Source organism: Pholis gunnellus (genome assembly GCF_910591455.1).
Source record: "Pholis gunnellus genome assembly, chromosome: 23".
In the NCBI taxonomy this organism is placed as follows: Eukaryota; Metazoa; Chordata; class Actinopteri; order Perciformes; family Pholidae; genus Pholis; species Pholis gunnellus.
In genome coordinates this window covers 10,380,247-10,452,335 of record NC_136550.1, presented here as the reverse complement: position 1 = coordinate 10,452,335, position 72,089 = coordinate 10,380,247, and the positions used below count along the sequence as shown (strand labels likewise).

Genomic DNA, 72,089 nt, shown 5'->3' with positions numbered 1-72,089 from the left:
ACTTTTTTTGAAGCAGTCATCACTAACTGTAGTACGTGATGTAGGTGGAGAAAAGGTAAGTGCGCCAAAAGAAAAGTCTTGAGAAGCAAACTGCTCGTGTCCTATGGAAAATGAAAAGGAGAGCACACTTCCAGGGGGTCAGTACTGAATGTGGATTTCTTTCCTGAGCCTAAACTTAGCATTAAGAAGAGTCCTTCAGTCAGCAAATGTAATTTATTCAGCAATATATCTAAAGTTTGCTTACATTAGCGCTCTAAAGCTATTGGTTGTACCAGATCAATTAAGGCTGCAGCAGCAAATCCCTCAATGTATTGAGTTGAGCAGTGGTGTTTTACAACTTGTATATTAGACTTTTAAATTATACGAATTGAAAAGCTGCATCGTCTCGGTTGAAAGAATACACTCGTCTCAATCTCAATGCCTTTTTTGCATGAAAATATTTAAGCAGTAATCTTTAGTGTTCAAACTGATGAACACATTTTAGCCGATACTTCGATGGTGATGGACCAGTGAACCTGTTAAGATGTAACATGTTAATCTCCAGTTTTTGCGTGACTGGTTGAGGATTTTTCTGCAGAATCGGGTCATTAATGACCAATCGTCAGGACCTCTTGACCAGGTGACCTCATTAATCTTTAAAAGATTAGCAACAATCCCACAAGGCTGCTGCCGCACCCGGTCACCTCAGTGTCCTTGAGTCCCTGGGTCTACATGTAGCTACAAAGACAGACATGCTCGAACATCCTCCACATCAGCACAGAAGTCCACGCGGAGCAACCTGAAACTGACAGACGCACATTTTCAAACGGACACAAACGTACTTGACGGCCCCGTCATCTCCTGTCACCCCAGAGTATGATGTTTAAAGATGAGCTGGGCATTGATATGCAGAGAGGCTCGCCCTGCTGCTGCTGCTGAGAATAGAAGGCTCCAATGTGGAGAGCAGCCATTGTTTTCATGAATAACCTCAGCCTATGACACACACACACACACACACACACCGTAAACTGGCGACAGCGTGTGCGGGAGATATTAACTGTGTCTGTGAATCTGTCTTTCTCTGTGCCTGTAGTTGTCCGTGTTGTTGTCTGTTGTTATTGTTATCACCTTATATTAGATTTAAATTATATTCCACGGATTGCTTGATGCTGTGGAGAAAAGTGACTAAGGGGGCTTTAATTTCTGAAAGATGGAGGAAGAAGAAAAAAAAAGAGAGCTTTTGTCCTTTTTCTCGGTCGCCGTCGGGAGGCCATATTCAGCACAATCTGCTCTTTTCAATTCATGAATGGGATGCGTGGTGTGAAATGGACAATCGCAGACTTATCCAATCAACTGTGAAAATGGGCACTGATGAAGAATGCATTGACCTTTCATGCTTTTCTGAATGGACGGGCTTGAATAGGCGCTGTGCGAAGTGAACAGTTTGCAGAAAACATTGTGTGTTCCTTTCCTCAGGAGGATTCTGAAGCATTGACGTTAAATTGAGGAGAGTGTGAGCCTCTTTGGAGTAGCCACTGGGGATGCCACAGTAGCAGAAATGTAGTAAATTATCAGTGGAATTCCACGATTCTCGATACTTGAAGCAAACTTCAAAAGCGAAAGCTAAACAATAAATCCTGTCTTCAACATACACTTTATTACCGTTTGCATACTAGTTTAAATGTTATTGATCTTAGATTCCCCAGTTTCTCACCAAAACCACATTTGAAAAGATTGCATTTGAATACATCATGATATTGTTATAATTTCTTACTGAGCGCATCATAACGTAACTCAGTTAACTTTACCTTTCAGCTCTGTCATTTAGTCGAGCAGGACTGTGCTGCCCACTGGCACAAGTGGGTACTGCTACGTTTTGAAGTGTTGGTTCTTGTGACATCCCTGGTGGCCACTTGTCGAACAGATGAAGCATTTGTTTCCGACGCATAAATTTGTTTCTTCCCTCAGTTTGCCACCACTCCTACTTCTTTTCCTCCCTTCTCTCTGCCCTGTTATTTTCCCTCCTATTTCCCTCTCCACCCTGTTTGTACAGCTTTTACTCTTTAATTTACTCCATCTCTCCTGTCTCCATGTCTGTCTCGCTCTCTGTCCTCCCTCTAGTTGATTCTCTCTCTCTCTCTCTCTGTCTCTCTCTGTCTCTCTCTCTCTCTCTCTGTCTCTCTCTCTCTCTCTCTCTCTCTCTCTCTCCTCCTCTCTCTCTCTGCTCCTCCTTCCCTCTCTCTCTCCCCCCTCTCTCTCTCTCTCTCTCTCTCTCTCTCTCTCTCTCTCTCTCTCTCTCTGGCAGTGCATACTGGCATTCAAATCAACATTTTCAGGGCAGTTTATAATCATAATAAGGGTTGGATTTTCCTGTATTTTTAACATATGTATATCTGTACTGTACCCTACAGATCCAGATTTCAGTTGGACATATCATGCCCTGTTCATAATTTAGCGCCACAACTTACACACTACTACTACGCACTACATGTTTCTGTTGCCTACTGAAACAAAGACACCGATCCAATCCACATTGCCGCCAACCACAATAGTTGGTCACTTGATACTTTCCAATTTTTCAGAAGCAGCACTTTCCTCCCCATTCTGCTGTTGGAAACAAGCTTGATGAGAGCGGTGGGAGTAAAGCGTTAACATTGCTGGCCTCCAAACCAAAACAATAAGCTGAAAGTTGCTAAAAAAAAGCTGCAGAGTTGGTGATATTTCTCTGTGGCTTTATAATTACGAGCAACTTCTTTCATATCATACATTGACCCATTGTTGACGTAAAAATATTGATTAATGCAGCTTTAAAATCAAACTTCATACAAGGCTGGACATCCCGGTTTATCTGGCCCCAGCCCCAGCATTGGTCTGTGATTTATTGTGACACTGGAACAAGAATAGTTCTATATTTTTGTATTTCCCTGTTTCGTTGTCACTTTCCCTTCCTTCCACCTCTTTCCTCTTTGCTCTTTTGTTCCCCTCCTATACGGTCGCTCCCACTTCCACATCTTTTTTCCCCCCATCAGGTCCACTCCTGTCTGTCCTTCTCTATCAGTCTCTGTCTCGTTCTGTCCTCTCACATCCCCGTCTCTGTCTTGCTGCTTCTCCTCTCTCGCTTGCCATTACTCTCTACAGCCTCCTCACCTGGTGCCCTCCTCTCTCTCCTCGGTTGTTTACCACTTTTATCCCCTCTCTTTCGCCCCTCTTCTGTCTTCTGTCCATAACTCCTATATGTCCTTACCATTGTCTCTTCCTGGCCAGCTCAACATCATTTCAATTGTGAGATCTTACCCATACTTTTGCATTATATTTCCTAATTTACTTATCTGTTGTGTTCCCGTTTTTTCTGTCCTGGCTGTTTCTATCCTCCCCTTTCCCAGTAATCTGTCACAGCAGCATAAACCCAAACCTAGTTTATATAATCTGATAAGAGTCCACACACACACACACACACACACAAGCTGTCCAGCCACGTTGCATGCATGGCTGCGGGGTGTTCCTGCATGCAATGTGTGTGTGTGTGTGTGTGTGTGTGTTCATTAGTGCATGCATGTGTGATTGTGAAATCTTGCAAGTGTCTGCTCCATTGGAGCAGGTGCTGAGTCGGTGTATGATTTTGTGTGTGCGGAGGAAGGATTGTCGTGTTGGGTGGTTTCCTGATTGGTTTAAAGAAGGGATGAGGATTAGAAGTGACAGAGACATGAATGGGAAAACAAAAAAAATGTAATGACGCAGGAGTGGACATCAGGCGCTCCTAAATAACCATAATCCTCTCTGTTGTCATGCTATTGCAGTGTCTTGGCTTTCCTAGTTCTCTCTTTCACACAGCATGTTTGTCAAACACTCGCACATCACTGCTGTGCAAATACAGCGCAATGCCTCTTTATACTTGCTTTCTTGGTCCAAGTCTTCATCGTGTTTGTGGAAGTTTCGTGTCCTCTCGCCAAGCCCCCTCAGTCTTCAATGCGACCGATCTCAAAATAGCGCGGGTGTCAGCATGAAAATAATAATAATAATGCCCTTTTTTGAAAATATGCACTGCTCCTGTGAAATTAAGAAAGGGCAACATGTGATTTTTTTTTTTTTTTTTATCATACGGGAAAGCTTTGTGCTAATGAAAGACTCAGTTCCATTTAACTTCATTTGTTTTACCACTGCTCCGTTGCTCCCATTTCCTGAACACAAACAAATGAAACTCGCTTGTGTTATCCATCTGCTCTGTTATCAAACTGCACTGTTTCTTGGCGAGCTCACAGGCCCATAGGCACACACACACAAGGTGACACACCTCTTTTTGGCATTCATTCGAATAAGCCGAGATTTCTCATCACTACAGGGGTATTTACTTTTGAAATTAAAGAAGTGGAGTAGGACTAGAGTTGGCGAGTGCTAACTTCTTATGAATTGTGGCTGGAGGAGATTCATTGAGCACATCCTTCCCCTTGTAGCATTTTGTCCATATTAGGGATGTCACGATACCGACATTTTTGTGATTGGTACCAATACCAGAGAAATTCCACGATTCCTGGTATCCAATTCGATACCACGGTAAAAAAACAAAAACAAGTAGTAATAGTATAGTAATAGTAATAGTTTTTTGCTTCGATTTGGTACCAAAGTATTGGTTCTTGTGTCATCCGTAGTCCATAACCCTCTTTCTCCTTTCCTTTTTTCTTTCACACTGCAGTTCTCCCAAGACGTTGCAGACACACCGATTCATAAAGAAGTCGGCTTGACTTAATCCTCTGTTTGTGAAGCTTTATTCATAAAGTGATGGCTGGTCCGCTCAGATCTGGATTTCTTTTATGTTTGGTACTTACAACCAGCAAGTCGCTCGGAGTAAACGCCTCAGTTACTGTAAGCGACCGTGACATAAAAACGGAGAGAAGCGCTGGTTGGAGGTGTAAGGACGACCAGGGTGGGCGTATAGCGCAAACACTCAAACGGCTGAGGTTCACTACGTGTGTTAGAGAGACAGATAGTGCCTCTATGTATAGGTGTCTCTGATGGAAAGACACATGTGTGTTCAAGCAGTGCGACGACTTTTAGTTGTGAACTCCATGTGAGTGCATGTGTCATCAGGGCCCAGCAGCAGAAAAATAACACTTTAATGAACGGCCTGCACACTGTGTGTGTGTGTGTGTGTGTGTGCGTGTGTGTGTGTGTGTGTGTGTGTCACCAAGTCACTGTAGCATAAAGAAATCCATACAAGTGAAGAAACACTATAGGACAGCCTGCATGGAAGCATGGTGTGTTGTTGTGAGTATTTTGAGTTTAAATGTTCATTCTAACATTCATTTATTTCTGCATGATAACCGTGTGTGTGTGTGTGTGTGTGTGTGTGTGGGTGTGCGTAATTTAGCTAGCTAGCTCCCTCAGGCTTTCTGCTATCCCCTCTGTGTGTGACATTTGCAAGGGACGGAAGTCTGAGCACCGTGCTGCCACTACCTCTCAACATCACACAGTACACACACACACACACATATACAGAAGCACAAACAAACAAAAGGAGGCTGGCAGATACTGGATATGAACATCTGCAATATGACTTGCGCTCGGGGAGAGCAGAGTGCGTGTGTGTTCGTGAGCGTCAACAAAACATATCCATGACTGCCTATCCGTAGAGAGCCGGGGGAAGATTATGCTAATTGTGCGTTGCGTAATGCCGTATGTATAATATGCATTGTGAGATTGCGTACATTACATTATGGGGCTTATCTAAAGCTACAGATCTGTCCCACTGCCAGCGCCAGTTAAACTATCACAGCATGAAGTCCACAGCTGCACGTCGGCTATTGCACAGTTTCCATTTAGTTTGTAGCTCATTAAGAATCACAAAACACCTGGACACTACTTTTACATTTAATATATTACTATAGGCATGCATGGACAGCGCACACAACATCAGTGATGTGTTTCAGTGATTAAACGCCTTCTGCTAGTATGCATTACATTGCATAAAGTTGATGGACTCCCGCCAGCCGATCAGAATTGAGAATCCCGCCATTATGTCATGGAATGAAGGATTTTATATTAAAGATTGGATAGGTTGCAAAAGAGCAGACATTTCATAAAAATATTACAACACCACCGAACCGTTTGCCTTTGAACTGCCATTGGTGTGAGAGTATAGCCTAAAGCTTGGAGACATGCATATAGTGTCAAAACCTAATTATTCACCTATAATATGTGAAATTATAAATCTTCAATCAGTTGCTAGCTTTTTGGGATGCCAAGCAAATGCAGTTTAACACAACTTAATAGTACAAAACATAGTAACGATATTAGGTAGTCAAATAATTAAGCAACAATGAAAAAGTTTAAGTTTAGATAAAACAGCCAAAGTTATCATTTATTATGTAAGGTACGATGATGTACGAAAGTATGTGACATCATTCAAACCAGTGAAAAAAACACAAACACAGAAATTCCTCATGTGACATAACCTAAACTAATCCAACTTTGGCAGACATATTGTCTTCTTGTAGGACCCCAATGCTATGGTCAATGGTCCAAACGCCTCTTTTTATAGTGTAAGCATGTCTATATCCCCTATTTTATCTTGGTTTGACGTTCAAACAAGCTCCAAACGAAACGCTGCTTTACAGTGCGATATCGCTTATACAAAGATTGTTAATATTGAATGTGTCGCATGTCCAAATTGCACCAACTGCGACCCTCCATATCCTTGGGACCCCAGCAATACGCTCGCCATGTGTGAAATAGACCGGATGAATGTTTCTCAAGATATGCAAAGATCACGGCCACACAAATACAGACAGACAGACAGACAGACAGACAGACAGACAGACAGACAGACAGACAGACAGACAGACAGACAGACAGACAGACAGACAGACAGACAGACAGACAGACAGACAGACAGACAGAGCTTCCTTGCTTTATAGTTAGAAACTGCTCTGGGATCATCATTGATAGTCCTTTTTCACTGGCTGGGTCTATTCACTTATTCCCCCCCCCCCTCTCTCTGATCATGTCTTCATAAAGCCAGAACAGTTATTAACCCCCAGCCCCAGGGCCGTGTTCATTTAGTTCATTATCTAATATATGCCTAATCCAGAGGTAGAATAAAACATTCATACACACTTCACCATTCATCTGTCTCCTAATGTTCCAACAAACCTCTCTGGCCTTTACAGCCTAAAGGGCCCACTGACACTTTTCTCATTTCCTCCTCTGTATTGTTTTCCTATTACTCTTTCCTCTTATCGCCTTTCCTTTCCTTTCCTTTCCTTCATCTCTCCTAGCATCCTCCCTCTGCTCTGCTCCCCTCCTCTGCCAGTACCAGCATGTCAATCTGTTGCTTGCTTGGACCTCAATCGCGGCTTCAAACATGCTTTTAGACGGATCAAAGTAGATATCAAGCGCTAATACACACACGTATGCGGGCGCACACACAAGCGGGGCATCGCATGCATGCATCTTCACACGCTCACAATGAGCATGTAGCCAATTATTGACTTCAAAGACTGCTAGTAAATGCCGTGTGTTAATTTCACATGCACACCCACACACCCAATTGGCACACATATGACACGAGTACACATAACTAACATGCATATGCCTACACATAGAACATGTATGAGAGAGAAAGTAGGAACATTAAGACAAACCCGCGTGTGTTTTTCTGTGTGTGTGTGTGTGTGAGAGAACATTGGAGGGTGTGTGTGCAGTTGAGTGTGAGATTGCGTCCGTAATGAATGCCCGTTGTTCTCAGATCTGCTGGTTAGGATGTCGGGTGAGTGTTGAATGCTTCAAAAGCTCTTTCATGCCTGCCTCTGTTAGGTCACATCGACCGCTGGACCTGCGGATCGATTGACCAGCCTTAATTTGACTCATTTGTGGAGGCAAGAAATCCCTAATTGAACCTTGGAATGCACACACACACACGCACGCACGCACGCACGCACGCACGCACGCGCACACACGTATGTTTTAGGGATGTGACAAATTGCGATGGACAGGCACTTTACCAATGTGAATGGTGGGTCAATGATCAATTACTTCTATACTTTTTAATCTTAAATCTTTATTCTGTTTAAACAATTGAAGTCTTTATTTTTTTAAATGTTCACACTATTCTTCATTTAAGCACAAATTGCTCTTAAATTTAAATATTATGAAATACATTTAGTATTAAAAAAAATCAATGCTGGAGTTGTAGTTGTTAATAACGTGGAATGTATTTTTGTTTGCTTCAAATTACAATGTTTTTCTTTTAGCTCATTAAAGCTACATTCATCTACCTTTCTAGCCACTGGTGGCAAGAAACAAGCTGTTTAAACAAAACATCTGACATCACTTTCTTATGTTGTGGCGAACAGTTATTCTACACATCCAGCAGACACAGAGCAGCATGAGCATTTATTTGCAGCCGTGTTTCTGGGTACCCGATTAACGTAAAGACACTCTTCTTTGAGCTCTGTTTTGGTCTCCACAACCTAATATCTTGCTCTTTAGCGGCCAACGCTCCACTATGTTCACCATGCTAACTTTGTCCATCTGCCGTTTGGTAGCGTACAGTTGATTCATTTTTTGCTGCAGCTTGAAACTGCGCTCATGATCGTGAGAGTGAACCAAAACGGTAAAGCCAGAAACGATCAAACCAAAACAATGAGCTGAAAGAGGCTAAAGTGCTCCATGGAGCAGTGGGTGACAGTTCTTTGTGAGTTTGTCACTATGAGCAACACCTTTCAAACTAGGCTACATGTAGTGACTTGACCCATTGCTTTTATTTATATATTAAGAAGTGCAGCTTTAAGGTTTTAGATCGATAGCTTATAGGGAGCCGTTATTTACAGTTCAGTTTAGTGCGGTATGGAAATCAAATTGCGTTGAAAACTTGCCATAATCTCTTAAAATATAGATTTTGGCAGCTTTATGTTTTTCTTTTCATTAATGGAAATGCAGTTGCGAACAGTGAGTGCTTTGAAAATTGCTTGTGTGGTGTGTTTTAAGTACACTTTTTAGCTGTCTACTACGAAAAAGCGACCCACTCTCAACTCGGAAAAGTAGATTAGCCCTTGAATCGAACACAAAGGGATATTTCTGAAAAATGCCTTCTCTCTCACACCCTAACGATCACATTATTGACTTCGAACAAATGAAGAAAAAGGCTATCAAGCATTCCCTAATGGATCCCCTATCTCAATCACGTTTCTTTGAGTCTTTTATTGCTTGTACTATAATTGATGGTAAACAATGGATGCCTGTGAAATAGAAAGTAAATCTATAATTTTTCATTATGACACCGAAATTCACCGGGGTCATCATTATGACCGTGTTTCTCACAGTTGCACGCGAGAGCTGGCGAGTAAAACTGCCGTCCTCTGGAGCATTGGATTGCTTTCCCCCGAGGGCGCCATAATTCTAGTCACAATCTACCAAGCCCGTCATTGGGTTTAAACTGGCATCCTTCCAGTCACAAGCCCACACATTTTCCTTTCGACCTCGCTGCTACCGCTGTCCCCCGGTGAACTCCTCTCTGCTCTCAGAGGTGTGCTGCTGCCTGGAGCCGTTGTTCAGAAGCAGCAGTTTAATTCATATCTTCCAGCAGGAACGACAGGCAAGGCAGAAAGTTGATTTCACTCAGCTTTACTCAGAAATCTTCTGAATACATGGTGTGTGTGTGTGTGTGTGTGTGTGTGTGTGTGTGTGTGTATTGACCTCCTTCACCCTCACTGTCAAACGCCGTCCCAGTTGGATGCGAGAAAACATTATCGATCCAAGGATAGAAACGCAGCCGGGGGGGACTTGGACTGAACTCACAGAGGATTTCTCATTTCTCTTGTCTCTTTCTTGCCCTGGTTTTCTCTCTCTCACTCTCTATCACACACACACACACACACACACACACACACGCACAATCACCCACTCCTCTCTTTCCCGTAATGATAACGTTAAAAGACTTTTGTATCTCATTAATTACCATGGCAACAGCTTTGGACCTACTTTCTACTCTCCCTCTCTCTCTGTGGCTTTAACTCTCATGCATGCAGACACACACTGGGAGATCATGTTTCTGTTCTCTTCCACCATACAGCCATCTATATTCAGTGTCGTATTGGATACGACTGCTGCCGCACACTCACTGTTGCTGCAGGATGTGCAGCTGAATTCTGAGTTGTTGTAACTGCGTTTGTGTGTCATTTTGTGTGCGATTTGTGTGTAGGAATACGAGTGAGTGAGTGTGTGGCTGACACAGTGAGTGAGTGAGTGTCTGCTGGAAGCTATGGCAGGTGCGTAGTCCCCTAAGGGCAGAGTTACATTGTTAACAAAGTGGTGCTACATCTTTGTGCGTGCTCCAGGGGGCATCCACATTACTCGGTAATATAGATCGGTTATGTTGGTTGAACAAATGCAGAGCTCAAGTGTGTGTGTGTGTGTGTGTGTGTGTGTGTGTGTGCATGTGTGTTTCTGTACTGTAAAGCAGGTGAGAACAGCTCAAGATGTCTTTAAGTGCAAGCAGATGGGAACTCAAATGTTATCGGAGCGTACGCGACATGATTCATTTATGGTGTGTGTGTGTGTGTGTGTGTGTGTCCCTGCGGCTCATTGTGTATGTATGTGCAGTTGTCACCCTGAGGGGGTTATATAAACACAATTTGATACCAGCCAAAGCCCATCTCAGCAAAGGGAGGTGAGATGTGCACAACGCTAGATGTTATTTGAAGAGTTACTCTGTTCTTTTGTATTCACTGATAGAAAGGGAGCCGGCGCTGAATGGGTTGCTTTGCATCCAAACCATTAAGCTGACCATTTATGCAAAACGCCCACCTGTCTGTTAGTTTGCTTCAAAACATAATCCCCTTTTAGTAAGACTGTGGATTCAGGCTAATGCAATTGTGGTGTCTATTATGAACACTTCTTGGCCCATAGGCAGTGATGAGCTCAAAGAGTGGAGTCCAAACTCTCGAAAGGAGATTTAATGTAATTAAATCACAGAATTAATATTTGTGAGTGCCCTCAGAGACTTATTAAAGTTTGACCATTAACCTCACTTACCCCTTCGGGTTTCAGTATTTATGTTAATCTTATATCTAAAAAGGGAAGAAAGTATCGGTGTTTAAAAAGAAAATACAATTTACAGCACTCCAAGTAACTCTTTGCTTATAATATGTATTGCCTTTTTTATTACGCTGAGACAAAATCAGCAGGTTTCACTTTTGTTTACATGTTCATGCTTGTTGAACCAATGGATTGATAAAATATTGCCTTTTTACTCGCAAATCTTTTTTTGCGGTATATTTTTTATTGCATAACAGTAACGGGTGTAGTTGTCGTCAACTCGAATAATCTTCACTTCACGTGGTTCACTGAACTGTCTACACCACAGCTGTGTGTGTGTGTGTGTGTGTGTGTGTGTGTGTGTGTGTGTTTGTATGTGTGTAGTTGGAGGAGCTTTCACTGACTGAGAGAGCAGAGAAGTGCGCTGCAGCTTGATTTAAATTACAATAAAACATTAAAAAGTACTAATAATAAGCACCAATAATGTCGGGGCTTATCAATACTTCTGTCTTTAATAATTTAGCGCTGGGGCCCCGTTTAATACAGATTTGACGTTATACCTTCAGATGACGTGAAAGACGTGGCCGACTGTAGAAGAAGGACCCGCTCCTCATGTAGACGTAAATGGCTTTTTCTGAGCTGACACAACGTTCTTAATTTCAGATGATTAATCACAAATTAAAACATAGTTATAACATATTATACAAATTCCATTTCTGCCAATTCATCCCCCCACATGTTACACACCATTCCTTTAAAGCAAACAGAAGTGGTTCAGTAGAAAACACACACGTCTTTGTTATTAGAAATTGAGCGCTGCTTTTCAGGCAGCTAAGCCTCCTGGTCATCCACCGACCCGCCTGGCTGCTGATATCGAGGGCTGCTGCTGTGGGCACAAGAGGCCAAATAGGAGGAGGAGGTGCTGAGTGGTTCCAGTTTATATTTGCAAAAATAATTTAAATATGAGACACTAAAGTGGTATTATTCTTCTGATCTAAGAGGGAAAAAGTGTATCTATTCCTTGAAGGATAAAGTTAAGTAGGTGCACCATGAAGCTATATCGTAAGAGCTATTAAGTACGTTCTTTTCTTTGCCCACTCGAGCATTTACGCACTTAGCAAATGTTGAGTTTTCAGTTTGTCCGTGTCAAGCTCAATGTGAGATGTTCTCCTCCAGAGCGCACACAGACGGGTCATTGCAAAGTCAAACTCCCAGTTGTGAACGGTGTCTGAAGGCAGGTATAAGTCATCCCCTCAGCCGACTTGGACACCTTTGAAAACATTTGAAACATGCCAAGTCATTCTGTCTGCTTGTGTGTGCGCGTGTGTGTGTGTGTGTGTGTGTGTGTGTGTATGAATTTGTGAGCGTGCACAGGTTATTGACTGTTTGTGTTTGTGTGTCTGTTGGCAATACAGACAGCCAAATGAGCAGTCAGCTGCCACAGTGAGTCACTCAGTCGCCCTCGACTCAATACAGCGGCATCCAGACAAGACTCAGAGGTGTGAGCGTGCGCACTTGTCCTGTGTGTGTTTTTGTGTGTTTTCTTTGTTGTGCTTTTGTGGCGTAAGCTATGTCTCTCTGTGTTGTCAACAGTGCCTTGTATGTGTGTGTGTGTGTGTATGTGTGTGCGTTGGCGTGTGACTGCATTTAAAAGTGAACTCCATGTTTCCGTTTGACCTTTGGAATTGTCTTGGTCCGCTGTGCACCGCCGCTTCACTCTAGAGCCACATATACACCGTTCATTTGTGTGCATGTGTGTGTGCACTGTGTAGACACTGAGAGAGAGACAGACTGAAAAAATAAGAGTGAAAGAGGAAGAAATAACAATGTTTAATTTCGGACTTCAATTTGTGTGATTTTGATATTGTTCATGCATCATTTATACCAATGCCATGAACTGAATCAAGCAAGAGATTCAAAGGGACAAAGAGACAGAGGGACATTTGCAAAAACAGAAAGATTAGCAGAAATAGAAGAAGTTTGTAGGTCAAAGGTCATGTAAACACTCCCTGGTTTAATAAATAACCCTTTAACCACTTTCTAATAGCAGTTGAATGTGTGTGGTGGTTTTACTACAAGTGGGTTCTTGCCTTGTGCACATCGATCATGGCTCTGATCATTATCTGAATCCTTTCATTAGTTTACCTCCGGATCAATAGTGAATATGTGAGCAGGTAATTGAAAAACAGTCCCTTCAGGGTTAGAGGTGAGTCGGATCCAAATTAAGTTCCTCGAACGCGATTGGGTTCGAATAATTGAAATTGTAATTTCATTAGCTGCTGAGCCTCGTTTCCGTCTTTGGATCTTTAATTTGTTAATTGATGCTTTCGTTTCTTCTTTGGTTCACGAGTTCATTCTTTGGTCCTTCGGTTTGCTCTTTGGTTCTTTGACTCTTTCCCTGGTTTGTTCCTTGGTTCTTTGGCGTTTTGGCTCTTTGATTAATTGGTTCTTTGGCTATTTCTGTGGTTCTTTTAGTCATTTTTTAGTTCTTTGGGTCTTCCTTTGGTACCTAAGTTTGTTCCTTGGTTTGTTGGCTCTTTAATGCTTTGGTATTTTCTTCAGTTATTTGGTTCTTTCTATGGTTCTTTCTTAATTTGACTCCTGGATGAGAACGTTCCATTACAGTATGCATATGTAATATATTTAATTAGCAATAACCTCTTTGGTTCTAAATCATTTTGCATGTCAACTATTTCCAGTGCTGACATAATTCATTTTGCTGATCTCAACTCGCCCACTGTCTAATTTGTAGCCGTGTCTCAAAGATGCTGAAGTGTGCAGATGGTGCTGTTTTATTGCATTGGTGGATGTACAAATCAATAGGGCCAGAAAGAGGGGAATGGAGATAAGAGACGGTGAGAGAGAGAGAGAGAGAAATAATAGAAAGAAAGACAAGTGAGCAGTTGAAAATGACGGAGAGGTTGCAAGGCGACACTGTCATTAACGGAAGAGACAGAAATTGGAGATGTATGGCAGGTGGACGTGGCTGAGGGATGGAAGGGACGAATGGCGAAAAGAAACTGATGAAACGGAGGCACAAAGATGGAGGAAAATAAAGGAAGAGAGTGATGAGGCTGACTGACTGCAGGCGGATGCGACTGAGAGAGTAAGGGTGTCGAGAAGAAAATACAGATGACAGATAGAGGTGAAGAGGTGGAGGGAGAGGTGGAACAGGTGCAAAGAAGAGAGGTGGAGATTAACAGAGAAGAGAAGCCGATGCGCAGTGGAGCTGCAGGAGGTGTGGAACGGATGGATGATTGCTATGGAGATGGACTGTGGGACAAGATTAAATCTAATTAGATCATTATAATGACTTCGCAAGGTGATGAAAACCGTTATGTTGGAGATGAAGTATTGAGCTGGGCGGCTCTTTTATGAGGAATAACACTGATTCTAACCAGGGTAAAAATCCTAAGATCCTAAAAATCATAACCGTGGTCAGGTGAGGTTTGACCACAGAAACAAATGGAGGAAGATGAGGAGATAACTGATTGCACTGATTGTTAAATGTTATGCACCTGCCGTCATGTCAAATTCCTTGTATGTTCAACATACCGCGGCAATAAACGGTTCTGATTCTGATAAAAAAACAAGGACAACAGAGAGAAATAGCGATCAAAGCAACTTAGAATAAATGATGCTGACACACGCTAAAATGCAACGTTAAGATAGTGGACATGGTCAACATTATTCCTGGTATAAACATCAGCATGTTAGCCTTGCATTACAAGAATGTCAGCATGCTGGCGATTGCTCTTAGCTGTTTCTAAAATCAGCGATGCTGTCCCGAGTTCTGACACTATTAAAGAGCAAAGGCATTCTAGTGTCTTGTGTGTGTGTGTGTGTGTGTGGGCTTGGCAACCAGCACATACAGTATTTTCAGTTCTTGCCCTTAGTATGCTGTGACCTCTGCTCTTCAGCACCACGGGGAAGTCAGAGACATTCCCTCTTATCTAATGTGACACTTAAGATCTACATTGAGGGCTGAAACACGGGCCCCTTGCTGCTCTTAATCAACCTTCCTAGATGAAGGTTGAAGTAATAATCTTAGATGTCCATTTTGTTGCTCTATGAGGATCGACGTAGTACAAAAGTGAGCGAACCAATATCCAGTTTCAAAGGTTTTTTACATTTACTGCTTCACTTGTGTCCACATTTAGAATTTCAGGAGAGCGGCAAACAACCGAACGTGATGTAAGCATGTTTCTTAGGTCCCCATAGCAACGCACAGGGAGGCGGTTACAGCCAAAAATGACGGGCTCATTCTGCTCAGAGCTATTGATGTGTTGGTTGTCAGTGAGATGCAGCAGTTGGTTGGTGCATACTGTAATCCTCACACAAACAGCGGGTGGGATGCCAGCTTTCTGGTGGGACTGAGCAAGCAAAAATGTTTTTCAAAGATTTTATACTTTGTTTTTCCGAGATCGCCTCTGAGCCGTCTCGCCGCTGTTCACAGTTTATTTTTATTTATTGTAGAGCTGTGAGTAGCTCACCCATTTCCTTTATGCATCTGAGTGTGGGGGGGGGGAAAAGTATACATCGATGGCACCAAGCACGTTCAGTATGCATACAGACATTTCAGTGAGTGCTTACCTCGTCACGGAGTCAGTTTGAAGTAGTGTGGAATTGGGGCACAGATTTGGTTTCTCTTGGGAGAAATCCTCTGAACAGGAGGTGATTTTCCTGCACCTACAACAGTAGTTAGATTGGAAGGAACCATGAGGTTAACATGAGGAGTTACAGCAGGGGATAGACGCTAATGTCAAACCCTTTACAGACTACAATGCTGGAGTTAAAGTGTGTAACCTACAGAAAACTTGAAGGAAGAAAAGGGTGACAGAGTCTCGGCCCACTCTGGTTAATTTATGTGATTTTTGGAAGTGCAGTGCACAGACGCATCAGGACCTTCAGTCACCACAGCCCCATATTTGGATGTGTACGCTCTCTCAAATGCCTGCATATAATATTTCAGTGCTAGTAATTGAATGCGGGGCTCCAGAGACTCGTATATTCCAGTGTCGGGCAAAGGCAAGAGGAGGCCGAGGAGATTTGTTCGGCTGCCCTGTGAGAGAAATCTGCATCTTAATTGATTTCAGGCAGGATATTTTTAAATTTATGGGAACATGAATACATTATTCTTGCGTAGGAATATGTGTGTGTGTGTAGTTGGTGCGCATGGTGTTAGTGTCAGATATTGTAATTACTGTAAGTGTTGCGTTTCCATAGAAACCGAGTGTGCGTTCGCAATCTGTGCGGTTGGGGTCAGAAAGTGTGTTTAAGGGGGTTAATTCCCGGTCTTAACATTAATAGTGTTAATGATCTGATGCGTGTGTGATTCCCTGCGGCTAAGCCAAAAGGTGGTGTCATGTACAGACCACTGAAATCAACTGCTCTCACGTCACTTTGCCGCACCGGGTGTGTGTGTGTGTGTGTGTGTGTGTGCGTAGTGATGCGAGTGTGTGTGCCGGTGGTTAAAGGTGACTCAGGGACTCACCTAGAGTCTCTATCGAACTTTGTCTCCCTCCTTTACTCTTTCTTTGTCTCTCTGCAGCAGAGAGGGGCCGTGTTTCACTCATGGCTGCACACACTCGTTGAGCGTGCTCGGCATAATGAACGAACACACACACACACACACACACACACACACACACACACACACACACACACACACACACACACACACACACACACACACACACACACACACACACACACACACACACACACACACACACACACACACACACGTACGGGCGGGCGGGCAGCAGAAGTAATTAACAGCTAACTGCGAGACGCTATTATCATTACAGGAATGAGGTGGGATCAGGCGCTCACACCTACATAATGGACAATTTGGCTCTGCATCGTCACGTGTCCAGCAGAAAAGTCTTGGCTCCTTTCAGGAATGGAGGCCACATCGACTCCTTCTGTACTGGCATTACTGTATTTCGCACAAGATATACTGTAGCCTTCTCTAATGCTGGAGACAGCAATGGGTATTTTTCAGTGGAACAATTGTTATAAGTCGTAGTACAAAATGGATTTCACGCCTAGTATTTTGCTTTTTCTTCTAAGTGCTTGTGGCAATTCACAAGACATTATCGATGGTTTGGCTCGGCCCCAGGGTCCCGAAAAGCTTTCTTTGTATAAAACAAATAAAAGCTGAATTTTAAAGGGAACGTAATATACTCATGTTCAGGTTGACACTTGTATTTGGAGTTTCTACTGTATAGAAACTCTGTGAATACAGAATATACCTGTGTTCACCCTCTGCCTGAAACACTCTGTTTGAGCGCCTGTCCCTTTAAGCCCCCAATCCTCCAAGAAGCCCAGTCTGCTCTGTTTGGCTTCTGAGAAAAAATATGGTGCACCTTTGCAAAGGTAGTTCTCAAGCCATAGGTGTAGATACTCAGATGGGGGGAGGTATATTCTTAGCATGTGACATAGGAAGGGAAGCCAAATCTGAATGGCTCATTGAATCACATGTTTTCTGATGTAGGCGGCCCTCAAAAAACTGACTGGTTTGTCTTATTTCACAGTTTGTGGGTTGTTGGACACTCCAGATACCTAAATGTACGTGCACAAGCACTGACTGAGTGAGTTTTTCATGATTGGTCCGCTTTGGCATAAATGATGACATCACATGCCTATAAAGGTGTGTAAACAGTCAGGGGATGGTCTAAAAAAAAAAAGGCAATTTGAATACATGTCTAAGTTCTCTGAGTAGGGACGTAATGAATTTCTGTTAATTCCAGATCTGTTCTGACCTCGGATGGGGTTGCTTCACGTTCCAGTTGAGCCACAAGTTGTTTCTGTTGTGGTCCAAATGTCCACTGGCAGTGTTTTCGGAAGTGGAGTGTCTCAGCTGACTGTTTTTCAGCCGCCACATTTACAATATCAGAGTTGTTTTGGAGACATTTTATTTGTGTTCTACACGCATTTGGAATACTTGTTAGAGGCTCACTTAGTAGCTTGCTGTGTTCTTTTCAGAAGCAAAGTATTCCAAAAGTAACTTGAGGTGATCCGATTTGACCTTTTTACCTGATGCACTTTCTCCGCTCTTCTCTTGTGGTATCGGGATTGATTCCACTTTGTCACTGTGTAATGGGTGATCTTAGATGGAGTGCATTTTAAAATTAAACATCCCGAGTGCGTCTGCTGTCCAGAGATGAATGCATTAGTGGCCAGACAAATTGGGTGAAATTGTCCCCCCCCCCCCCCCACTGCTCCGGTCTGAGCTAATGGAGCCTCTATGAAGGCCATGGCCGCTGCTGGAATTGATCCCTGCCACTTCACAGATTACACACAAAACATTCTGTCTTGCTTTTCTGTTCTCTTTTTTTTGGGTTTGCCCGGATCTCTTTCTCCATCTTATTTTTGTTTTTGTAGAAGACATTTCAAACAATAACAGTAAATTATAGAACAATTGGAGTGTAATGCGATGTACTGCGTGCTGTATTTTTCACTCCACAGATGATTGGAGGGTTTTAAGGATTTCGCGCAGGATGTAGCATCTTACCAGAGACTTATATATGAGGCACGCTTGTGTGTGTGTGTGTGTGTGTGACTGCCACTGGTTGTGTGTATATTTTATTCCTCCTCAAGGTTAAAATGGAAATCCACACTGTCCATATTAGTCAGGCTATATATCTCCTTTAGCTCCCGACTTCTCCTCCCTTTTCATAGCGTTCTCTCATTCCCTCTGCTCACTGCTCCATTTGATACTCTCTCCTTCCTTTTGTCATCAGCTACATCATAAATATAAACTGTTGTCCTGTCCTCTCCTCTCCTTTCTTCTCCTCTCCTGTCCTCTCCTCTCCTCCCCTCTCGTAGCTTCGTCCTCTATCGATTTTATCTCCCGTTAATTAAAATAATTTATTTCTAATGAGCCAAACACTGATTACGTTGTTCCAGTCGTAGAAACAGCGTCTTGCGACGCTTCAGACAGACCTTCAAACGGGAGGTTAAATGAATCAGACTGCGCTCAGACCACAGTGCCTCAGACCAGGTTGATTTGAGCTAAATCGCAGCTGTAGCTTAGAGCCCAGAGAGGTTTTGCACCAAACATGTGGAAAATAACAGGTTCTGCTGCCAGATTTGACCTCACAGACAAAGGAGTATCAGGGGTGAGTTGTTGGTCCCAGAGTATATGGGGCTTATGTTTCAGAAATCTCTTTCTGAGAAGGGTTTTTAAAGGAGAAAGGATACGTGTGTGTGTGTGTGATGCTGGTTCTGGCCTCATCTCAGGGGAGCAGTATCTTCTCTCTCACTTTCTGGAGGTGTAAAAGATGCATCTTTAAAAACTCACAGGGATATAAAGCAGTATTTGGGTGTCGGAGCCTCAATGTAGTCAAAAAAAAATAAGTCAAATCAATGCGCACACAATTTGCCAGCTAATCCTTCCCCTGAGCTCTCCAAACAGTCAATAAAGTCAGGTGTGAGCTTGTTGACATAATTTAAAAGATGAACATTCAAGGATGAATCTGAAGAGAGTGAATTCATGTGAAATAGTGCCATGTCTACGATCTTTTCACACTGCTGTCTAGATTCATTCCTGAGTGTGTGTGAGTAGGTGTGTGACCTTGAGGTAACACGGTCTATTTAACTGGTGATTACCAGGCCTCTTTGGTGTCGCTGCTGGTAATGTCGTGAATTGATTCGCTGCCAAGTCCCGAAAATGTCCCCCTCCCAATCTAAATCTATCTCCCTCTTGCTGTTTTCTCCCCTCTTGCTTTCTTTTCTCCCCCCTCTCGTCGTCTTTGTCCCTTTCTTTCTTTCTGGCCTTGCCGTCTGTCCTCCAACTGGATTAAACCGCCAACCTTACTCATCTGTGGCTGAGCCTGTGCTGCAGTGAATGTGTGCGTGTGTGAATGTGTGTTCCTGCGCTAATTGTACCTGTTTAACGTCTCGCCAACCTCATTACTCAACTGTCCGAGTCATTACAGCGCAGACGGTAAAGGGCCATCCACAATCATTTCCATTTAATAGTCATTGTTTGTGCCTGTGCATGTGAAGAGGATAAAAACTGATGTGTGTGTGTGTGTGTGTGTTACAGCCTAAGCCAACCGGCAGCTATTCAGCCTGGCAGGAACGGTGACTATTCTCTTCCTCATAATGGCAGTAAAGGTTCATTCCGACCACTTCACAGTGTACAACCTGTGTGTGTGTGTGTGTGTGTGTGTGTTTAATTGTTGAGCTCCCTCTCCTCTCCTCTCACTCTGACATCCCACACTGTCATATGCCCACGCACTCACACACCCACACAGCCTCTCACACACATGAACAGAGCTCTACCCTCACACTCAAAATTACAGCAGCGACGCTTTCACTGGTTTTATCAGCAGGTCCGGGCAGATTGCGAGCGCAGATGCTTCTCTTGGATCTCTGCACTTGGGAGGGTTTTTAGGGGGAAAATAGGGAACGAGAGAAAGAGAAAGTGGGCACAACAGAAATCAAATAAAACAGTTCAACAGTTTTTTCATTAGAATCCCTGATCCATACCCTTTTCAGTGACTTGAACCACTGATCTTTACACCCCAAGTCAAATTGAAAATGTGAATTGTACGTCTCAAAGCCGCTTTGACCTTTCATGCTACCAAAAAGGATCAAAATCCAGTGTGTGTACGTCTGTTTGCGTCAGCTTGTTGTTTTAATCTCAATTTAACGGTCTAATTGATCTAATTGATTTAGTTAATGAATAATCCATATCAATAATCCGCTAACATTGCTCTCTGATTTCTCCCATCTGGCCGACACACACACACACACACACACACACACACACACACACACACACACTGAGTGCATCACCCACTCATTTCATTCTCATAATGATGATAACTTTCCCATCCCATTAATCACTGTGGTAACGCCACAGCAGCAGAGGCTCTTCAGTCTCTGCTCCCTTCTCTCATTCCGTTTTTTTTTTTTCTGGTCTAATGATCCCTTCTTTCATTTGAATATAACACTGATTTGCTCCTTTCATATTGCACTTAAGATAAGTGCTGTCCAACTCATTGTTCAGCATTAGCGCCACATTATTGTACATCACTGTATCACACTGTAGCTGAACATCGACTTCATTAGCTAGTGAGTTTCATGTATCGAATATATATATATATGCTATAAACCGATCAATTATCAGAATAGTTGCACACAAATTTCCTGCCAATCAATCAACTAGTTTCAGCTTATTTTTCTTCCTTAAATATTTGTAAACTATTTTTACAGATGCAGTTTTGTTGGATTCTTCTGACACAACGAAACGTATGTCAGAAGAATTTTTATTTTATTTTTATTTTATTTAGAAAAATGGCAGTGATATCTGTATTCTTTTCTTTCTATATTCTCTTTGTAGTAATTGTGTACGTTGTCGTGGTCATTTTGCTTCCTTGAGTCTCTTTGCGGTTGTTTTCCATAACTTCAGGTTATCATTTACCTTTTTGTGTTTTTTTTTACATCTCATTATAGTAAGTTTGTACCTTTTTTATGGTCGTTTTGCCTCTTTGAATCTTGTTACAGTCTTTTAGTATTTTTCTATGATCTCTTCATAGTTGTTTTACATCTGTTTGTGGTCATCTTGCATCTCCTTGTGGTTGTTTTGCGTCTCTTTGTGGTTGTTTTGCGTCTCTTTGTGGTGGTTTTGTGTCTCTTTCTGTGACATTTCGCAGGTGAAGCCTGGGGGGGGAGAGAATCCGAGGAAAATAGACACAGTCCATTTATAGAAACTGAAAAGGTGGCAACAACGAGCACGAGAGTGTGGAAAATGTTTGATTGGCCCTATGCTGTTACCACGGTGACTAATGGGGTACCAAAGTTCTCATCATTGTATAGCATGACGAGCGTGGGTGACACTGAGTGTGTGAAAAGATAAAGATAAGAGTGTTTAACGGACAGAGTATTTGTGCAGACAGAGAGGGAAAGTGAGTGTGACATGAAGAAATTAAGTGTGCGTGCGTATTGACAGGTACACGGTGTGTGTGTGTGTGTGTGTGTGCTTACTTTAGTCAGGGATATATACGAGAGAGATCAGGAGGGTTTAATGCAGCTTCCAATTATTAGTGTATTTTCCTTTCTCCCTCTTTTCCTCTCCCCCTTTTCTCCCTCCATTCTCCTCCTCCTATAGATGAGCAAATTGCATCTGTCCTGCACTCTCCCTCTCTCTTTTCTCTAAGCTCTCTGTGACAAGGGGATTTTCTTTTGCCTTTTTATTAACATTGCTGTTATTTGTCACACGAGAGAGAGGGCAAGACAGACAGAGGGAGGGGTGGAGAGAGGATTTGATAAAAGGCAGAAAGACGGACAGAGAAAAGAGGAATGGAAAAGGTTTTGATACAGAGGGATTTGAGTAACAGGAGAAGGTAGAGTGAGGGATTATGTGTAAAAACAAACAAGGATTGTGGGAGAGGAGAGCGGCGGGAGGCGAGGAGGAGGAAAACAGGAGAGCAAATGAAACGGGGGGAGAAATGGGTGAGGACGAGCGGAAAGAAAGGGGAAGGGAAGCGAGACAAACTTGCGTCATCCATGTAAAACAAGCCCGGGGGATGAGCGGGATGTGATGTGATGATAAACTCTTCAACATCACAGACTCGCATATGATTTCATTTGCCTCCTGTTGGCCAGCCTTTGTCACAGATGTGACTTGAGTCCTGTTCAGTTTGGTCACTGCCAGTCTGTACGCCTGTGTCCTAGTAAAACCTGCTGATGGACAGGGGGTGTTGTTTTGGGTAACTCGCTTTTCAACGGCCTCGATTTGACTGTTAAATAACTACAGTGCTTTCAATTGTGCTCTTCCATAACATGCATCCCCAGAGACAACTAGGAACCCTGTGGAGTTTGTGACCACTAGTAGTGCTGTGGAGCAATGCTTTTATGAGTGGTCCGGCAATGCGCCAAGAAATACTTCAAGACTTCAAGAAATACACACAATGCATTTCAGTCAAAACACACAGTTGCTTTGTATATTTGTTTATGCTAGTTGATTAGCGACAAACACATTTCCTCACACTCACACACGTGTATATATATATATATATATATATATATATATATATATATATATATATGCATGCCCACCACTGCTACTGACTAAAATCAGGCTTATTCATCCTCAGATAAGTACTCCAACATATTAATTTCCACCTCCAGAGTTCTCTGATTTTCATGCCCCTGGCCTACTCACCTCTTAAAAAAAGTACCCTTGCATGCATTCACATAACAAGCTGTCTCACACACACACACACACACACACACACACACACACACACACACACACACACAAGCCTCATCATATCATGCTTCATCTTCTCTTGTTTTTATGTCACAGCCCATTAAAACCCTTTTAACCCCATTTGGCTGATATCCTCGCCCACACAAACGTTCACATGTTCATGCAGCATGCCGATGATGGGATGGAAAGAGAGGAAAGTGAGAACTTTGGCCGCAGGCCCTTAGCCTCATACAGAAGAACACACAACAGTATTTTAAAGGGTTAGATTTCCTCGTCGAAGATTTTTAAAAAAACAAAACGTTAAAGCACAGACAAAATTAGTCATGAAGGGAAATGAAGAGAGTGGAAAAGTTTTCTTGCTTTAGGCAGGAAAACATTAACACAGACTGACTTGGTATTCTGTGGTGATATTTGTGTGCTGCAACTGAAGGAGCCAGACTCTTCTGGGGGCAAGAGAACAGCAAGAGTCCTTTACTCTCTACTCATGAACTTCACTTCACCTTCTCTTGTTCTTTAAGTTATTCGAGGGCAGATGAATTGTCTTCCGTGCGGCCACATGACAAAAAGAGGAAGTGTTTTCAAAGAAGTGTTTTTTGAGGACGAGAACAAAAAGGGTATATAGGAATAAAGTTGTTACCAAAAGGCTGTGGGATTATACATTATACTCTCTCCCGCAGTCGTAACCATTGTGCGCTTGATTCGACTTTCTGTGCATCATATGACAAAATATCTATACATGCAGTGCTGTGTGTGTGCCACCAACATACACCAGTACTGTATTTACTATGCAGATTTTGTCAAAATGCATGATTGTATATCTGTGTGTGTGTGTGTGTGTGTGTGTTCTGCCAATATCGATGTTTTTTTGTTTGGTCAGTCATGTCCATGAACCCTGTGGCAGTGTGTGTGAGGGAGGGAGTGTGTGTTTGACCTAAGAGTGATGGATGAGCTCCGTGGCAGATCGATGACGAGCTCAGTCCTGTAGGGAGAAACATTGAGTGACCATCAGAGTACTGACCACACACACACACACACACACACACACACACACACACACACACACTGCTAAAGGCATTTTGTTTAGTTTCAATACATTTTGGGGAAAATCTGTCTCCCAACTGCTTACAAATTTGATTTGGAATATTAAATGTTGTGTTTGCAGTTAAATACTACTCCCAGAAATGATTAGCCTTTCTCCCACAATAAAAGTAGAGTAGGTGCATCAGTGGCTGCTCTCAGCTCTAGTGGGATGCGTTTGCAAGCACTGTGACTCTGTGCTGTGCTCTTTTCGAGCAACATTTTGAAGCAGCTTCAACTAGGAAAGTCTAGACTCAACGGGGTGCATTTACTCACACCTATGAATATTTGAACCTGTCTGAAATGTCTGACTCTTTCAGGGTAATCGGATTTCTATATGTGTAACATGCGGCGAATGAAGTGGACAGCTGTCCGTCTGCCTGCAGATTGCATTCACAATCCTCTTCAGACCAGTGCCCACGCACGCACACTTCAACAACTGAAAGCTTACTGATGCATGCGAGGCGTTCGTATATACGTTTGCAAGGGGACGGACTGGGCTGCATCCCTGATGTCTTTCTTTTCGTTCCACTGGGTCGCCTTAAATCTGCACTGTGCTCCGGAATCTGTGCAGCCCTTCGCAGCACTCTCTAACACGCTTGGACAGCTGTATCCACGGCCCAGTGGGGCGCGTTTTGCTATCGCCCTTAAATCTGCTTAATTACGCATCTCATCAGCTCTTCAGCCGCTCGATAGCTGTAATCCCGGAAGCCACACTCGCGCGCTGCCTCTCTTTCTCCACCTCTTTCGTTATCTCCTCCGTGCCTTTCCTGGGTTTCATCTCAGCGCTTTCATTTATTTTTCTCACTACCTTTTCTCTCCCCCTTCCCCCCCCCTCTCTCTGTTGCATCATCCTCCTCTCCTCATCTCTCTAATCTTGTCCAACTCAAGTAACCAAGCTCTTTGAGCTCTACCACAGGCAGCCAATGCCACTGCTCCCCCCCCCCCCCCCCCCCCCCCCCCACAATAACTGCTCCCCCCTGGGTTTGCCTCACCGCCTCATTGCCTCCCCCCTCCACTTCCACCACCAAACCCCCCCCCCCCCCCCCCCCCCAGCCTAGAGCTTCCACGGCTACAGCCAAAGATCAGTCACAAATTCACACGCACGCACGCACGCACACATACATAACCATGCACACACTCGCACCCAGCAAATTGTCACACACAGCTCAACACCAGTAAAGTTGCAGGGAACCGTCTGCACACACACACACACACACACACACACACACACACACACACACACACACACATACATACACTGAAGATATGACCAAGATCAGTCACGCTGGCTTCATCTTGTTCCCCTTCGCTATCTGTGGAGGAGAGATAATAACTTTGTTAGAGATGGAGGGAAATAGGGACGGAGAGATGGATAGTGGAGCGAGGAATTGGAGGGGTCATAGGAGAAGTTAGGGATGAAGAGACGGAGGGGTTAGAAGATAGAGGGACGTATGGGGACGGGGAAGATGGAGAGGAGATTGTGATGGAGAGGGGAAGAGCGAATGCAATGTTCTGGATATATTCCGATTGAAATGACGAAAAAGAGAGAGCTCGCACCGATCTCCTCCTGCAGGTCACTCCAGCGTTGAAGGGCTCTGACTGCAAAGTCCTGGTCTTACTGACAAACGTACCAGGTTCTCAAGCTGCGTTAATTTTGGTCTGAAATGTAGTGACAACCAATTGCACAACAAAAACAATTTCCGTTATAAAGTTCCATCTTATCTTATCGTATTTTCCATTTGTGCTTTTCGAAGGGATCATTTAAAATGCACTCTAACTCCCGTCCATTGGGAATGGAACCTCCAAATGGCAGCCTGGTGCCGCCCTTCCCACGATTCAAAGCTCAAAAGTCGCCCAATGGAGCAACTGAGAAATCAGACAGAGAGATCAGTACCTTCAAAAGACACAACAGTGCTGTAAAACCAAGGAAATGAAAAACAATACATGTGGTCTTCAGAGAGTATAAATCCAGGTTTCAACCACTATGTCGTGGTTACATAAAAATGTCTTTAGCTGGAGGGCAAAGAGATATTACAAAAACAAAACACTACCTACGTCTTTGTAGCTCACACGTTACTCAGAGAGTCACAGGTGATTCGCACTAAAAACAGCGTTCGGGTTTCAATTCAGTTATTCTCAATATGAGGTCTTGTGACTTGTTATGGCAGTGCTAGCAGCGTGAAAAGATGGCTGGATGGAGGAAAAGACGAAGAAGCGGGGCGGGCTAATGCAAGGAGTAATGCTAGCAGAGCCCATGAAGATGTGATGAATCAGATGTCATTACATGCTGAGAAATTAGCCTTCTGCACTGTGTGTGTGTGTGTGTGTGTGTGAGTGTGAGAGAGAGAGCGAGAGAGAGAGAGAGAGAGAGAGAGAGAAAGAGAGAGTGGTGATTCATGGTGCCAAAGGAGGCAGAGCAGCAAAACACAGCTGATGTGATATGAATCAACAACCATGGTCAATGCTCTTACTGCTTTCAATAAACGGGTCGGGGCAAAGCTTGTGTGTCTGTCTGTGTGTGCACGTTTGTGTGTGTGTGTGTGTGTGAGCAATGCGCTTTACAGTGGGTGTGAATATGTGCGTTGTCTGCCTTCATTTTATCCTCCAGGCCCTCTGGCACATGCTATACTTAACATTTTCCAAAATCACTTTTGATACGGACATTGTTGTTCCGGTTTATTCAGCTCCTGTTTCTCCAGGCAGATCATTTCCTTCGGTCAGTACTGTTTATTGTTGTGGTGTCATTTCTTTTTGTATTGCTTTACGATAAGAGATTTTCATTATCTCTGATTCTCGCTGCCTCATGCCCAGGGCTGTAAAGTTCTAATCCTTGAGATTTCAGCCCTGGTTGATTTGGCGACACTTGTGCTTACTCCGCTATCAAAAAAAAAGTTTCTTGTTGATTACTTGGATGCCTTTAATGTGAAACATCAAATAATGTTGGATTTGCATTAGCAGTAACTTGCAGCCCACATGGCGTTATGAGAGTGACAGTAATACTGGATTGCATGCACAGCAATTTGATTTCAGTGCTGCAACGGCTGACTCCGCCACTAACAATCAAAACTATAGAGAGGTAATTTACACAATGTTAATACATTGAATGCTATTGCTGAAGAAGCAATGGCATTATGCCAGCCTGCTCAGACAGTAGAAGTCTCTTCTCTTCATCTCTTCATCTTGCTCATTATCGCCTCTAACAATGTCTTCCAGCCGTACGAAGACGTTGCAAACATGCATCATCAAATGATCTGCCTCGATTACTCACACATGTATTCACACTGTGAACACCTGTTGGCTTGATTGAAAGCAGAACATTTTCACAGGTGCGTGTTTTTGCGAGTGTGTCGGTGGATTGTGCATTGTGTTATCATTCGGGTTTATTAAGACCAAGACAATGAAGATTTAATCTGCTGTACATATTTATTTATTTTTCAAACTATTGTTACGTCACTGAAACCAAACATCGAAGTGTGCAACTTCCTGAGATTGTACAGATTAACAAGATCCATGTTTTTCTATCTTCAAGTGTTAAAAAAGTCCCACTTAACTTCATGACAATGAATCATTGTAGCACCTTCTGCATAGCTCCTATCGATCCTTTATCTTTTTGCAGTAAAGCTGGCACTTTTTCAGGTAATATTCTTTTTTTGTATTGATTTGCTCTTTCTGTCGTGCAGCCTTGCACATTTATATTACAGGGTAGCACTTAAGTCAGAGCAGAAAATTAAAGACCGCCCTGACTCGGCTTAAGAAAGGATAATATACTTTTTTTATTCAAATGCATCGTTGGAAATTATAAATACCATGACATAAAAATGAGCTTTTTAAATCTGAAACGAAGCCACGGCTGCATGTTTAACCAGAGCCTTTTAAATCTGCATTTTGCCACCTCGCATTTGCATATTAACAGTCATCCTCTCATCTAATTACTTTTTGTCACCAACCAGTTTAGGTTAAATTCTATAAAAAAAGAAGCGCACACCTCCCTTTCCATTAGCGACCCGTAATCTTTTACTATGTCAAATGTACATATTGTGGACTTAAAAATGGGACCGATTTGTTTACGGATGAGGACGACATGAAAGACGTGATGAGGTTGGACGGAGAGGAGGTGTGAAAGAGAGAGCGAGCAGCAGCCTGGTACATGGAGAGGTGCTTGAGACGTGAAGTGGTGAGTGAGTGTGTGTGTCTGTGTGTGTGTGTATGTGTGTAGGCGGAGAGAGAGATGGAGGATGGCAGGACATTAACTCACGTAGATACACAGAAAGGAGTTGAGAGCCCGACGGAAGAGGGAGGCTGAGAGGGAGGTGGAGATGGACAAGATGTGAGGGGGAAGAAAATAGGAGATTGAATGAAGCAGGTAAAAGGTAGAGAGAGGAGAGTAAGAAGGCTGAGTGAATTCTGAAGTCTGCAGAAAAGGGAGAGCGAAGTCCTTTTGGGGGCGTTTTGAGCATCATCAATGTCTCAGAGTTGGGTTTGTAACGTGGAGTGAGGATGGACCAACTCAACTTATGGCACTTGAGTTATATTTATTTTTTTATGAAGAAGAATGCATGGAATCCTATAAACAATAGTTCTGATTTTGATACTTTTTCCTTTGCTCTTAGAGTCCGACAACGTTACAGGAGTGCAATGCTAAATCAATGGAGTCCTCTCTCGACGCGACACCTGCAGAATTACATAATCACTCTTAAAATGAATTTACAGCAATCTGTGATGCAGGAGTGAAGTACATTTTTTTTTTTGACTGAGCAGAAAGAAAGACCAAAATGGAAGACAGAAGAAAGGGTGTGTGTGTGTGTGTGTGTGTGTGTGTGTGTGTGTGTGTGTGTGTGTGTGTGTGTGTGTGTGTGTGTGTGTGTGTGTGTGTGTGTGTGTGTGTGTGTGTGTGTTGGGGGGGCAATAGCGGGGATGGACGGCGGAAGAGAGAAGCGAGTGGAGTATTGAAGTGACAGGTTGTTGTCGGAGCAGCGAGACCCTGGAAGATAAATGAAGACAGGGTCAGCAACTCTCCGCTAATGTCACCACACATGACTAACTGTAGTCGTGTGTGTGTGTGTGTGGGCGTGCGTGTTTGTGCGAAGACGGGGTCAGCAATTCTTAACCCAAGGCTGACTAACCGTGTGTGTGTGTGTGTGTGTGTGTGTGTGAGAGAGAAAATATACGAGCACAAGGTCAGCAACTTTAGCACTACATGACTAACACCGTTTGTGTTTGTATCTTCACTTCCTCTCTTTATATGTGTTTTCCCTGATGTGACCCAGCAGTTCAAACGGTTTCTCATTCTTTCTTTTTGGGGGGGGGGGGGGGGAACGTATCGCTATAGCAGCATGGAATCTGCAGCAAAGTACAGCATTTGCAGCACACACATGCACTCGTCTACGATGACTTGTGTGTAAAGACCTGAACATAGGCAGGCAATGGAGGCAGCACTTCCTCCATTGCTTTAAGATTGAAAGAAGTTCCCAAATTGAATTGATTTCTTGGACACTTACAACAAGCTGTAAACACACTATTGACACATTATGACCTTATAAAGTTGTTACAACAAAGCTGTTGCCTATTTAAACATCCAGCGGACACGGAGCAACATTATATTGTGCTCGGTTAGGGACCATATGTAGCCTACTCTACCTTTCATAATGCATGTTGGGATACTTTGAGTCCACTTTATAGGGTATCATAAATGTCACTATACATTCGTATAGCACTACAACATGGCAAACTCCCTATATAGTGGACTATATAGGGAGTAGGGAGTGAAGTCTTTTTGGTTTATGTGAATTCTTATTGCCACTGGAATTTATAGAGCTTGGTGTCGTGGTGGGAGCGTCTCCCCTGAATTGTGAAACCAAACCTTTACCTTTGCCTGGATTCTATCAGCCCACTGACATCTTTACGTTGGTTATCTGTAATCACAATTGATTTTTAGAGTTTGGTGTTCACATTTAAGGGATGAGGGATTTCTATCACAGAGTCTAAATTAAAAACAAGCGTATAGTTCTAAAGTCCACATTTCAAATATAGTACTGTGTGTCTCCTGTCTGCTCCTGTGCAGCTAAAAAAAGGTTCCTATTGACTGTTCTGGAGTCCAGATTAAAAACAAGAGGCGATTTGATTTTTTTCTTCTTCTTCATCTTGGCTCCTGAGGAGCTCCGGCCGGCTACATCTACTTCAGCTTTTTATAGACTTTATTATTTTAACTTTATTACAGATGCTGGCTACAAGTGTATTGTCATTTACAGACTCTTTTTCGCTTTGTTTTTATGCACTGTAATGACCTTTCATCATTGCTTTTATTGCTTCTTCATGTTGTTATTTTAATTCTCATGAAATATAGTTTTTTTTTCTGATAGCCACTTAAGCTGCAGACACTTTTGCTCACCCTGTGCTACTAACTTCACTTTAACCACTTTCTATATGCATTCATTCAAGGCAGTTGAGTTGATTTAAAAGCAGCAGACGGTGTTTTTATTGTGAATTCAATGAAACCAACAGGAAAACGTCTTCAGCGCGTTCACTCAGCAGTGTGATTGAAAGGTTGAATAACGACTCCCCGTCTGTCTCTCTTCTCTGTCTAGCTCGAGGAGTTGGACGTCACAACGAGCTGCCCCGACAGTAGAAGTCTGTAGAGTCCAGTGAAGGCCCGACTGCCTCAGCAGAAATGGCTTCGGCAGCCATGTCTGTGCATCCGTCCTCTCTTTCCTCGCCCCTCCTCCTCTTCCTCCTCTCCGCCTTCCTCCTCCTGTCATGTCCTGGATCGGTGCACGCAGGTTCATCTGAGAACTGTTCAGCGAGTGGAGACCGCTGTCAAGAAGGTGGGTTGGCCTTATCTGTGAGAAAACTGCAGTCTAATGCATGTAAGGATGGATTAACATCCTTAATGAAAGGGGTTAAATGGGGGAAAGACTCTAGTTTTCCAAGTGCCAGCCATGTAAGCTAATGATGTCACCAGCCTTTGTCACAGCTGAACATAATGATGGTTCAGATCATTAAAGTTCACCAGTGATACCCAACGGATCTACAAGAAAGTCTAAGCTCTACAAGAAAGTATTCCTGTGGTGACATCCTGTAACACTTTGAAAGATAAATGTTGTTCTTTATCATATCCTTTAGTAACATATTTTGAAGTCACAGCACTGCTTTACTTCATAGTTTATTGTATGTTTCTCAGTACCAGTATATTGGTTTAAGGAATCCTTCATTTCTAAATTAGCCAATGAATAACCTCCAAGCATTAATTGCAGTATATTTTAGTCATTCTGTGCAACCTGTCCGGAGGCTGTGCAAATAACAGGAAAGGTGCCAGGTGTTAATGCATATTCAAAGTTGAACAATGTCAACAGAATATTCATAACTCACCCACGCAAGGAACGCCGCACCATACAAAGGTGACAGTGTTTCTTTTCCTCCCGAGCAACTGGTGAGTTATCAGCTGATTCTGCCAATGTACTGCCTTGGAACTAGAGCGCATCGATTCATTTCCATACTTTCTATTATGGAAAAGCTCCCAGATATTATAATCCTTAATCAGGTTGTGATGCCACTGATCTTTTTACAAAATTCCCTCAGCGGCAGGCTGTAAATTATTAGAGGGACAGAATATTACAGGATATTACCACATAGTTGCAAGCAAATATCTCTTGTGATCCTTTGCTGCAAAACTCCTGAAAAACTCAAGTTTGACTATCTTTTTTTTTTCTTCTCATTTCAGGAGTGGTACTGCCCGTGTGGAACCCTCAGAACCCCTCTGTAGGCGACAAAGTGGCACGAGCCATTGTTTACTTCGTAGCACTGATCTATATGTTCCTGGGCATGAGCATTGTAGCGGACCGATTCATGTCTTCTATAGAGGTAGGCAAGCGCTGAATAACCACACACCTTATTTTACAGTTGAGATGTTCCATTATTTCTGCATCCTGACTTCATATTGGATTATTGCGGTTATATATCATGTCAGCTATCGCCTGTCATCATTAGCTTGGAGAAATACGATATAATTGAATATGACTCATGTTTGACAGCTCTCTGGTTAAGTACTTAAATTGCTTATTCCTTTCCTTTCCTTGCTTTTCCTCATCACTTTCCTCTTCTTTCCTTTTTCCTCTGCTTTTCCTATTTCCTTTAATGTCCCTTCGGTGGCTCTTCTGCTCTTCTTTCCTTTCCTTTTTGTTGCTTTTCTTTTTGCCTTTGCTGTCCTTTCCATTTGGTGCACCCTCTACTTTGGTTGCATGTGCTCCTCTCATCTCCACTCCTCTCCTCTCCTCTGCAGGTCATTACCTCCCAGGAGAAGGAAATCACTATAAAGAGGCCGAATGGGGAGACCACCACCGCTACGGTCAGGATCTGGAATGAGACCGTTTCTAATCTCACTTTAATGGCCTTGGGTTCTAGCGCCCCAGAGATCCTGCTGTCAGTTATTGAGGTGAGCACAATATGAGCCAGATGGTTGGGTTACACATTAACCGATACAGAATGTAATGGGAACACAGTAATCTCATTTTCTCCCCACCTGTAGGTGTGTGGTCACGGTTTTGAGGCTGGCTCTCTGGGTCCCAGCACCATCGTGGGCAGTGCTGCCTTCAACATGTTCGTCATCATCTCCCTGTGTGTGTACGTGGTTCCTGATGGAGAGACGCGCAAAATCAAACACCTTCGGGTGTTCTTCGTCACAGCAGCCTGGAGTATCTTCGCCTACATCTGGCTTTACCTGATTCTGAGTGTCTTTTCCCCTGGAGAGGTGGAGGTGAGAATAGAAATGAAAGTTGTGAAAGTTCGGGGAAAAAAAAGAGAAAGTTGGGTAGGGAGCTGTTAACTCTGTCTCTTCTCTCCTCTAGGTATGGGAGGCTGTGCTGACCTTCCTCTTCTTCCCGCTCTGCGTGGTCCAGGCCTGGGTGGCCGACCGTCGCCTCCTCTTCTACAAGTACGTCCGCAAGCGCTACCGCGCCGACAAGCGCCGCGGCATCATCATTGAAACCGAGGGAGGGCCGGATGGAGGGACGGCTGGAGGCGGAGCGCTGGGCCCGGGGGGCTTCACCAAGATGGACATGCTGGAGCTGGACGGACAGATGGCGTTGAACAGTCACAGCGGGATGGATGGAGGGATGATGGAGGACGGAGGAGTGAAAGATGAGGAGGACGAGGCCAGAAGGGACATGGCGAGGACGCTGAAGGATCTGAAGCAAAGGCACCCGGATAAAGACATGGAGCAGCTGATTGAGATGGCAAATTATCAGGTTAGGAGGAGTGTGCTTATATGTGCGCATCAATTTCTTAATAAGGGGAAAGTTGTGGGATAAGTATGAAGTTAGGACTGGGTGTCGATTAGCTTAGCGTAGCATAAAGACTGGAAGCAGGGGGAAACAGCTGGCCTGGCTCTGTCCAATGTTCAAAGCTGACTAATTAACATGTCTGTGTGCAGACAGAAACCTAGTGGTTTTAATAGAAAGTTTATGAAATGTGTTTGCCTGCCATTTAATGACAAACTGCAGCCAAGCACAGTGACTTCCTGGTGTTGCCATTTTCCGCCAAAAAATGACCAGCGTTCTCACCCTAAAGCCACAGTTTCTATGGATTATACAAATACGATATGTGTTCATAACTGAGCTTTAGAGGTACTAGGAGATATATTTTTGGGCATTTGGAGAGAGCCAAGCTAACTGTTTCCCCTGGCTTCCAGTTTTTATGCAAAGCTAAAGCTAATCGCATTTCTGGCTCTAGCTTCACACTTCTGTCAATCTTCTTATGTACCGAAATGTCAAGCAACTCCAAGACATACACATACATTACATTTGAGTCAAGAATTTGATAAATCCTAAAAGTTTGAATGTTGTGTCCACCTGTATGAATATGACTGGATGCTACTAGTCAGCTGCTAATCATGAAGGCACTTCTAACTGGATCGCTGTATCTCCACTCCATCGCGACGTTGCTCCGTCTTTACTCAGTTTCTGAGCTAAAGCTCTTTTTACACCGAGCAATAAATTGAAACATAAAGTCATGCGTCACATTTCATATGCGGCTCCTCTCTGAGGGTGACTTTGTGCTGGAGACGACGCTGCGACACATTCGGTTGTGAACAAGGTGTTTAGGTAATAACAGGTAGGACAGCACACAGCTGTTATACAGAGACGATCTCAAAATGTTCCAGAGCAACTTCTGAGCGGTTTAACAAATGACATAACTGCCTTAGTTTATTTATTATAGAAAATGGAAACATAACTGTGTAAACACCAAATATAAACAAGGTTATGAGGAAGTTTAATCAAAGTGTTGGCTGAGCATCAGATACCACACGGTCTCTCTCACACACGCATAAACACAGAAGATACAATACTCAGTTTTCCCGGATGCTCCTCATTTGATGTCATGTGCTGATGAAACCACTAGTGGGCAGAAAGGATTGGCTTGATTGACAGCACTGTAACATGCAGCCCCTCTGACATCCAGGGGATTTTTTGCCCGGTAAGTTGTATGGACATTAGATATGTTAGCGTGAAGGTTCATTCTTGGACTTGGAAGCCGTAGCTTGACGAAAAAATGTGTAACACAAGGTCCACTTGTTAGCTTTCCTTCTGAGTTTACAGCCACATTCATGTGTTAATAAAGAAGACTGTGAGTAAAGAAGGTAAAAAAAGAAAAGCAGCCAAGGGGACCTTGAGTTAAGATTTTTGGGGGAATTTAGATTTACAATTTGTGAATTGATATATATATATATATAAGCCATTAAAACATATGGCTTTGTCCTAAATTTAACTTTTGGTTAAATTTGGCATTAGTTTAGTTGAGTGTGGATTGTCAGTGTGTCCCACAGGGATTAATCGACTCGTCGGTTAATCTGTTCTCATCCCTTGCAAAAAGAAAGGAGCCGTTTATAGACGGCTGTTCTACTCACAGCTGTCCAGGTTGCTGCTGCTCTCCTCTTCCTTCCCTTGCCTCCCCTCTAAGTCATTTCTTGGTTTTGGTCATTGTTTTTTTGGTAGTGAGGGAAGGAAGGTAAGATGTTTGGCAGGCACCCCGAGGTGCATTGGGCAACTTCCAGATGTTTGTTTGCATACAGGCCTCCCTCCCCCTGCAGCTACTCCCTCAGCCTTGTGCTGTAAATAGAAATGGCAGCTGCCTTGGAGATTTATCTCAACCAAATAGATTAACGCTTTTTTTGTGGTCATTGTGAAGAATTAAATTAAATAAAATAGCAGTCCCCCGAGGTGGATTTGGACTTTAATTAAGTGAGGCCAGCTTGCTCAGCAAAACCAGATCACATTTTTAACTAAACTAACCGCTACTGCTTCAATTCCTGCAAAGAGATGCAGATCTTATTTTATTTTAAGGATTCTGGAGTAAAACTGTTGCCTCACTTCCCTTTAATCAAAAATAAATCGCAGTGTTCCCAGCTATGAACCCACATTTACTCTAATGGTCTCCAAAACTACAGTGGCTAATTTGTTCATTTCCTATTTGTTGGATCGTTAGGATCCTAAATTGCTTTTCAGCCATACATTTTCATTGAAATCTGCTGCTTATTGATAAGCTCATTAGATGTGCAACCGCAGTCCTGTTCATTTCAGAGTTTCAGAGGTTAAACGTTAAGGGAACTGGATGACTACAACGTCAAATCTTTCCTTGTCAGCGTGTTTTCACTCATGTACTCAATTATTTTTGACTGATCTGGCAATAAGCACAGACAGTTACAACTTTTGAAATCATGGTTGAAGCTCCAGCATCACAAACTCCAGAGATATAGACCTGCATACTGCAAGTGCAGGATGTGGATATAGACCTCAAGCATCCAGCCTATTGAAGTGGTGTCAAGCAACTCAGTGACCTCTAGTCTTCCTGCAGAGACAGAGGAAACATTTCTCAAGAGAGATTCACTGCTGAGCCTTTAAATAGCAGCTGCCAGTTTAAAAGTAGAAGCTTGTGGAAAAAGAAACACCAATCTGGAAAAAAACAAAAAGTCATAGATTACCATGATGAATATGATCACTTTGCTGATTGGTTGGTTTTGTTGATCAGGTCCTGATGCAGCAGCAGAAGAGCAGAGCGTTCTACCGTATCCAGGCAACCAGGATGATGATCGGAGCCGGCAACATCCTCAAGAAGCACGCCGCCGACCAGGCTCGCAAGGTGAGTCACACATGATCTCCACTCATCACCGTTATTCAAAATGAGAAAACTCCGATCTGACTTTTTTTGCTGTCTGTCTGTCTTTCTTTTCTTTTTTTTTCCAGGTGGTGAGCAGCCATGAGATCCATGCACAGGAGGACGACCCTCACACCATCAGGATGGAGTTTGAACCCTTTTTGTACCAGTGCTTTGAAAACTGTGGCTCCCTGAAACTGACCGTTGCCAGACGCGGAGGAGACTCTGGAGTTACTGTCAAGGTGTGTGTGTGGCATTAATGCAAGATAATCGAGTTTAGTAGAATAGGAATCAAAGTGTGTATAAAAAAGTGTGTTTTGTTTTGTGTGTGTGCGAGGGAGAGGAGCCAAAAGACTCCCAGACAGACAAAAGCAAACAGCACAGAAAACACACAAAAATCTACTCTGAACTGATTTCACTCACATCTTTGGCACTTTTCCTGGTCTTGATCTGATCGTGATCATAACATGTCGTCACCTCCAGAGAGCTTCCTTGTTCTCTTCTCTGGTCGGATGCTGGTACAGCTATAGAAGTGGATGATAAAGGAGAGCTGGGAAACAAAATACAAAACATTTTATTCTCCAGATTTTTTGATTTCAGCTCAAAACACATCCTCTGGCAAAGGCTCATTGATTTTGGGCTTAACGCTGGCCTCATACTCTGATTAAGAGATTTTCTTTAAAGTCTCCCACAGGGAGTCAGTGTCAGTGAAATGATACGGGATCTGCTCACTATTACCACAGGGGCTTGGCTCGACTGCGTCTCCCCTGATCTTCTCCCTGTATACAAATGAACCTGTGATGCAACATCAGTGCTGTCTGTAGAGGAAGCCTTATGGCACGGCCTCAGTCTGCCGTCTGCTGAGGGCTGATGATGTTCAGTGAAGTGGCCTTTTAAGCCCACACACGTTATTACCTCCACCGAACAGGCTTTCTCAACGAGGCTACTTGTGGTTTATGACGCACTTGTTGAAATGGTCAAAAGTTTCAAGAATCTATTCTTAATCCCGGACTGCGATTTAAGTCTTGTTGCTTATACAAGAAAAGTTCAAAGACTTCTACAAAGTACTTTATCCTCTTAAAAGGTTCAGCAGTTTAAGCATGAGGCAGACATTTTTTAAAAGTAGCCTACATTTGAACAGTAGCATTTTTTTGACAGGTGTAAAAAAAGAAAAAATATATATTTATTATAGAGTGGCTACCTAAATTACAAATGTAAAGCTGCATTAATTGATTGGATTTGCAATTTGGGAGCCATGGAAACAAGGTGTTGTCACCATTTATGCTAATACGGGTCACTTGTCAACAAACAGTTACACGTCCAGCAGATATGGAGGAACATTAGCTTTCGTTTGGAGTGGCGATAAGCTTTAACTTTGCTAGAATAGTTAGTATATGGATATATACACTAACTACATACTGTGTACTATTCTTAAAGGTTCTTCTAAAGCCAAGCTATATCATTGGCTGACAGGCTATTCATATATAAATAACATTTTAGGGCAATTTATCACTTTTCTGGTTTTATAATCACATATATTTCAAACATCTGAAAAATATGAATTCTCAGTATTCAGCAGTCAGAATACCTCAGATTATTTTAAAGTAATCTGAATCATATAACAGGAGGCACAGAGTGATTATAACCAATGAGGGCAAATGTGTCAGGCTTTGTACAGGATGGAGAGGGTTAATAAACAGGGCAGATGGAGAGAAAAAAGGGGGAGAATGGAGAGGATACAGGGAAAGTTTTGCTGTACTATCTTCAAAGTCTTTATTATCATGATGTATCTGACCAGAGGGCCCCGTTTAATGAAGCAGTTCATCTTGTTTTCTCTCACCCTCTGTTCACATCTCCCCAAATGACTCTCCTCCATTTCTTTGCCGTGCTCCTCTATCTCTCTCTTCTTCTCTGTTCTCTGTGTCCTCCCTCTCCATTTGTGTTTATCGGGCCCCTTTTTCGTTTCTTTTCACTACTGTTTCATGTTTTGACGGCTCTTTCCGCTCTCCCTTTCACCCTCGTCCTCACCCCGCTTTCCCATCTCTCTGTTCTCCTATCTCCCCCAGGTGGATTACCGCACGGAGGACGGTACAGCAAACGCAGGTTCAGACTACGAGTTTGCGGAGGGAACACTGCTGTTTAAACCAGGAGAGACCCTCAAAGGTAAAAAATACTTTATGGCATATTTTCAAAAAACACATCCCTGACACTTCAGCTTTAAATAGCGGAGGTCATCTGCAGCACCTTAGGCATAATAAAAATATGATTTTGAAGTTTATTATTGGAATAACTTTGCATAAAAAGGAGTAGCATGAACTAATCAGAACCAAAATCAACATCCTGAAATGAGAATTCTCTTACCAGAGATCACAGTCGGCGTGATTGACGACGACATCTTCGAGGAGGATGAGTATTTCTACGTCCACCTCAGTAACCCTCGAGTGGTTGGTTATCCTGAGATTGGCACCGCCCCGCTGGATGCCAGTGCCACCCCCAAAGCCGTGCTGGGTGACAACCACACGGCAACAGTGACCATCTACGATGACGATCACGCAGGTGACAGCGATCCCTAAATAAATCGAACAGGAGTCGTCTATCTGGATGTAACAATACTTTGTCTTTATATTTTGTACTTAAAGCCAAACTTGAAATTGGAATCCTGCTCACTTTCTTTTGTAAGGAAGAGTGAATGTTTATTTCTGTTTGTCTTTTACCTTCTGTGCAAGTTTAAAGATGAAAAACGGACAAAGAAGTGTCTGCGCACCATGTGCTGAATGTTGAATCCATGTAGGTCTATTGCTTTGCTACATAGTCCCAGGATATCCTCAAAAAAGTATCACAAAGAGTTCCAGTCCCTCGGTGTCGACACTTTTGCAGGTACTGGAGTTTGCTAACATCCAAAGAGAATTAAAGTGGGAGTGGGTGGTAATTACATTATATATATATGGTACACATTGGAGAACAAGCTAGTGAGTGAGAGCGTAGGTGTTTATCAACCCCATCTGTCATGTCTTTCTAGTGTTTCTCCCCTGTGAAATAACGTACTTTCTTTCTTTCACAGGCATCTTTACCTTTGAGACCGCCAGTCAGAAGGTGAGTGAGAGCGTGGGTGTGATGGAGTTGAAAGTGCTCAGGACGTCAGGGGCCCGGGGCCTGGTGGCCGTCCCCTACCGAACCGTGGATGCCACCGCCAAAGCAGGGGAGGACTACGAAGTGTCCGCCGGCAAGCTGGAATTTCAGAACGACGAGACCATGTAAGTACAGACATTTTGTCAATATTCGTTATTTAACCCAGTCACAAGTTCTCATCACTTACTGGGGCACTTGACCAATGACACAGTATAAAAAAAGACACCCAGAATATTCCTTTTATTCATCAACAAATATGTTTTTGTTGCATTAAAAGGTGACATATTTCTGGAATGCCAAAGACACACATTGCTCTGTCTCTGTTTCCTTTCTGTGTGATCGACTCCCGTTCAGAAATGGCTGTTTAGGTTAAGTGAGTGTTAAAAATGCGTTCGTAGTATAAATAGCTCTATAAGGCAGATAACAGCGTAATTATGCCACTTTTCAAGGTAGGCTACTCTGCATTAAAATGCTTTCTCACATACATACACACACACACACACACACACACACACAATTGCTCTTGTGTCCTTGGGCGCATGCATTTTTAATATGCTGACGTTAGCGGTGTTAAATTGACCAATACATAAAGCAGTTGGGAATGCAGTTTCCTCAGCGCCTCCTGGGGCCTGTGAAGCAAGTACTCTGTGTGTGTGTGTGTGTGTGTGTTTGTGTGTGTGTGTGGTTTTGTTCTTGTATCTGTACGAGGACCATTTTGAAGAACGGGGACATTCGTGCACAGTGAGGACATTTCCGCTGGTTGCCACTTCCTCAAGGTGCTGTTTGACTGACAAGGTTAGACACAGGTTAGGGTTAGGCTTGAACAGCAATTAGTGCTCAAGTGTTATGACACGGGGATTGTCAACGTATAGTTATGTCAATGAGTATCCTCACTCACTCAAGTGGAATGATGCAAATGTGTGGTCCGTCAAGGGGGCTCAAATTTTGGCAAGGCCTGTTCATCTGTGAGTGAGAGAAAGACGGCGTGTCTGTGTCTACCTGCGCGTGTGTGTGTGTGTGTGTGTGTGTGTGTGTGTGTGTGCTCTTGAACTGGAAACTATTTTAGTTTTTGACCTGAGAGTAAAGTCATTTTGTAGGGTTTTGATTGCCTTTATTAGTGCAACTGAATGACAGGAAATGGGGAGATCGAGGGGATGAAACGCAGCAAAGGGCCACAGGTCAGAATTGAACCCGGGCCGCTGCCAAGGCCCACTACTGGGTGAGTCTGAAGTCACCCTGTGAGTGAGGACATTTACTGTGTGTGTGTGTGTGTGTGTGTGTGTGTGTCAGACCAGATTTACAGATGAACAAGAGGCTTGCCAGCTGACACCAGCGCGCCACTACAAGGGCCGGGTGTGTTTCTGTGAGAGGATGTACCGTCAATGACGCAATCACTACTTATAAAGCTCTGTAGCAAGTGAGCTGTGGGGTTAGGAAGGGGTGAGAGAGGAGTGAGGGAGAACTAAAGAGGGCCAGGGGAGAGATGGAGGGATAAGAGAGATAGACTCTATGTCCTCTGTTGCTGGTGTGTCTGTACAGAAACTAAAGAGAAGGCTGATGCCAATGGAGTTAAGATACTGTTGGAGCAGTTGCTACAAGAGGATTAGAGAGATCAGTGGGTGAAGTATTTCCTTTTAGAGATTGTAACTCTGTGGGTTAAAGATTATACAATAAAGCAACAATAAGCATCTTCCTCCACGGGTGTGGATTAACAGTGCAAGGCTTGTATTCATAAAGAATCTGAGAATAATACTGAACGCTTTAATAGGTCTCATGTTTTGATTCGGACGGATCCACTTCTAGCCGGCAGTATGTATTAATCTGAGCTACGAAGTATATATTCTACCATAATCTTTTGCTACAAAATGGATTAAACTGATTTAAAATACTTCTGGAGCCCAGGTAAAACGTGTGCCTCCAGTGGGGCATTACAGTTTGTGCTATTTCTTTTTTTTAATGAAAAATCTCTTTAAATTAAATATGATTGTGCCTTGTCAGCAGTAATAACGTCAGAGATTCTTTGGCATCATAGTTGTCTTGCTCTTTTTAAAGGCTTTTTGAGAAAATGTACAAACCAGAAGGAAAAAAAGAGAAAGGACTCGTGCAAACAGGATGCGCTCTCTCACAACGTCCCTCCCCGTCTTTATTTTTTCATGTCTTTTCTCGCTGCTACCCCTCTCTCTCTGTGTTTTCTCTCCTCTTTTCAACATTGTGCCTTTGAGCCCCTTGTCAAAAATGTCCCACTAATGTAAACTTCTCTTGTTCCCGTCTCAGTGAACGTCTCTCCCCCAGCCCTCACATTCTGTCTGCTATATTTTTAGATTTTCTCCCACGCTGGATGAGTTTTATCATCCCCCTCCTCTCCTCCTCCCTTGTTTCCTCCCTTCTTCACCTTCTCCTCTACCCACACCTCCCTGTCATCTCCTGTCTCTCCTCCTTCCCCTTTCACCCACTCCTGTTCACCCTTGATTCCTCTTCATTTGCATCTTCCTCCCCTCCGCCTCTCTCCTTTTTTATTTACACTGTCAGACTTCCACTTTTATTTTCCCTGTGTAACCTTATTCCTTGCTTTAAGGGACTCGACACCCTTGTCTTGCTCCACTGTCTCTTTCTCAGCTCCTCTCTTCTCTCCACCGCCCTTATTTTATCCTTCTCCTCATCCTCTCCCTCCATCCATCGCTGTCTGTCCCTTTAGTCAGAGGAAAGGGACTTACTGCCAAGGCAATTTAGCTGGATGACAAGCCAGACATAATTCACCATGCACACCGCCCTCCATTCTCTCTTGTCCCTCTTACACTATGTCTTCTTTCAAGCTGCTGTAATAGTTTTGTTTACCCATTTCAATTTTCGGCCTTTAAGCAACCCCACATTAATCTGTCACGTTTCGTGTTTTTCTTGTCTGTTGGAATGAGCTTTCTGTAAAGTTTGAGAAAAGGGTGAAAGTGGTAAAAGTCGGTAGATGGATAGGGAGGGGGGGGGGGGGGGGGTGGATGAAGAATGGGTGAGCCAGGTGCTGCTTAAAATTCTCATGGAAAATCTAAAAGGCATTGGAGCTGAACTGACAAGAGGAGAGGAGATGAAAAGAATGTCAAGAAGGAAGAGGAGAATTTCATGAGCTCTAATTTATACAAACTAATGTGATTCCACAAAGAAAATTCCCTTTTCTCCTGCATCAGAGGTCAGGGGTCAGGTTTCAACTGAATGCTTCTTCTTCAGCAGGGTGGATGATTGCTGAAATATGTTTAAAGGGGCACTTCACCAAATTTAATATCAGTTTACTTGTCATGAAGAGTAAGCCTGTGAAAACTAGAGTTGTTCTCATACCGATACGAGTATCTGAAATGCCTCCGCTACACCGAGAATGTTGCACCGTGCATCCGATCCGTACATCCTGCCTGATCGGTACTGCAAATGGTCAAACTAGTATAACACACCTGTGGTTTAAAACTCCTGTCTACCCTGTTTTTCCCCGTGATAAGGCTACTTTGTGAACAACAAATCCATTTTTTAAATTGTCAGGAAGAGAGCCGGTTAACGTTAGCTGTTAGCTGTTAGCTGTTAGCAGCAGGTGGGCAGCCCAGTCCTGTGAAGTGAGGTTCCATGACTTACATCATGGTGTGTTCATGCTCCATTCAGTAAAAATGAGTATTGGGCGAAGGTAAAGTATAACATTAACATGATGTGTTCAAATATAATCTTGTAAAATGTTGTTTTTGTTGAGAATCTTACAGTTTTTTTCACAGCAAATACGAAATAGATATAAGAGAGTGGATTACGACCAGTTTAATCTTTTTGTTGTTGTTAACGTGCTGTTATCTGGTCTGTACTCAGCCGATTCGCATGTTCATGTATCGGAATCAGTATCGGGAAGAAAAACAAAATGGTATCGGAACATCTTGAGTGAAAACGAGTGCATAATGTCTTCAGTAGCTCTGATGCAGCTTTGTCAAGTCCGAAGACATAAGAGGTTATCTCAGCTTAGACACGACACATTTATAACAGAGAGGCAGCTTTCATGCCATTTGAGAGATGTGAGCATTTACCTGTAACTAAAGACACTGCTCTGTTGACTTATTGGAAATGTAGGAACCGTCATTTTTAGAGCTTGACCCATATATCCATACATATCAGGATATTTCATTCTTTGCGGCATTGACTTTGAAGATTATTTTTTAAAACCTCCTTTGGGTCTCCCAGCTTTATGGAAGTGCGACATTACATTTCTGGAGGGCCCAAGTTTCAAAGGGTACATTTCCGGCTTCTTGCCAACCCAAGAGGCCACCCTGCCATCCAAATGATTGGGGGAAACGTAGAGTGAAAGATGGAAGGAGGAGGGATAAAGGGATAAAGAGGGATGTCTTCGTTACTTAATAATGAACCGAGGACAGCAGTGATGGTGAAAGGCACTGAGAGAAAGACGTGAATATGTAAGTGTGTTAATGACAGAATATTCTCTCACTTGAGTGGAATTTATTTGGTGTTACTCAGTTGGAAGTCACACAAACCACATATATACAGCACAGTAAATATAAATGTATTCAACAATATGCACATGCATGAATACATTAATTCCCTCTCTGTTCAGCCAATGCTTCTTTTATCCATCCCTCTCTTGTTCACCAATAATCTCTCCTGGTTGTTTCGTAGTCTCCATCTGTCTGCAGCTCTCTCTGTCTTGTTCTTTTTGTTAAGAGGTCATGTGTGTGAGAAGGCAAAGTTAACTGTGTGTTTTTGTGTGTGTGTGAGAGAGAGAGAGGGAGATATATGCTCAGCAGGGCCAGTTTATTCTTAGCCTTCCTCTGAACTGCAACTGAGCACAGACTCACAGCCAAGACACAGACAACTGTGTGTGTGTATGACTGTGTGTGTGTGTGGTCCTCTCCTCTGGCTGCTCGTTATAAATTTCAAACAGGTGTCGCCACCACACTGTGCCGACGCCTGTTCAATTACTGCTTTGCCCTGTGTGTGTGTGTGTGTGTGTGTGTGTGTGTGTGTGTGTGTGTGTGTGTGTGTGTGTGTGTGTGTGTGTGTGTGTGTGTGTGTGTGTGTGTGTGTGTGTGTGTGTGTGTGTGTGTGTGTGTGTGCTCACTTTACACAGCAAACCACCTCCAACATTCTCAGTCCAAAAACTTTGCAATATGTCACCTTGCAAATGAAGCTTTATTAAGCTATGTTCCTACGAATTGCACTTCAGGAAACATCTTTCGTACTTTCTCACTACAATGCCAGCAATTGAACGTTGCCTGAGCCGTACCCCCTTTAGGTACCGTCGCTACGCCTGTCAATCAGTCCGCTCTGTTTTATATGTTCTGTTTTGTTTTTGTGTGGACACCAGGTGGAGAAGCTGCTGCCTTAGTGGCATCTAATGGAGATCCAAATATAGAATAATAAAGAATGTTCCCCAAATTCAATAAAGCGCAGGAGGGAGCCGCAAACGTTAGCTTAAACTCGTATGCTGTGTTCACACTGCAAGTGACAAAAGCAACCAAACATCCAAGCATGGCCAGCTACATTGGTGGGGTAGTCGCCATTTAAGTGTTTCTTCAGCACTCAATGACGTAGTTCCGTCGGCTTTATTTTTTTTTTGATGGAACGGAACAGGGTGAAAGAAAAATATATGATTGGCCGACGTTTCCCCATGTCGTTGGAGCGCAGAAAAAAACTGAGCCCATCTTAATTTAAATTTGTAGCGCATCACACCCGTCGCGCAGACACGTGTCGGGTGTCAGTTTGTATCTTCATGTCACCGGCTTCCATTGAAGATGACTGTAGCCCGTTGCTGTGGCATTGGTGGTGTTGTGCACCGCTTCAACGTGGAGAAATCCAAAGCTTGACGGACACTGCCGAGCCTAGGCATGTTCGCTAAGCTACGATTGGACGATTGCAATTCTGCGGTGGGGTTTCTAGCGAATGGGCAATTTGGAGAAATCTCATCATGCATCGCAGAACGACAACACAATTCAGCTGCCAGCCTTCTACTCATCATTTAAAGGCGACATAATCTGTTATTGTTGTTTCCAATGGGATCGTAGAACCCCCTGAAGTGCACCAGCCGAATTACCACTTAACAATATTGAGTTTTACAGTAATCCCAGCATCCTGCCATGTCGCGTTACGTGTTAATGAAGCCCAAACGCAACTTTTTAGTGTTTTCGACAAAGCTGTCAGAAGAGCTGTGATCATTTCTTAGCTGCCGGTGAAGGAGAAGTCAGCTTGTAAATTTTAAACAACACATTCTCCCTTTGGCGAGATGCTTCTTGGAATTAAGAGAAATACAAGGGGATGTGAGAGTGTGAGCTTGTGTTTGTGTGAGTGAGTGAGTGTGGGTGGGTGGGTGTTTGCTTGTGTCGCAGCGCTTGTAGACGTGTCAGATATTTGCAACCTGTTTCTCCGTCTGTCACCAAAGCAGGGTGACTAACCTAAAGCTGTTCCCAAAATATAACATCCTTTGAACTCCAAATCCCCAAGAGCTGTGCGCTGTAAATGTGCGTCTAGTGTGTGTTTAAAGAGTGTGTGTGCATTGAAGTGTGTGTGTCCTTTCTGCCCAAATTTATACAGATGCACTTGTGTAGAGTGTTGGCGCTTGCTGCTGCAGCTACACGTGTGTGTGTGTGTGTGTGTGTGTGTGTGTGTGTGTGTGTGTGTGTGTGTGTGTGTGTGTGTGTGTGTGTGTGTGTGTGTGTGTGTGTGTGTGTGTGTGTGTGTGTGTGTGTGTGTGTGAGCAGTTTTTCTGTATTTCCTCACGGTCATGTTTGTTGCTCATCTAGCAAGTGTCATATCGTCCCCTTCTCTTACCCCCGCACACACACACACACACACACACACACACACACACACACACACTTTAGCATCTTTAGCATTCTTCAGACAGTCAGCGTGTCTGCACATTGTGCCCTTCCTGCTTATCATCTCACTACTAAATAAACTCGTTATCACCATATTGAGATTAAACTGGTTCCAGACGGCAGTTTGGATTTTCTCTTTCAATGTCATTGTGTTACAAAGTCTAATCACGTTTTGTTTGCCAGACCTAACTGAGCAGACACCAGAATAAAACCATTTAAGTGCTGTGCATCGTGGCACAATTGACCAAATGTGACGCCAGAAGCATGTGGTATGAGATGGTTTGCATGCTGTTTTGCATGACTCCCACATCACACGCTAAAACTGTCAAACACAGCATGCAGCCTGGTTGGTTAGCATGCATGCTGCTTCTTGCCGGGACTATTTATGCCGGAAATTTTGTGAAAGTATCCAGACTAAAACCCCCTTTTAACACTGTTAAAAACAGCCTCTGGTAATGAATCTTGCAATTCTGTTGTTGGTTGTTGTGCTGGTGATTTTATTGACAAAGATAGCTGGACAGATATGATTGCAGCATATTTAGCGACGCCAGCAGCAATGTCGAACTGAAACGTTTGTGCAGCCATTGGATGGATTGTCGTGATGTGTTGTACAGACATTAATGGTCCCCAGAGGATGAATGCTAATGACAATGGACATTTCCTAACATGTAGATATGTATAGAAGGTTGATAGATGTATCTTTTAAAATGAGTGATAACATTTTAGACTTTTGCGAGTATGTGTGCCATCCTTCTGACACCCAGACCTTGTCATACATGATCCATTTTGTTTTGCTTAGATCGAAGGGTCCCATGCTATTTTTGTTTTGATTAAATGACATGACATCAGGTATTATTATTATTACCGAGCCATCTAATTTGACGCTTAAGTTGTACACTTTCAATTTCAGCATTTCTTCAACTATCTTAGACGTCAATCAGTCCGTTTTATCACTCGCTGAACATTCGATCGTGAAACCTACTTTTCACTACAATTGTATGCAGTCCACATTGGAGCCAGTGTAGAGAGTGCAGTGCAGTACAGACAGGACTATTTATTTGTTTAATACGAGGCACGTATACTGTGTTTGTTGTGCCTGCCAGTTTTCACTCCCCGGCAGCTGCATTGCCTTCTCTTATGTCTTCTCTTCTCTCCTGTACAGCCAAACATCCCTCCAGGTTCAAAGAGAAGCCTGCTAATGGGCAGATAAACACGTTCAACTCCCCCCCCCCCACCCCCCCTCGCCCTCTGTTTCTCTGACTCCCTCCGTTCTCCTCTTTCCCTCTGTTTTATTGAAGAACGTCAGAATTCCTCCGTCTTTTTAAGTATGACAGCGTTTTCTTTTCTTTTTTTTCTGTCTCTTGTTTGTTGCCTTAGCAACTTATGATCCCTTCAATTGTGAGCACAACAAAAAGGAGACGACAGAAAGTGGCAGAAACATAGAAAGAAAGAATACGGGAGTAGAATAGCGAGCTTCGTCGTGTTTTGATTTGTCTTTCTGCTCTCGTGTGTCTGCACCGGGTGTTTAAATATGAAGAAGCATGTGATTATGCTCCCCATTATTTCTCCCTTCCATTTTCTCTGTCATTGATTTTTGTCTCTAATATTTTGTCGTCGGGTTCTAAAGCAACTACCGCTGTAAGTGTGCGCGCGTTCATGTGTGAGATACACATCCGTTAGTTCTTTAATTAAAGGAAACATTCTTTGGCCAGATGGATAATGAAGACTGGAGCGTTAAATCAGATTTCGCCATTGTCTGCCTGACGGAGAGAAAGACTGAAGAGATCAAAAACTGGGTTGAATGACAGAGTCAGAGAGCAACAAGAAAGATGGAGAAGAGAGAAAAAGAAAAAAATAGAGGACACTCGTGCTTTTATCCTCCCTTTCCCTGCTCTCCTCATTCCTGTTTCTCCTCCTTCTCCATGCTTCTTGACTCTCTTATTCCCCCCCTCTGCCCTCCCTCCTCTATCCCCTCTCTTTCTCTTCATCCTCTCTAATGTCAGCGCAGTCAAACTTAAGTAGCTTAAGTCAACATCTTTAACAACTTCAAAAGCTTTCTCCGTGTGTGTGCATCCGTTTCTCTTCATGTGTGTACTCTGTTGAAATCGATGTGGCAACAGCCATCTGTTGTTTGCCCGTTGATGTTTTTCACTGTACTCCAGTTATTAGACTGACAGTGCTTCACACACACAACCACAGAGCACCTCTAGCTTCCCCTAAACAGAAATTTAACCCACTTTTAATCTCGCCTCTGGTTCCTCTCTCTCTGTGTTTCTGTCCATACAGCGCTGCCGTTTAACTGCAGGATAAGTCTATTGATTTGTGGGTCTAAGACAAAGCCAACAAACCTGACAGTTAAAGTTGCAGTTAAGGATTTTACAGTAGTGGTTGAGACAGGTATATAGAAAGGTAGGATGATGCGGTGCTGAAATACAAAAACAGCTTTCAGCTGAGGCAGCTCTGACATTGAAATGCTAAACCTGCAGCCTCTGTCCATGTCTGGCTGTCTGCTCTGTTGTTGTGTCCCCTTTTTTCCCTCCATGCCTCTGTCTCTTTGTTATACAATTCTGCCATTTAGCATCCCTGTCACTCCCCGTTTCTGTTCCTCTCTCCCGTTTGGTACTTCTTAGCCCTGCATCTTCCCCTGGGGTTGTTTTTTTAAGCATTGCAGTCCCAACCATTTTCTCTGCCAAGCATACAAACGCCCTATGGTCAGAGTCCAGCGCCCACACACACACACACACACACGCACACACTGACTGTTGCCAGCACGTCCCTGTGATCAACCCCCTGTGGCCTGCACACACCCTGTAATCACGGCTCAGAGACCTACCGTGAGCTGCGGCAACAGGCTGCCCCTGCCCTTCCATGCCCATGATTAGAGCCTCAAAAGGGGGACTGAGACACCCAACTGTACACCCTTCCACTCCCTGCTCCACATCTGCCCCGGGCCTGCCCGCTCCAATGGCCCCCACCCTGCCACGCCGTGACCACATTAACGGCCTCAGGGCTGGGTTCACTGACCAACAAAGCTGGATTAGATGTTCCACTTTTCCATTTATTTATCTTTCTCAGCAGACTGAGGGGATTAACCACTGCCTGGATGTTATGGGATGGCCTTGGTGCATGGCCTACCTCTTATATATATATATATATATAATTCATTATATAAAGCGTGGAGAGTGATTATTCCTATAATGAAATAAGGCCCTGTTTGTAAAGACTGGTAGCCCATGTTTCACACCACTGCTCTTGTTTTTAAAAGACTATGTTTCCCATAAAACCACTGCATCCTCATGTTTCTTTTTGAAAAATGAAGAGGATAAATATGTGGGAAGTGTTTTTTTTCTTAATTAGTTCTTCACTCCTTCCACCATCTGCCGTTGAAAGAGTCTGAAAGGTTAAGTTCTGTTCTGGGACAATAGTGCCCCCTTTCTTCTCTGTGCCTCAAAGCAACCGGCACAACATGTGATGTGAGATGTCTAATCATCTTATAAACAACTAAATCCTTAACTGTTAGGTGCATTCAACACAACCCTTGATTATTATCCTTCATTGTCGGTCACATGGACTTATCGATTCATCGACTATTGAGTTGATGAATAGCTTATGAGATTCAAATTCTGGCGACCTTCTCTGTTAGTTCTTGACTTTCAATCAGTTGTGTTCACAACGTGGAGAATTGTTGGAGAGTTAAATCTGTTTGTCTGCCCTCTTTTTTTTTTTTTACTTCTTTTGCTTTTATCATCTCTGCTGATTTACTGCATGCATGGCACAACAATTATCACCATATACCCTCAGATTGGTTCGAGGGCTTTGTTAAATGAAATTAGAGCAGTGACCTCTGCTTTTGCATGATTGGATACTATGGCTACTAATGGCTGTATCACACTAATGAAGTGAAATGAGAATGCATCCCCAGACTGTGTGGGGTTGGCAGGGTTCAGCAAACCCTTGTCCAGCATACAAGAGACACACTTATATAGTTATATACTCATATTTTATAACAAATAAGAGAAACATTCTGATTGCTAAAACTGGCAGTAGGTGTCGCAATCAGGTGCAATCAAATGATAAGTGCTCGGATAACAGTTCTAGAAAGGCTTTCTTTCCGGCTTGTAGGAGAAGATAATAACAGTATTCAATCAACAGTGTGTAATTTACAGTGTGCTTATTCCATATCTATACTTTGGCTCTAAAATAACTCAAATAATCACACGGTGTTGCATTCAGGTTCTAAAGTAGATTGCGTTACAGAGAAGTATATTGAGCTGTATTGTATTCTGGCAGCAACCTTTAACTTCTGGTCATGATTCTATAGTTCACCCCTGAGGACTAGAAAGGGGCAACGACAGCATCAGTCTGTTTGGGCCTAAAAGTTTAGTGGCGAAGTGATTACTCGTGGCTAGTTGGGGAACTACTGTATGTTACTGCTCACACGCACTATCTAGCCAGGACATTCATAATAACCTTTTGAGATTCTTTCTATGTCATCTGTACTTTTGTGACCAGAGATCTGCTGCTATACGCTGGGACTCTCTGTTCCCTGAAAGGTCAGCACTGTGAAGACGGCTTGCCATTGGTTAACAATGTCAATTTGCTGGTCAAACTTCACCAAAGTTGAATTTGCTACATAATTCACCTTATACCATTAGATTGACCTTAAGCAATTTAACTAACGATTCTCTTGAAATAAACTGATTTTGCCACAAATTTTAGCAATTTTTGATGTGACCAGGCCTTTAGATCGGAATTACACGGCATTTTTCCTTCTCAGTTTTCAAGTCTAAAATGTAGCGTGTTACTGCTGTGTCAACACAATATTCCCGTCTGTCATATTAGGTCGGTTATTTAGTTCCTCAGTCTCACGGAAGACATAAATCTGTAACTCCAGCGGTCCAGTTGAGTCCCACCGGGGACAAACTGCGACCTGTGAGTGGGTCTCAGCCCATAGATTGAGAAACTCGACTCCGACATAATGAATGCACGCTGCTGTGGAAGAGTGATGAGCCAGTTCCTGACTGCACTAGCTCAGGGTAATCTGGTATGATACGCACACACACACACGGATACACACACACACACACGCGCACACACACACACACTCGGTGATGTCAGAGTGATTAAATCACTAATAGCTTGCGGAGGAGACGATATGACTCACACAAGCTCTCTATCGCAACTCCCATCCCTCACCCTCCCTCTCAGTACTCTTCCCAATACAGTTCTTCTTCCCTCCATCTGACTTCATTTTAACTCATTGTCTCTTTCATCTTGCCTCATTCTTTCCCTCTATCATCCCTCTTTCTTCCTTCAGCTCTCTTCATCTCCATCGTTATATTCTGCCCTGATCTGCCTCTCTTTCCTCAACATCCACCCGTCTCTCACTCATCCTTCCTCTCCTTTTATTAATCTCTCTTTGCCCTCCACCTCGGCTCCATCTATCTTTCCGCCCTGTCGTCTCCTCACTTTTATTCTCCCCTTCGCCGATATCTTCTCTGTCTTCCTTTTCGTTTTACAGGATGATATATCATCCCTCGCCGTCTTATCGTTCACCCATCCGTTCCTTCTCACCTCTTTTGCTGCATCGCTTCTTCTTCGTACTTCATCGTTTGCCCTCTATCTTTATCACTGTTCACTTCATCTTTGTTCCCTTCCTTTCCTTTAAATTATCTTTTTTGCTGTGTGTGTGTGTGTGTGTGTGTGTGTGTGTGTGTATGTGTGTGTGTGTTTGTGTTTGTGTGTGTGTGTGTGTGTGTGTGTTTGTGTGTGTGTGTGTGTAACGTTAATAGCAGGTGAAGTTTGAACAATATGTATTTACAGGAGAAAAATAAGGCTTAAAGTCTGTTCTACGCTTTTAAAAGGTCAGCACAGGCCACACTTTAAACTAACAAACACACTCACACATATTGTACACACACACACACACGTCTCTGCTCTTATCATTAGGCAGTTATCAGTGTACTCCATGGCTCCCGATAATGTATTTCTTCAGCATGCCATAAACCCATTGCCAATATTGCTTATTTTAGAGATCACTTTTGGTTTTAATAGTCAGTAAATACAAACGGAGGAGAGAATGGGAGTTGAAGGGTAAACTCTAGGGAAATAATCATACGAACAAACAAACGAGAGATGCATTTAAAAATGTCTGGTGTTCTGCTTTTGAGAGCTTAGAATAAAGAGACAGACCCAAGACAGCTAATGAGGAGGAGGAGGAATAAAAGCCTTTTGCCTTTAAGGTTTTACTGTCTTTCTTTTAATTGTGTCAGCTCCTCTTCTGCAATGGTTTAATAGAACCTGATTTAAGAATTAGCGCCACCAATACTTTGTGATACATTTGCACTGAGCTGAATTTGGATGGAAACTACTGGCCACATCCAACCGATTGTAGCCTTAGACAAGACCCACGCACTGAACTATTGTGTCACTTTGCTAATTCTTAAAGAAACAGCTTCTCTTACTTCTCCTAAAATCACAAATGTCCTTTGTTTCATTTCTGTTAAACAAACAGGAAACATCGCCTAATTATAATGAATAAAAGTCCAGAATGCAGTTGGGAAATCATATGATCAAATATATGAACATTTTACACTTCAGCTCTGTTACAGTACCACTTGATGCACAGAAATATTTTTTGTGGCTCATTCACGTTACTCTAATTTCCCCTGGTGGTCAATGATAAAACCCTCTCACGACCTCCAGGAGAGAAACACGTGTGTGTGTGTGCGTGTGTGTGTGTGTGTGTGTGGTGATTGATATAGAAAAAGACAGACGGACAGACGAAGGGGATACAGGAGGAGAGTGAAGGTGTCAGAGAAAAGATGAATAGGCTAAGGGACGGGCAGTAGATGAGAACACGAGAGAGAGAGAGAGATGAAGAAAGACAAATGGACCGAGGAGACGGACAGAAAGATGGAGAGAAACAGAGTGAGCGTGTTTGTGTGTGGGGCTGGGGGAGGGGGGGGGGTGTAAGAGAGACAGATGAATTGCTTGGAGAAAAAAACAAAAGGGAGGGGAAAGGGCAGGTGGAGGTGGGAAGAGAGGGAATGAGAGCAAATGATGGCTAGAGGGAGGAAAGCAGAACGAATAGGACAGGAGGAAGAGAGGAAGGAACGATGGATGAGGAGAGCGGCCAACTGCACCCTGGCTGAAGAAGGAGGGAAACAGGGAGATGAGGGGAGGGAGACGGAGGAGCGGTCACTTTTACTGTGCAGGGGGCAGGGAGAGAATTAGAATTAGGTGGCGGTAGTCTGTGTGGTAGTCTGTGTGAGTGAAAGCCTTTGGCAAGCAGCCACATGCGAACTTGGCAGCGTTTTGGCATGGCGATATATATATATCCCACTGCCTAAAGACCCTCACCTTGAGCCGCTAATGCCAGTCAATCAAGCCAAGGTGTCATTACACACATCCAACAGATTGCCTTTATTTGTGAGGTGCACCGCTGACTACATTCATTTTCTGTACTACTAACCTTTAACCCTTGCTGCACTGACGCTGCACTTCATTTGAAATGATTGTGCAGATCAAGGCTGGATTACCAACTGGGCAAAGTGCCCAATGGGCCCCCAACACTCCAGGGGCCCTGAATGCTCCAGGCTTGTTCAAGAATATGCTCCACTTAGATGGTTTTTCTAAGATACTTATGAAAGGGATGCATCAGATTCTTCTTGGTTTAAGAAACTGATGCCTATCATTATTCAATGCACAGCACATCTACAATGTTTTGTGTATGCATGCAGCCATAAAAATGGGTTTTAGGTTTGCATATTTCACGCAAACATTAAATAGTTTCAATGAGGACTTGTAAGAAAGCTGATAAAGAGTATATATTTTACTGTGGGAAAGTGTGGAGTAAGGTGAATTTAACCTTTTAACTGCTCAAACTAAACCTAACGTCCGTTCAAACACCGTGGAGGCAAGTGAAACAGATGCTCTCTATGTGACATTCCTCAAACAGCTTGGTTTCTCCATGGCAGCCCCCTATTTGACCAGAACATAAATATATGATGGAAGTGTTCAAACATACATGAGAACAGACGAGATGAGGGGGGAAGAGAAAGAGAGAGGGGAGGGGCATGAAAGAACAAGGGATGACAACAAAAGAGGAGGAAGGACGATTGCCCATCGCTCGTTCATCTCTCCTTGTGTGTTTGTCTCCAACACTGCTTGTTTTTCATCATTTCCCCAAACCGTGATGGAGAATGGATAAGGGGTAGTTAAGATTAAGTAATGTCTGTCTGTCTGGCTATTTATGTGTGTTTGTGTCTGTTTCTCATTCTTACTCGTTCTCCCTCTCTTTCTCTTCTGCCCACAGTCTTCCTTTCATTTCACTCGCTGCATCTTAGTCTTTGGCTTTAATCTCTCCATCTGTTCGTCCCTCTAGACCAATTTATCCTTCATCCTTGCAATCATTGGCTTGTCTCCTTTATTTTGTATTCCCCTATTCTTTATTTTCAATTTCTCTCGCAAACCATTCTCTTTCTTCTCATCTTTCCTCCATTCCCATCTACCCACCTCTCTGTGCATCTCTCCGCTGTAAAAAAGAAACGATGTATAATTAAAAGCTGCTAAAAGGGTTTGCGGAAGGGGGAAGGCAGAACTGGCAGCCGTACCGTTTAAACAACTTCTTGTGAGACACAACAGCAGCATCGGGAAAGCAGGGTGGCCGTTAGGTACTTTGGTCATTCCTTGGCCTCACGACAGCTTAAGAGTCTGAGATTAATGTTGCTGTATGCTACTGTGTACAAGTTTTACATTTATACGTTAATAAAAGGCCAAGAAATTGGTCGAAAGGGGATTCATATTGCATCAAAAAGTCAAATTTGTCTGCAAAAATGTACCGTGTCTTCTTTTTTTTTTTAATAAGAAAATAAATTGCACTGCAGCTTCGAATCCAATTAACACGAGTCGCTGCCTTGTAGATGAATAATTATTCTCCTAACGAGCTCGTTGTCACCTTTCATGTTAGGATTCACTGTTTCCTTGAGCACATCGTACCATTTTTCCAGGAGTGAATTACATGCGGCGCTTCCTTGGAAAGATGCAAGATGGCTGACAACACAAGCTGTTACATAAACTATTATATAAAGTCGTAGTGTTTGGTCAAACCCCTGACCCATGATGAACGAGCCACATCAAAAAAACTGTCAGCTGACTCACAGATTCATGCGCTCTCGTGAGGTCGGGCTATTCCCTTCGGAGGCAAACTGTGCTGTGATTTCTCTTTACCCAAAACCCTTTCATACCGTTGGATCCGGATCCTGCTGCACTCTTTACTTATTAAATGGACAGAAATTACACAGGGAGGGCAAAGTGCCATGTAAAATTAGCTAAGGGAGTCTGGGTTGATGCCATGGCTGTCAGTCTGTCACATATTATTAAAGTTATAAGCCTCAAATCTTCAGCTAAGCCTTCAATCCAAACCCTCCATACTGACAGAGTGAACCACATTCAAAGTATTCAGTATGCGAAAGAGGAAAAGTTGTGAATGATGTGTGCATTGCTGTGAATGTGTTTAGGTTCTATGTACAGTGGATTCACACGTATATGCACGAATGCAGAAGCTGTTCAGTAAATACCGATTTGCATGTTTCCTTTAGTTTTTATTGCCCACACACTCCCTGCTTCTTTCCTCTCTCTCTCCGTTTCCTTTTTTTTATTTTGCTCCCTCTTGAAAACTGTTAAGTGCCTTCTTGTCCTCGTGAGATCCTCTCCGGCTAACGCATGCACAGGGCTGAGGAGGAGAGAGCGCACCACATAAAGCAGCAGAGACAAGGAGCACTTATCCTCTCCTCTTCAAAAATAAATAAACATAAACCAGAAGAATATATGTTTCTCTAAATACGGCACTTGAAATAATACAAATATCTGCAGATTACAGTTGTCTTTTGCCACTCTGCCCCAGGACCAGTAACAGCTAGTGCCGCATCATTACTGTGGTTCCAGCAGGGGGCGCTGGAGTTCATTTGCATTTTAGTTAAAACACCCATGAGTTGTTGTGTGCTCAACCACTAGGTGGCATCTGTGGAATCCCCACTGACGTGTGCTTAGAGAAATCTATCAATTGATGAGTGTAGAATTATTTTTGTATAAAGTTTCTTCTAATAAAACTAAATGATATTTGCAGAGAGTTTGGGGACGTTCACCTCGGGCAACAAAGGAATATATTGCGGCCGAAAAACGAATCAATGACCAATCGCAATTAGGACTCATTTTCAATGACTGGTCCGTGCAGTGTTGGCTATACTGTCTCCTGCCACGCATTCAGTTCAGAAACCTCATCTCGTATAATTTCTGCTTGCAACTCGTCCTTCTTCTCAAACGGGAAGACTATAGTAATGCTTACATGCTTTCTCAGCTAACGTTCAGTGGGCGATGAGATCAAACCTCCATTGCTTCCCTGTTTCTCACCAAACTCGCAGCCTGTCTTTCTTTCCTCTTTTGTCTTTATTCTTCTATTTCGTACCCGTCTTACCTTTCCACACCTCCCTCTGTCTTTTTCTCTCTCCATTTCCTCTTCCCCTCCTTCTTCTGTCTCCTTCTCTTCTCCCTTTTCCTTCTTTTTGTATATCTCATCCCCTCATCCTCTGCCCTACATTTCTATTTGTCTCTTATTCGTTCTCTCTTCCTTACACTTGCCTATTTTTTATCATCCTCTTCCATTCTCTCCTCCAATCCTTTCCCCCCCCCTCTTCTGTGTCAAGTGGATAGCAGTACAGTAGATTACAGCACATCAAAGCATGCAGCGTGTGTGTGGTTATACTGTATGCATGCTGTGGTTTGTATCGTATAGCTTAATCCTACACAACATAATGCAGATGGGAAGGCATTAGCGTGTGCGTGCTATCCGAGACTGATCAGAGGACAGACTCAGGCATGTACAATATATATGGTGTATAAGCGACTTAGATTTGTGTGTAATTCAACTTCATGGTTTCCATGCCAACCATACAGCCTCCATACCGCCCGTATGTGTTTCAGATTCTAACAGAATTGCTTCATCCTCTCTGTCTCTTCTAACCCTTCTTCCCCCGGGGAAGGGGGAACCTCTGTCTTTTCATTTCCTACCGTCTCTTCTCAGTTTGTCATCTCTTGTCTCACACTCTTCCTCATCTGCCGCATTCTACCTTATTGTCCTTCCTCTCCGACCTTCTCTCTCAGCCTACTCCCGCTTCATATCCTCCTCTGTCCCTCTCCTCAAACCTCAAATCATCTCATGCACCGATCCATCTCTGTCATCCCACACACACACACCAGAGATGCAACTTTATTACTCACCACAGCTGGAGACCACTTAGAGTGGTTATGTGGGAGAAACGGGGTGTGTGTGTGTGTGTGTGTGTGTGTGTGTGTGTGTGTGTGTGTGTGCGTGTGTGTGTGTGTGTGTGTGTGTGTGTGTGTGTGTGTGTGTGTGTTTTGTTTCTCATTAAGCATTCCATTATATGCTTGAGAGGGGTAATATCTTTCCCTTAGAGCTTTTATTTTTCTCTCTCTCTTCTACTCTCCCAGTTGGCCTGCCTCAAATTGTTTTGTTGGTTTTGGTACCGCCATTCATATGAGAAGAATGAAGATTTTCTTGTGTGCACACATAGAAGTTGAAATGAAAAGTTGAGAGTATTAAGTCAAGAATGCCCAAACAAACGTCAAACGAACTGTCATATTTAGTATTGTCAAATGTGGATATAACTTAACACAAAAAGACACATTGGATGCTGATACTTGTTCAGTGAATGATGTATCCGTAGAAGCACAACTGATGAAGTTTTAAAAAAAAAAAAGATTTAATCTCTAAAGCTGGATGTCATATTTGCCAATTAACATAATTTATGTGAATTGAAGTGTTAGTGACTTAGACTTGCATTCTTTCTAAAAGGCCATCACAGGGCGACTTCTCTGGTTGCAAAAAGAAGTCCAATTGTATAGAAGTGTATAAGAAAATGACCCTACTTCTCACTTGATTTATTACCTCAGTAAACATAATTCAATGAGGTTCATTTGGTAAATTGATGTTCCACTTAGAGTTAAATAGACGATAAAGTAGGGTATACTTATAGTAATAATGATAAAGCTGTAGCCAGGAGGCCTCGTCTCCCTGTCATTCATACCACACAGTTGAACGTACGGCAAAACCCCTCTTACTGGAAACCCCATTTCAGGCTTGACATATCAATTAGATCACATTGTCGATGCCCGGAAAAACATTTTTTATGTATTAATTTTAGTTTGATTCGGATTTCCCTGAATATATAATATAATGTGACATTTATAACGAAAGCATAAACTTCACACATTAGCTGCGTCCCAATCCTGCGGCTGCATCCTTCGGAGGCTGCATTTGTAGACCGGTTACGTCACGGCGGCTGCGACGAGGCCGTCCCATTATGAAGACTCCTTCAAATGCAGCCTTCTGCGCCCAGATTTGGAAGACACAATTGATGGATCCGTCGCGGCCCACCATATCCCAAGATGCATTGCGTGCCGCTGAAGATTTTATTTGAATCAACATGGCGGCGAGTGAAGCGGCAGCTGGAGAAGAGGCCGTATTCACTTTTAAATTTCATTATTGGGTTTCAACTCACTGGAATATCACAGATGCAAAAGTTAAAACAAAAAACAAGGGACCTTATAACATCACGTCTGTTAAAGTGATCGGTTAAGTTACATGATGTTCGTAGCTGACAAGCTAGCGGTCCTGCTTGTCCAAGGTAACGTTAGCAGAAGGGTATTCAGTTGGTTGTAATCTGAAACCACAATAGTGGTTATTGTCTTTTTATTCTGTGATTTTGTAGTTAAATTCTGTTTTCTTGAATATGGGTATTTTGGATTACGTTAAAGTAATTTATTAAATGATAAATTGCACACTTGGTTTAGAGATTTATTTAGCTTTTTGTTGACTGTTACAATCCTTGTGGTCATCTGAAGAATATGCATATCTTCATCCTCTCCATCTTTCTCACTGTTTCTTAAAGAGCCAAGCAGAGGGGCTTTGCTTAAGCAAAACAACGACCTTGTGGCATTGTGCCTCACTTTCAACTATAACATTTTTATGATCTCAATTTTACTGTGTAGCGGGAATTCTCTCACTTGTGTGTGTGTGTGTGTGTGTGTGTGTGTGTGTGTGTGTGTGTGAGAGAGAGATTTAGAGGTTCCGCCAGAAGCAGAAACGGTAAAACTTGAGTGTGTTTATAAATCAACCTCACTCAGGAAAATTAGTTGTTTGCTGCCGTGGTTCTCTAAAATGCTCTATCTCACACACACAGGCCCACAGCACCTGAGAATATGGTAGGCTTTCAATGCCTGAAAACACACACACACACACACACACACAGATGCAGCTTCCAGTGGTTGTAAATCAAAAGTAGAACTGGAGCCAGAACAAAATGGATAGAGATGGAGACAGAGATATAAAGAGAGTTCCATTAAGTAATGCAATGTGGTCTCAACTAATCAAATCAAACTGTCGCTCAATCATTCCCTTCCGTAAGAACTTTAGAGATGCAAACAAACACACACACACACACTCTCTGCGGCAATATGAAACATATCCATTAAATTGATTTATAGCCGTCTTGATTCTGTTCAGGGCTTTTCAATCAACAATACCTTTTGTTGACCTTTTTTCACTATGTCACTCTGCCTTTTTTCAGTCTCTATTTCTGGCAGCGCAAGTTCTGTGCTGGTTGAACTTGGTGTGTGTGTGTATCTGTGTTTTGTCTGTTGACACACTGGCATTGAGGCTGTCTGGGGAGCAGGTGGTAGAAATATAGAGAGACGGCAAAACAGAGAGAGAGAGAGAGAGAGAGAGAGAGAGAGAGGGAGAAATGTTATAAGATAAGTAATGTATTGTTTTTACGCGTGTATATGTATTTCATGAAGGCAGGAGTGCATGATCACCCGAGTTTTTAGGATTCAGCCTCTGGGAACCATGACTACCTGAACCAAATGTAATGGTAATCCAACTGGATGATGGAATTACATTGCCATCTTTGGAGCCGCACTGAAAAAAACTGAGAAAGGAAGGCGTTAAACTCCTAATATCTAATATCATCTACAGCCATGTTCACGTGCATAATGTTAGACCGATGCTGACTCTAGCCTCCAGTGACCATGAGCAGGATAAGTGGTTTGTAAAATAAAATGCGTGCAGACGGAAGAAAACGTGTGAGGGTTTATGTGATAATGGGAAGATGAGGGTAAGAGGGGACTAAAACAGAAGGGCTGAGATGGAGATGGAGAGAGAAGGGCACAGATGGAAGAGCTGCGACAACCAGCACCAACTATGAATAATGAAAGCACTGCAGCGAGTGTGTGTGTGTGTGTGTGTGTGTGTGTGTTGTCTGCATGTGTAAATTGGCTAAGTTAATGAATACATATGTGTACAAATCCCCCAAGTGTTTAACAGGAACATGTTGTCACAGGTATCATGTTTGTGTACTGTATTGTTTGTGCATGTGTGTGGGTTTTTGTGGTACTAGTGACGCGTGGGCACAAGGCAGGGGGGTTGGGGGGGGGCTGGCTGTTTGTTCATACAAACCACAGACTGCGTAATGTGTGTGATGTGCGGCATGAAAAACATGAGTGTACATATCCACTGTGTGCATGCTCCTGACCGTTGGAGGTATTATGATTTGTCTGTGTGTGTGTGTGTGTGTGTGTGTGTGTGTGTGTGTGTGCGTGCGTGCTCTTGTTCCCCTGAGAGAACTCAGTGTGTATTGAGTCGTAACCCTCCACATCTCAGTGGAGTCCGTGCATTACTCATACTCCTCTTTCAGCCTCTTTCAGTCCCTTTTCTCTTACCTCTGTCTTTCCTCTTCCAACTCACCGTCAGTTGACAGCACGTTAAGCCCCGCCCCCTCTAGTTACTGTCGCTACACCTGTCAATCTTTCCTTTTCAGCTAACATGCTACTACAGACAGATGACTGGAAATTATTTGAAAGAAAAGAAAACGGCAATATAACAGATATTTCATTTCTTCCTTCCCACTCAATGGACATACATGTACTCTTGTTTCACATCTGACGAAACAACTTTCATATCTTTTCGACCATTACTGAGAGTTGGCCGCTCAACCTGATGTGATGCTGGAAATAGCAAATCCAGCCAGTGTTATCCTCTGTTGCTGTGACAGCTCACCGTTGAAAACAATGCGCTTCCACTTCTCCACACACCACCGCCATCACTCTCTCACATTCCCCTCCTCCTTCCTGTTTCTCTTTGTTGAGCCGAAGCCTATTTGTGGTGTCGGAGCCAACATGGCTGACAGTGAAGCATATGATGACACATCCAGGTGGAAATGAACACTCGCTCTTCCTCTTTGTCTGTCAGATACAGAGGAATTGTTGAGATGAAGATTATATACTCTGGGTGAAACAGACCAGGAGCAAACCAAACAGATGTGATTTCCATATAGAAGGACCAAAAGGTCTCTTTTATTCACATTATCAGCTTAACTGTCTTAACTGTCAGCCTTCTTTATTACGTCTAGTGTATCCTTAAAGTATCGAGCTGACAGACATCCATCTTTCCACTTTCTCCAAATACTCTTTTCCTAAAACGATAGATTGACAAATATACAGTATGTTAAATATCTTTGAACTTTCTTGTCCAATGAAGTGTTTTCTAAAACCTTCCAATCAAAGTTCACATTAAAGGATTCTCTGCCTGTAAATACACTGACAGATGTAATAACAATGCCATTTAATCTTTTTTTCTCAGTCAGAGACACTGCTCGCACTGCTATATCTTTTATTTTTATAGCCCCACAGCTTTTTTTCCAATTTACTTGTCAGGATAGGTACGCACCGCCTTAAAACTCTTTTCGCTGCATTAGGGCTTTCCCCTGGGTGCTCCTAAAATCTAAAAAATGTCTCAAGTGGGGCGGTGCGGCGCATTGCATCACCATCAACTGGAGAAAAACGTAATGAGGGCCTGTGAGGGGAAGAAAGCAGCCACATGGTGTCCCACTGAGCAATGTCAACTTGGGCTTCAAGCTGTAAACGTAATCATGTTCATTTTCTTGTGATGTATCTTGTTTGTTGCTTACGGTTAGCTAATTGGTTTTGATAGTCACGAGATCATGTAGCAGCAGCAGAAATGACCTGTCTGTCTAATTACATTCTGACGGGGGAGACTTTCCCAGTTTTAATGCACTGGTCTGAATACATTAGCTATGAAAACTCTTATTATGAGGGAGAGCTTCAAACTATAAAGGTTAATGATCTGGGATACACCGAGTCTCATCCTTCTCTTCCGCTTTTTAACAGGAAGATCATCGAGGTGAAGATAATTGATGATGAGGAGTACGAGAAGAACAAGACCTTCACCATCGAGCTGGGAGAGCCTGTTCTGTTGGAGATAGGGCAGAAACACGGTGGGTGTCTTTGTGTGTTTATGTGTGTGTGTGTGTCTCATTGTTCACAGACGATATCTAGAAGCCAGGAGGGGGAACGCAGTGACAGACAGAATGGAGTCTTTATTTAAGTCTCGGGGCCTCCTGCACACATGTCTCTTGTAAATAGTGTCAGACTTGGATTGATTGTCTTAAACCACCAATCTGAAGTCAGATTAACTTGGGAAACATTTCACATTGAACCAAGGACGTGACTTGGAAAGGATTTTAAGAACAATGGGCTTAAGCTGTGGGGTGTTTTTGAAATGACAGCTTCCTTTTCGCGTCACGTTGGACCCAAGAATGATAACCACAATCAGTGTTTGGCCCAATCAATTACCATATACATACATACATTTGTTTATTTGTTTCTCAAATCACTTCACTATTGCACTGTGGTCATAGTTGCAAAGAATTCTGTAAAGTAAGAGACCAAATTGAATAAAATTTTTAGTTCATTCCTGCCTAATGAACTAATTTGATCAGGTTCCTCCTCCTCACCGTCATTTCCCACTTTCTGAGCCCTTCACTTGTCAGCCCTTCAACTTTATAAGAAAGTAGAAAGCTTTAGTTGAAATTTTAAAAGGCTCATTACAGCAGGCAGACAGCTAATCTTTGGCAGGTGACTGAAGGCTAAAGAGAACCAGCGCTGAGAGTCAATAAGTCAATTTCTGCAGCTTGTTCTGCTTTGACATTTCTGTGGAATTTCCACAAGATTTAAACATTTACAAGATGACAGAAAAGAGAAAGATTACTGTGCCTGAACGCTCCATTTGTAGACAGTGCTAACGTGCTATTCACGCTACGCCTCCTCTGTAGGAAAGGTGGCAAACCTAGTGGTGTAAAGGTCTACACTCTCAATGTCAGCCATACAGAGCCAACAGCCTGTGGCATGTTTCATTACAGAGGAAATATAATTGTGTTAATACGAACGTCCCAAAGCACGTTGACTGACATTCACACACATTCACACACTGAGCCACACACATCCTGTACACTGCTTTTCAATTACAGCCGGTCTACACTGATAACAGCTGACTCAATTAATATCTGTCACTGAGTGTGAAGAGGGAGGGAGGAGACATATGGATGAATAGTGGAACATATGGTAATCGAAAGACAGAAAGTGTGTTTCATGGGTGAAAATCTAAAATCCACGAGGGTATTCATATTTGTGATGACATGGGATGTTGGATTGCCCATGTGGCACATTAGTGTTTGAATATTAACATTTACATTATAGACTTTCACAACTGCTTGCACGCAGTCTTAAAATGATACCCCAGCAAAACCATGAAACCAATTTCTGCTGCTCTGGCAAAATCAGACAAATGAGAAACTGCATTATACATATTTGATTTCATTTTAAATGCCAGGCAAAGGCATTAGCAATTCAAATTAGCAATTAGTAGCAATATTCAAGATTCAGAGCATTAATATAGCAGCAAACAACTATCTGTGTACATAGTGGAGGAACGTCTACCTGAGCAGAGAGTGCAGAGGGGGCTTTTAGTGTATGCTAGGCAGCCGTTTTAGTGTATGCTAGGCAGCCGTTTTAGTGTATGCTAGGCAGCCGTGAGTGAGCGGGGCACGCTCACGGCTGCCTTTTTGCATATGGCGGTTACAACTGTTAACGCCGTCCCAACCAACGTTGTCATCTCGGAAGCAATGGGTAAAAAGTCTTCGCTCTGTCAGCACGTTTGGCTTAGCTTGTACTGTTAGCGCTGTTTGCGCCGTTAGCTGTGAGCCGCTGGCTCAGGCGTTGCCATGTTGAGAGCCGTTGAGATCCAATCAAAATGCTCCCAGTCGTGTATCGTGCACCTTTAAGCTACCACAAAGCTTTAGGTTTGATTTGCAGAGAAGACCTCGATGTCTTCAAGTATGAAAGTCTAGCGGTGACGTGATAGATTTTGAATTCCATTGCTCGTCCTCACTTTGCAGCATCATCCATCTGAACACTTCAGACATTTCTCGGTCAATTAAACAGGCAGTGTTGTCTCTCTAGAGGATTTAATAGATGAAATATCCCATACGATTCAACTTTCCTTTGATAGTTTTGCATACATTTTCTTTGTGTAAGATGTGTTCCAAGTCATTTGCTGAATGATTTGAAATCTTCCAGCAAGCAGAACATTCACTGTTATGGACACGTGGCAAACCTGATGCGTGATGGGATACATAATGCCTTATTCTTCACAGGGAATTGCATACTGACGCTTAGGCCTACATTTAAATAGAAGTTCATGTATTCATGACCACAGTATCCTCAACAAGAATAGTTACAAAAACGGTAGTTAAAAAAAAAGATTACTACTTTTAATTGAATTTGTTTAAGTTGGTACTGAATAACCTCTGCACAGTTACACCAACCCTACTAGCAACACTGACCCGTTCATCTCTGTGGTCCCCTAGGTGACTCCAATGAGAACAAGCCATTGGTGGGAGCAGAGGAGGAGGAAGTGGCCAAGATGGGCTGTCCCAGTTTGGGCGAAAACACCCAAGTAGAAATCATCATAGAAGAGTCCTACGAGTTTAAGGTAAGTGTGTTTGTGCGTGCACATGCTGTTTTAACGTTTCCATTAAAATATGTGTGCATGTAAGTGTTCCCTTTTCATTTTGTATTTTAGAAGCTCTGCGGAATGCATCGCCATTGTTTAAATAACAATAGCCACCAGTTTGGCAGAATATCAACCCAAAAAGTGAACAGACTTAAATTACAAATTGGATCTAAAATGGTTTGAAGTGAAGTGCCCCGGTCCAAAGGATGAATGATTCATTTTGTTAGTATGTAATGGACTCTCTGATGAGCTGCTCGTCATTTTGATGGCAGACATGCAAAAGAAAGCAAATCATTTATTTAAAGCGAGCTGTCGTCTTGTTTCAGTACAAAACTGGCTGTAGAAGAAGGAAAGTTGTTGGTAAAATTTCAAAATATATTGGCTTTGTCGTGTAATAACTATTGTATATTAGACGAAAAGCATTTTCAAATTTGATCAGTTTATAATTTAGCCATGGATCATTACAGACAACTTGATATTTCTTGTATGCAGCGTCTGTCTCACATTCAGCTTTCATTACATTGTTCATCGTCATGCCATGTGTGTTGCTTTATTTTCAATCTGTTAATTTCCATATGATTTTGTCTCTAATCTGTGATTCATACGCAATCATATTTTTGTTGCACATTTCATTTTCTTTTTTGTCCATTTGTGTCATTTTGTATGTGTGTGTGTGTGTGTGTGCCTGTGCAGAGAGCAGTACATACGCTTCTTTGTTGGAATGAAAAGGTTATCTATCTTTGTCCCTTTTTAGTTTGCTTGTGCATGCAATGCTAGTTCTTCCATTTGCTACGATGCAATAGTGGATTTTTGTAATGGTGTCTGGGTCCAGTATCACATTCCATTATATAAATCCTTAATTGTGACCAAACACTGGAATTGATTTGAAATCTCTTGTTGAGACTACTAATATACAGTAAATCTTGTGTTTTTTTAATGTAGTGTCTCACTTATTAGATAATAATAAACTATGCAGGGTTTTCTCCTCACAAAGTCTTGTCAGCTGAGTTATGCTAATTATGCTAAATGAAAGGTTTTCCTGTTCTGTGTGACTGCGAGTGAATTAACAACTTGAGTGTTGTGTCTTTCCTGCTCTGCCTGGTCTGTATGCACTTGCATATTTGCTTTGTGAATGTGTGTGTGTGTGTGTGTGTGTGTATGTGTGTGTGTGTGTGTCTGTAGAGTACAGTAGATAAGTTGATCAAGAAGACAAACCTGGCCTTGGTGGTGGGAAGCAGCAGCTGGAGGGAGCAGTTTGTCAATGCTGTAACTGTCAGTGCAGGTAACACACACACACTGACACACACACACACACACTCACACACGTATACAAACCAGCCTTTTCATTTTGAAAAGCTGTTGGATGAGTGCAGGTTTCATTGCTGATCCTAAATATACAATATAGGCTTTTTTTTCCAATTGTTTGTTAACACTAGATCGAGCATAGTATTCTTTAGTCCTGCTTTAAGGAAACACGGTGGGTCGACATTTTGGGAAATGGGCTCTTGGAGAGGGATAAAAGATCCACACCACTCTCTTTTCTGTGTACTAAATAAGAGCAGCCGACTAGCACAATGAATGGAAGCAGGTGGAAACAGCCAGCCTGGCCTGGTACAAAATTGTAAAGATATTTGTAGGAACAATTTGCGGATAGGTTATTACTAGCTGTTCCGGTGAACAGCGGCGACCAGTGAGTCCACAAAGTGACTGCAGTTCTCCAAGAAATAGCCACAGCATGTAAAACCATAATTTGCTATTTTTTACATTTCTGTTTGTGCGTGGACATCAGATATAAGGTATCAATGTCTGTATCAAAGTTCTTGTCAAAGGTTGGCATAATACTTGAAAAGAACTCGTTTGTAAAATGTGTTGCCCGAGACACATTGGAGGTTTCTTTCTCACATCAGCACAGCTGCACGGTGTGCAGTGGGTATGAATGTCGGATTATCGGTTTCTGAAAGTAACTGAAATGGTTGGACAGTCCCCCCTATTCCTCCTTGGAACAGTGTGTAGTTTACGTCCATTCACTTCTCTCTTTCAATTATCTCTCTGCTCTTCCTCTCTATCTGTCTCTCTCGTCATCTGCAACCAAAGGAGATGACGACGACGAGGAGAGCGGCGAGGAGCGGCTGCCGTCCTGCTTCGACTACATCATGCACTTCCTCACCGTCTTCTGGAAGGTTCTGTTCGCCTTCGTCCCGCCCACGGAGTACTGGAATGGCTGGGCCTGCTTCATTGTCTCCATCTCGCTCATCGGCGTCCTGACGGCGGTCACCGGCGATCTGGCGTCACACTTCGGCTGCACGATAGGCCTGAAGGACTCGGTGACAGCGGTGGTGTTTGTGGCGCTGGGAACATCAGTGCCAGGTGAGTGAGGGTGTTTCAATAAGCGCGTCGAGTGATTGAGGCAAATCAGTTCACCTTTTGTTCATGGTGCACATTTCCTCACTGACATCACATCACATTTAAGCATATTAAATGTGATGCATATTTTTCCCAAATTTCCAATGTGACAGACAAACAAACAAACCCATAATAGATGAAGGCTCATCCTCTCTCCTCCATCTGATTTCAATAGCAGTCGGCATCAGTAAGCCGGCTGGAAATAAAAATTGAATTGTAAAACGCCGGCGCCGTCACCGAGCCTTCAGCCTGAGCTCGTCTCCGCCTGGAGGGGACGCTTGGTCTCAAGGCTTTAATTCAATTCCCTGCCTCATTCCTCTCGTCAGCCGTTTTATTTTTTCTCCAGCAAATGATTTATAGAAAAAAAGCTCCTTTGCTACTCCGCCATGCTCCTTCAACGCTTGAGGCGAGGTCTGAATCAATTCCTTCAGCAGCCATATTATGGTGTGTGTCGGATTTTTGAGGCTGTAAAAACAGATTTGGTATCCATTATCAGTGTGTTTGTCCTCTCACAAGTCACGTGTGGCTGGTCATTTGTTGGCTTTTCTCTCTTTTCTCTTTCACTCTCCTTTGTTTTGTCTTTTTCCCCCACACTGTTGTGTTTCCCTCACATTCTCATATCCCATCTCACTTATCTGTTACGCTTGCTCTTGAGCCCCATCCCGGTCAATTTATTATTCTGACTTAGTGTTGCCCAACTCATCCCTCCCTCGCTCCCCTGGATGTTGCCTCTTCACTGTTGTATCATCCATCATTCTGACCTGTGTGCTGCGGTAACCAGGTGTGTTTGGCTGAAAATGTGTTTGCTCTGTCGAGGTGATGAAAATGTGTTTGCTCTGTCGAGGTGATGCAAGTTTTAGTGTGGCAGGTCCCTTTGGTCATTATAACTTCCACTAGGAGTGTGTGCTTCCTTGTGAGTGAGTGTGTGTGTGTGTGTGTGTGTGTGTGTACAGCATATGTGTGTCATTGTGATCTCCTTAAAGCTTGTTAGACATTCCTCTCCTCTCTTGTTTGCCGCTCCCTGACTTGCACCCTTCCCTCCTTTGAGTCATAATTACAATCATATTACAAAGGAGACCCCAAAGGATTATCCAGCCAATTTACACCAGATTTGCAGATTCAGGCAATTAGAGGACAAATGCTGATCGGAGGATTGGATGCCGTGAACTGCTACTCGTTGAAGAGGTTTGCGTTAGTGGTGAACAAATCCTGTAATGATCACAGATTGTACTACTACGACAGTACTACTTTGTACTAGGGCATGATCCCCCCCCGAATCAAAAACACATTCAAAGTAATGTATTACTGTCCTACACTACCTGGAGAGTTACAGTAATGTGATGTCATTATTCAGTAACGACTGGTGTAAGGGGTTATAATTTGAAATTCAGAGTTTACATTACAGTTACTAACAGAGGTCTGGAATCAGGCAACACGGTTTCTGAAAATACCACGTATTGTTTTGTAAATAGCGTCTTTAGGGAGGTAATTCACGACAGCTGGCAAATATATAACATTATAAACTTGGTGAATGTGCAAAATATGATTCAACGTTTTTCTAAACGGGGGTATAATCTTCTTCTGTGATGCCAGCAGTAGTAAGTGGTGTGTAGTTGTGTGTGTGTGGCGCTATAATGTGCATGACTCAGACTCAAACCCACAATCTCATGTGCCTGTGTGTCAACACACACAAACTTCTCTACTAACAGCGGTATTACGATTCCCCCCCCCCCCCCCCCCCCCCCGAAGAAAGTTAGACTTTTTATTTTTTATGTTTGGATATGAATTTCAACTAATCTCTCTCACAGTCAGATGAGAATTGAGACTCGTCTATTTATAGAAATAAGCCGAGACAGGCGTGCAATAACTGGCAGCTGTTTCCCTGGTGTTCCCTGCCAACCCAGTTGTAGAGTCTCTGTGCTTTTTACCCAATATCTGTTCAAATGTTCAGCACCACAGAGCTCCACTAATATGCAACTAAAGCAATTAAAAGCATTAATTAGGCCTACATCTGTTCGGTCTCGGACTGACGCAAATATACAACTGCGGATTACAGAACGGAACAAATTAAAGTAATCCAATATTTGTTTGATTTCCAGAATACAGATGAAAAATGACATCTGACTGACATTGATTTCCAACATGAAGCGTGGCTGACTATGGGTCATGCAAAGTTTGCGCTTGCTACCTTTGTTCGGAAAAGCAAAAGCCAATCATCCTGGAGCTTTTCAGATCATCTAAAAGTTACATTCATGACTTCAAATGCTTTTGTCCAAAATAATCAAAGTAAACACACAAAACAATGTCACTGGATTAGCTATTTCTTCTATCTGTATAGGAATACTTGCAGGGAAAACTGCTGGTAAGCCAACTAGCAAAATACCTTCACATAACAGATAGCAACAACTAATTCAAGGGCTCCTCTTTGTGTTTGCTTTCAACTCGGAGCCAAGAATTTGAAATGATTGATGATCACTCTGCTTGTCCCAATATACATCATTCTGCTGTGTTTTTCTGAACTTCTACAACAGAGTCACATTAATAGGGGAAAAAATATAATGTCGTGTTAAGATTGGTGAGAAATGCTGAAGATCAAGCTATGCAGTTTGACTGATTGTTGAATACATATTCAGGACAACTTCAAGCAGCTTTTCTAGATTATCTGTATGTATTATTTACCCCTCCCTGTTTCTCTGTCTTTTTAGCCATTAAATGTGTAATTATTTCTGTATATACTGACATCCATTTACACTAACTGGTTCATAGTGGGCGTCTATGATACCCAATACCTTGATCTTTGTACACCCGTTTGCTTGTCTTTTGTGTTTGTCTTTGCATTCAGTACATGTATGCCACATGCTGTATGTGAGATTAAGCTACTCTACGTGCATTGTTTCACACTCAGTGTTCCAGTGGCTTGTGAGAAATAATCATTAAAAGTAATTCTCATGATTGTATGTTTTCATGTAGCATAGTCCTTGTTTGTATGATTAAAACAGTTTCTACAAAGTATTAAAACACAAGATCAATAGAAAACGTAAGATTAAGAATCTTACAAATGAGGCCACAAACAACAACTGTGTCAAAGATGATGTAACCCTAAACTGTACAAGTTTTGTCTTTCTCTTTCAGACACATTCGCCAGCAAGGTTGCCGCCATCCAGGACCAGTACGCCGACGCCTCCATTGGCAATGTCACTGGCTCCAACGCCGTGAACGTCTTCCTCGGCATAGGCGTGGCGTGGACCATCGCCGCAGTCGTCTGGCGCTCCAAGGGCAAGGTGTTCAAGGTGGACCCGGGAAACCTGGCCTTCTCCGTCACCCTCTTCACCATCATGGCGGTGTTGTGTGTGATGATACTGCTCTACCGGCGGCGGGCATCGGTGGCTGGCGGCGAGCTGGGCGGACCGCGGACATGCAAGAGGATAACGTCGCTGCTTTTCGTCTCCATGTGGCTGATTTACATTTTGCTGGCTTCACTGGACGCCTACTGCCATTTACCATTTTAAATGGAGAGGAGAGGGGAGGGAGAGAGACCCACTGCCAATATGAAGAGAGAGAGAAAGAGAGAGGGAGAGATGGAGGAGTCTTTAAACCGGAACCGGACGAGAGAGGATCGATATTGTCAAAAACTATTTTGAGTGTTTCAGATTAGATTTTTTCTCCCCTTTTATTTATTTCCTGAAAAGCCGAATTTCCTCACGAAACACTACGAATCTCAAACTATATCCAAACATGTTTTGGATTAGCAGCTCTTGAAAGGAGACCCGTCATCTATCCAGTGATGAAAACACTTCTAGAATACATAAACCATCTAAATTGAGATTATTTAACAGAAAGAATTAATGAGAAAATTGCATTGCAGGTTTTAAATCATCCATGATCATCGGTGGACAACGCTGTTTAATAGTGTACACAAGGCTGATATTGTTCCAGTATACTGCCAAACCAGCAGGAGAGCAGGAGAGGTCGACAACAAGGGGAGCTGTTAGCCGGCCTCTGAAGGAGACAACGGAGATGAAGAAGAATGATAAAGGTGGAAGATAAAAGTGAAAAGGTGAGGGAGCAGACTGGAGGCAACAAAGCTAGAGAAAGGTCTGAACACAGTCCATGAAGAGACCGGGGAAATAATAAAATAAGAAGAACAGATGGCAAAAGCATTCTACACCCCCTCCTCACTCTCTCTCTCGCTTTTTCTGTCTTTACAATCTCCTCGTCACGGGATTGGTGGATCCTCCCATTATGCCCACTGAACTGTATCTTATGCTACCAGTGACTTATTACTTTAAAGCCCTCTTCC

General features: G+C 42.9%; 1 protein-coding gene across 3 annotated transcripts; it reads left to right on the top strand.

The window, feature by feature from the left end:
* Positions 1-30,986: 30,986 nt before the first annotated feature.
* Positions 30,987-71,298, top strand: slc8a4b (solute carrier family 8 member 4b; the record flags this gene model as incomplete). 3 transcript variants are annotated; one of them, XM_079185169.1, is made up of 16 exons in its annotated part: positions 30,987-31,140; positions 32,037-32,176; positions 32,595-32,747; positions 32,841-33,068; positions 33,160-33,558; positions 36,338-36,448; positions 36,553-36,705; positions 38,530-38,626; positions 38,828-39,019; positions 39,525-39,717; positions 62,704-62,810; positions 65,241-65,365; positions 66,080-66,115; positions 66,569-66,668; positions 67,481-67,753; positions 70,922-71,298. In XM_079185169.1, 16 exons carry the CDS (start codon positions 30,987-30,989, stop codon positions 71,296-71,298), a joined length of 2,838 nt encoding a protein of 945 aa, XP_079041295.1. The 3 variants fall into 3 exon arrangements, with proteins under 3 accessions (XP_079041295.1, XP_079041296.1, XP_079041294.1); XM_079185170.1 differs by lacking the exon at positions 66,080-66,115; XM_079185168.1 differs by lacking the exon at positions 66,080-66,115 and having other exon boundaries at positions 65,241-65,416.
* Positions 71,299-72,089: the final 791 nt, after the last annotated feature.